Source organism: Chrysemys picta, chromosome 7 (assembly GCF_011386835.1).
Source record: "Chrysemys picta bellii isolate R12L10 chromosome 7, ASM1138683v2, whole genome shotgun sequence".
Taxonomy (NCBI): Eukaryota; Metazoa; Chordata; order Testudines; family Emydidae; genus Chrysemys; species Chrysemys picta.
In genome coordinates, this window is record NC_088797.1 from 102,050,899 (window position 1) to 102,122,987 (window position 72,089).

A 72,089-nucleotide genomic window follows, 5' to 3' on the forward strand; every position below is an offset into this window, starting at 1 on the left:
ATCCTGACTTCAACTGGGTCAGGATCAAGACTATTTAACTTGAAAAGAGTAATGTGGTGTTACAAACTGATTTCAGACACCAAACAATTGATTTTATTAATCTCAAATTTTATTTTCGTGCAAATATTTGAAAACTGGAGTGGAAGAATGCCACCCATCAAAACAAAAGGACAAGAAAAATTGTTTCCAAGTAAGATGCACGTTGAAAGCTTTTCTTGAACCACCAGCTGTTTAACCAAAAAATTTTTTAAATTATTTTTTATATGAAGTAGCCAAATAATACCTCTCTTACAAAATCCTTTAGTTTTCTCCTAATCCCACCTATGGTTTGGGGTTTGCTGGACGCTCTACAATGGCTCTATAATAAGCAGCCCAACTGCATTTACAGTCATCCAGTATGGTGAGATGTCCTTCCGAATTAAGGCTCTGACCTTACAAACACATAGTCCCCAGTCTATACTAGAAAATGAGTTTGGTTTAACTACATTGGTCAAGGGTGGGAGAAATCCATACATCGGCTTGACACGACTCGGGTAAATCCCTGTGTAAACAGCACTAGGTCGATGGAAGACTTTTTCCATCAACCTAGCTACTGCTTCTCGGGGAGGTGGATTACCTACACTCACAGGAGAACCCCTCATGTCGGCCGTACATAATGTCTACACTGAAGCACTACTGTACCACTGTAGCATTTTAAGTGTAGACAAGCCCTTACACGTTTAACTTTGCTCAGTGGAAAATTAATGGGACTACTCAAGTGAACCAAGTGAGGTGCATAAGAAGCATTTGCAGGAGATTCTACAGGCTTTTGCTAAATATACTTGGTCATTTCCCTTTCCTAAGAAGCATACTAATTTAATATGGAAGTCTACACTGAATTATATTGGGGGAACTCTGCTAGAATTTCAATTTCAGAAGCGAAAAAGTTGTCAAAATACACAGAGCACGTTCAGGTAAACATTTAAAATTTATTAAACTTTTTGGTCAAAATAATTGAACAAGTATATACAATCCCATTGTATTAGCTCTATTATGTATTTTAAGAACAAGGTCAAATCTAATGCTTAAATGACCTAGTTCCACATTTCAAGATTTGCAAATAGTGTCACAACCAATATACAGTATAAGATTTTTATTTAAACTTTATTCGTAGAACCCCAAAAAGTTAGCTGTATTTACTAGCTTATTGTGAACAAGAGTGGCACTATGGACATTAATTGAGAGGGAAGGAACAGAGACATTTTTCTCTTGCATATCCATATCTGATTGAGTAATCATAATACACCTTCATTTTATTAAAAATGGAGTGTAAACCACACTTCTGTATTTCATCAGGGAAGCTCAAAGGGTCCAATTTTCAGAAGACGCCTCTGATTTTGCAGGCACATTTTATAGTCCTTACATATCTAGGTAATTTGATGCTATTAAAATGAGCCTGCAGTTATTTCAGGTACAATTTTACACCCACACCTGTTTTCGGTGAAAGACTGATGGATGAGTTTCAGGCTCCTTTGAAAAAGAGTACCAAGAATTATTCTTTAACCTCCTGTTGTCAACAGGAACAGACATTACCACAAATGCATTTCATATCAGTATGTAGCCCCCATATAACCTGATCTCATGGTGTCAATGGGTTACAATACATTAAAATTTGTTATATTGTGCTGCTGCTTGGCATAATAAGTTAATTTTTTTAACTGCAATGTGAAATTCAATATACATATTATGCCAAATTTTTAATATTTAAAATAAAGTATATTTTTCCAAAACAAATGTACTAAACAGGTAAAAAAAAGTAATGCACGTAAGGTATGTGTCTATGTCAAACATCTGAGAGACATCTGTTAAATCGGATTTTGAATTGTTAAAGCAGCAATTTAGTTGAACGTTTTAAGATTTTTTTTTTCCTTCTGTTCAAGGTGGTCTCTTTCTATTATGGCTCTAGATAACTTTATACCAACCTTTTCAATTTCCTACTTTTTGTATAAAGTATGATGTAATTTTACATGAAACCAACACAACTTAAACTAATACAAATTTTGTGGAAACTAATTTCAGAGTTTGAAATATTTCATACTACATGAAACTGTTCATACCTGCCTGTCAAAAATCAATGTTCTGGGACAAACTTTTCAAATCTTCCCATCAGAATTATTTTTCACAACCTCAATACATGCGATAAAAAAATAAAAAGACTGAATACATACTGTCAGATTTAAAAACACTTTTTATAGTTTGTTATTTTTATTAAGTGGTTTACACCAGAAGGTGTGGTTATAGATACAGTTGGTGAGTAAATATACATGGAAGTCTGCCTACAAACCCAACTCAAGACCTACTTAAGTGCTCAGAGATAAAAACACCTAAGCCTAGATAAAAGGCCAGAGGAGGAATGTTTTACAGGCATAAAGCACAATATATGTTTTGAAAGGCCCAAATATTACAGCAGAGAAAGAGCGCAGAGACAGAAATTACATTTTTATGACAAGTTTTCTTCTTGGGTGTTAAATTTTTGGTCTATAAACTGGAAAGGAAGGCTCAGACTTAAATAAATACATTTGAGTATTGGCCTTTATTGAGCACTGTCCATCAATTCTGCTTCTAGTGGGCTTTTTCTTGTTGAAAATTGCAACTCACATCCCCCCTCACTGAAGGCAGAACTACACCATGAACTCAAAACCAGGCAAGCTTCTCTCCTTTATCTATAAAGGGAAGTAAGTGCATCAATGTTCTTTACTGGTAGGACAACAAGGCCTTCTCTTTTACAGAAACAACTGAGCTTAACTATGCAAGAAGACGACTTTGTCCTCAAATAAGCCATCTTTAGTTAATTTTGTCCTGGAATATATACAAGTTATTGGTGGCAGCTACAGCAATGATGTTCTCTGTGGGGTGCCATGCTGTATGAAGGATCTTCTTGTTGAAGTCCAGACTGTCAACACTTATCTCATCTTTCTTTCTCTTACCACCTGTACACACTTTGCGTGGCTTTAAGATGGCACGAGGTTTGCTACTTTCTCTTGATGCTTCTAATGTAATATCCCGTCGTGTGTTACGGTCAAACATCCTAAAGAAATTGTTGTAGGAGCCAGTCATGATAGCACTGTTTAAAACCAGAAGAAAGGGAAATATTTTACTTGGATTACTAGAGACCATAATACATTATTCCACTGCAGTGTGCCTCTAATTTATTTCTTCTGTGCACAGAATGAATGACTGCCAGGACTCAAGTTTAAGACTAGAACCTTGCACTATATCCTTTTCCCTCTTAATTTATGTCCTTCCTCATTGCTACTCCTTTGATCCATCTTCCCACATTATTTATTTCATACACCACATTCACCACTGCCTCCTCTCCAGCTCTCTCCCCACCCACTTGCTATTCTACACATCCTCTCCCCTCACTGTCTCTTCTCTTACAGACACAGACAAATCACTCATGACCTTTCCCTGCTCTAGCCCTCTGGACCAGCACAAGAGAAAGTGGCTGGTGAAGTAGCAGCACCCTCCCCCTCACAGCTGACAGCAGAACTGCCCCTATTCTTACTCTAGTATTATCCCTTCCCTACCCCCTCTTCATCCTACAGCACTGGAAGCAGCCAGGGGGAAAGGTAGTCCTTGAGCAACCACCCAATTCCAGCTAGCAGTACCAGAAATGCAGGGCAGATCTCCTGCACTGCAGACACTTGGATGTGTATTTCAAAACTGCCTCCTGGAGCCCAAAGCCACTTCCCAGATACCAGTTATCTCTACCTTCCCCTGATGAGAACAAATTATAAAAGTTAATACAAATATCTACATCACAGTGAAAATTTAATAATTGAGAACTGTAAAATAAGCTGACTAATATCAAAATACAAGGAACACTATACTGATTGGATTTTACTAGAGAGGGAAAGAACTTCTCTGGGGTGGAAATGGTGCCACATAATTTGTGTAACAAGGACAATATCAGAGCCTTAACTATAGAACAGGTTTGTTTATATATAACATTCTAAACCTATAATAGTTCTTTTGACTTTGAGAAATCAAAAAGGTAATGCAGGTAACCTTTCGCCTGAAAAATTCAAAAAATGATCAACTTTGTTGAAAGACATTTAACTCTTGTATTAGCAGAAATGTAAACAGATTGACACCACTCCTTTCTGGAACTTGATACAAGCAGGGTAGGATTGCTAACATTCCAAGTGAGATTTTTGCTATGACCCTAATAAGCTCTCGGTCATGGTTACAGATGTAGCTGCATCTCTGTCCTCTTTCTTATCTCACTGAGTGCACTCCTTCAGGTGTTAGGCTCATTCCTATATCCCAGGGTGGAATTTTGCAATGCTCCCTCTCCTTGACTGGGACTTAGGCTACAGTACCCTATCAAACATTTCTGCCCTGCAGATCTCCCTGTGTTTGGACATCAGGTTTTCCCCTTCAGGAATCTGTGACAAGAGGTCTATATTGACCAAACAGCCTTCTTAAAACAAAAGTATTGTTTTGCAGCAGAAACAAAGTGTTAGGGGAAAAAAGGATTTTAAAATAAATAAGTCTATAAGCATGTCTATCTTATTTAAGAGTCCTATCATCCCATGATGTTGACATAGGCAGGTCTAGCTTCCTCAGAAACCTGGAGTGAGCTGTTATGCCAGAGTCTTAGTTTACTCTGGTTCCTTATAGGTTCTACCTCCCCCTGAGAGCATGTTCCTATTTATATGGTTCTTTTGTTGTTTGGTATTTGGCGGGTCCTGGCCAAAATCAGTTTTGTAGACTGTTTGGAGACTGAGGCAGAATCAAGCTAGCAGTGCTGCCATTGTCCCTTAACAACTCTCCAGTGTTTGCTGATAGGAAGCTCTCTTGAGCCATTCTTCTCCTTCCTGCCTGTATTTCAGACATACCTCTATTGAGTTAATATATCAATGTATTCATACAGTAAACACCCAATAATCAGGGCAACATACAAAATCAATAGGTTATCACAGCACAGCTCCAAACCACCACTCTCTTGTATAACACTTTTTATCCAGAAATGTTAAACGTTTCCATGGATCATAACACAAAACAAAAGCTAGAAGACGTAAAACTGCATTATACAGCTACCTCTGTTTCTACATGTATCGTTTACCTTCGCCAACAAACTTAAGGACAGAACCCAATAGAAAGGTTGGAAATAAAATTAAACAAAAACTGATCTTTCAAAATATTGAAAATCAGTTCTTTGTCGTATTTCAAAAACTTATGAAAAAAAATGGTTTCAGGATAGTTTTAAAGTCGAAATCCAAAAAAGCTAGTTGTATGCAACCGCAGCAATAATTTATACTGAAATAGGGTTAATTGAGAGAAAGTTTACATTGCCTTTGCCACCTCTTTGAGGATGCCAAAGAAAATAATTTAAGACCCTAATCTTGCAAATTGTGTTCAAAAGGACTGTTCACACACTTAACATAAGCATATGTTTAAGTGTTTTCAGGATTGGGGACTAAATTTCTGAAATTAACCTTATTTCACAAGTTAACCTTACCTATCAGAACCATTCCAGCAGCACTCAAACTTGTCAAAGATGCAGTCATTTTCATACAGAGAACAAAGCTTGCTTCGAAGATATTCATGAACCTTAAAACATTTAAGGAAGTATTAGACAGATCTAAAAAAAGAAAAAGATAATATTTTTTAATTTAAAAAAAAGCAACACTTTACCTGATATGTTTCTACAGGCCTGTTTTCCATATTGAGATCCCACACTTTAACTGAAAGGTAGTCTCTTGTCATCATGTATCGACCACTGTGACTGAATTTTACATCAGATATTGAGGAAATAATTTCTGAAAAGAATGATCTGCTGCTAGGATCTTCAGGCTCTTCAAAAACTGTAAATAAAGATGTAAAGTAAAACTGAATCCAATACACCAAATTTTACAAATGGCAATGCTATTCAGTATTTACATATTTTAAAATCATGGTCCTGAATACTAAATCCTCCATTTAAAAAAATAAAAGAAAAAGAGACCATAGCCCTGCTTAGTTTGGTGGGATTATTATTATTTTTTTTTAACAAGGTGGTCTTTTTCTTTAAAAAGGCACTAAATTCTCATAGCTAGAATCACTAGCTATTAAGTTCCAATGGGTTCTCCCATTAGGACATATCAAGAAGCTGCAATTCCTGGAGTTTGAGAATGAATGTTAAGAGGCAGAAACTAACAACAACAACAAAAACGTATATGAAGTTAAATTCAAAAGTCACTGTGTTCCACTAGGACTACGGATTATTCTATAACTTTATCATAAAGTAAATCTAAAAATTTTTTAAATGCGAAACAGTAAGAGAAGTCAGCATCGCCAGTGTATATTTCTTTTACAGATCCCACATATTTTAGTGGTGCTGTAGGGAACATGGTTTATTTATAAGTGAATATAAATTGCACCACACAAAAATCTACTGAAAGAGCAAGTTTCTATTTACACTGAAATTGCAATGACGATCTTCGTCTGCTTTCTTGAAACATGCTTCTTGGTTAGGTTGAAAGGAATTTACTCTTAATTCTTCAAATCAATGACAATACGAATCATTCAACACCAAGGAAATATACCAAAGTCCTTTCTTACAAACCTTTTATAAAAACATTATAGACTACTGTACGTTTTACAAAGTAAAGGAAACTAACAAAAATATGACAAGTTAGATTGGCCATTGACATTTCCAACTATATAAGCTAAGTTGACTAAAAAGGAAATGCATCATACCATACTTGCCACAATGTTTAAGCATTTCCCTTCCCCAATAAAAAAACCTCATCTTTGCTACAGTATATGAGCTTACCTGAAAATATCAACGCAATTTAGGTCAACCCCAGGAAGTAGATATATATAAAACCATTACTACTGTAATACAACCAAGAAACAAGCTGTGTATAAAGATGGGCCCTATTCCTTATGGTGGAAATATAAAAGCTTTCCTCACCTATATGAGGCTGTGTGGCTCAGTGCTTCAAAAACACTGGCCTTTCACCTCTGGGAACTGGCTTCAAATCCAGCACTGATCATTATGAATAAAATTCTTTCCAATAGCTGTAAATGGTCACAAATGAAATGGGTTCTGGCAGCCTCAGCCCAGTTCCTAATGCACAAAGGTAGATGTCAATAAACTGCCCTGAACTGGCACTTGTTAAGCAGATACCTTTGAGAAGCACCAAGACTGAGTCTGGACAGAAGACAGGTCTCACTGGTGCCAAAAGCACTTGAGTCACATCGTCAATTGTCTCATGCTACACTTCTGCTTGCTGATGGCCTAGAACAAGACAATTAAAATGTTCCATTCTACAAAACTATGACTCCTTACCTTTGTAAGTTCTTTACCAATAAGCAGAATTTGACATTTTAATGTTTATATAAGTAGAATACCTACACCGTCTCTTGTTGTATATGACAAACAAGTCTATAAAGCAAAAAGATATAATCTAAGTTACTTACATTTTGAATGCCTATCACAGAGGGCTGAAGAACGCATATCACAGAGTCGTATAGTTCCTTTGCTACTACTGTAGACAAACACATTACAATGATGTGGGTGAAACTCTGAGGCAGTAATCACTTCTGTTAGTTCCTCCATGTTAGCGGGCTTAATATCTACAATGTCTGAAAGTTTGTTGGTAAAGGTAACAAATAGCATTTCACATTTTTATTGTTTCTAAAATAAAATTTAAAAAATTATAAAGTTAATGATGATTCTGGTATATTTTTAGAAGCATAAGGTGAATTCCTCCCTTCTGCTTTGGGGACATTTACTCATTGTAAAAGGACAGGAGCAGCATAAAAATAATCCTGGGCTGGTCCTAGAATCTGTACCCTAAAAGCTAAAAATATTTGTGTGGAAATTTTTTGCAGGATCTTACAAACTGAACACTGAATGGCCTTCGTTCCCCTTATGCCCTGAAACAACTTAATGGCTATTTTACATTTCTCTCACCTTTGCATTTATTGAAGACACCTACGTTACTTGCCAAAATATCTCGGACCATTTTGGCCTGAGATAGGCAGCCTTAAGCCATAGCAAAAGGGTCACTTTCAGTATTGTTTGCAAGGTATATCCATACTTGGTATGCAACATTAAGTTTTTACTTTATTTCAAGATTAACATCAGACTACACAGCTGACACTTTGAATACAACAGGAGATAGAACTCTCTAGCAAAATGGAATTCTTTATTTTATTTTACATATATTATCAATAAGCTCATTTAATGGAAGACTGACCCCACATTTAAGATATATGGTCCCAGCATTTCACCTCATCTTCACTTTCTACTCTGCAAAATTAAACTACCTAAACTCTACATATCTTCCTACTTGCAGCTTTCCATTTCAAAAACATGTTTCACTGTGAATTAGTGCATTTGAACTATTGTTTAATTATATGACTGGAGTTAAATGAAAGTATTTAGGGCACTTATGTTTAGTAAAACTGCAGATATAACAATAAAAGTGTTTCTATTAATAGTCAAAACAGAGAAATTTATATATAATCATAGAATTCATACAGGAAAAGGATACTAAAACTTCTATCTGTGATTTCTAAATGCCATAGGTTAATTCTTAGGTCATCTGCAGAAAGGTATGTTTCATGATCACTATTTACTGAAATAGAGTTTATGTGATACGTGTGTGCATTTGCAAATATCCTTCGGGGACTTGCTTCTACCATTAGGTCCATGGGTTTCAATATTGGCACCTGCAAAGGGGAAGAGAAGATATAAGAAAAGTCAGTTTTTGTATGTGGGGAAAAAGTTCACTGTAAAGATAAAAGAGCTAGTAATTTGTGATTCAAAAGTTTACATTAAAGATGAATTAATTCAGCTACTGTATACATAGTCATATTTGCTACTATGTAAAATAATAATGTAGACTACAGAAATCTGATTTTCTCTCTGTATAGGAACACAGTTCACTTAGTTCTGGGGCACTTTTCAAATCCACTGGGCAAAAAAAAAATAATAAAACAGTTGCCCACCTTACTCTGACTTTCTGTATTAGCACTCACAAACCAGATCCCCGACTGTCATTTTTTTGCATTTCAAATATGTAAGGCTCTCGCATACTTCCCCATCGAGAGATAAGTACATGTTTATACTGAACGATTTGGAGATACTCAATTTGAAACTCTCACATTACAGAAGATATTTTCAGGTGTTACTTGTAAGATCTATAACAAAAATTATCTAAACAGGAGAGATCCAAGACTGTTTACTTTGAGCATCTGATAGAACTTGGTGCACTGGCTGCTTCTCCTCTAAAAATCAGTGAATCCCTTCTACACATCAACAAGGGAGCTGAAAAACCCTTAAAACAACATTTTAAAATGGAATGAAAAAACTATCTGAATGATGAACAAGTATATGGACTTTTAAAAGAAAGTTAATTTACAAATGAAATCAACTTGACCATGTCCTCATAACAATCTGATGCTCTTTTTACTGAACTATTGACAAATTATTTTTAACACACCGAGTGGAAAGCTAAGAGAATAGAATTAAAAAAAAAAAAAAAAAAAAGCTTAGATACAAGAGGTTTCTGGAGTTGCCACATATCTTGTTTATTATAAAAAAAAAAAAAATTCCTCTTCTTGCCACTAATGATTAGTCACATTTTAGGTTAAAATGTAAGTAAAAATATAATTGATGAAGTGGAGTGCTAGGATGAGGTGGACTAAAAATAATATTTCAGGGTACATGAGTTTTATTATAAAAGAACAATCAAAATCCAGAACACTATAATTAGTGTAATTAAGGAAAGGTTAAGCAAACTCTAAATTACAATTAATGCAGTTAAGTGTGAAATTTTCCTTTAACTCCTGGCTGCAAGGCTGCACAGAAGAACAGTGGGCACATGAGCCACACAGAAGGCTTCCACTCTCCATGCCCAGTGGAAAGACCCTCTGTGCCAGTTTTGTAGACCAGTACTGAAGGAATAGGGATGTCTTTATGTGAATCCAGTAGGCCTAACACCCCAATTGCTACAACTGCAATTCTGGAGTACCTGCTGTTTGGAGCGGAAGTCACTGTGTATCACATTGACAAAGATACATTCCCTGTATCTAGTTATTTAGGTTTTATATGGGTGAAGCAAATTTCTTCTAAAATGCACAAGAAAGGGAGAAGTAAAATTCACTCAACGAAATCTAAAAGTAACTTTTGAGACTAGAATGTGAAAGTGAAATAGCATCAGGTGAACATATTAAGAGACCACCTGAACCATTCCTGGGTGATCGATTATGAAAACATACAAGTGTAAATATCACCAAATCTCAAATAAAAGGAACATATATTATTAATAAGTTACTGGTGAAACTAAACCCTGAACCACAAAGCTTTCTAGTAACCGTGCTATGCAAGTAGTTTTTACTACTTATAGCTACAGGACACTAAGAAAAATATTACCTACACAATCTTGCTTTGGAAAAGTGACTTGACATATTATTGTAATTTGATGGGGTTGTAACTAGCTTTAATAATACTGTGTTTTTATAGCCTCAGTAATAAAAAAAACCAACACCACATGACCAAAAGTAGAAAACATTCTTGTTTCTGCTCTCAAAGAATTTTTAAACTATAGTAGAACCTCAGAGTTAAGAAAACACAGAATTACAAACACTGACTGGTCAACAACACACCTCATGTACGCAATCAGGCAGCAGCAGAGAGGAAAAAAAAAAAAGCAAATACAGCACAGTACTGTGTTAAACAAACTACTAAAAAAAAGGGAAAGCTTAAAAAAATTGCAAGGTAATGAAACTGTTTCTGTGCTTGTTTCATTTAAATTAAAATGGTTAAAAGCAGCATTTTTCTTCTGCATAGTAAAGTTTCAAAGTTGTGTTAAGTCAATGTTCAGTTGCAAACTTTTGAAAGAAAAACCATAATGTTTTGTTCAGAGTTACAAACAACTTCCATTCCTGACATGTTCGTAACTCTGAGGTGCCACTGTATTCGGTCTTGTCTTGACATAGCATTCAATCCATAGTCTTCCTGCAATGGCTTTATATATTAAAAAGGGTAAATCAGGATTAGGAATGGATCCAGTTCTTAGTTTATGATGGTGAAAGAGAAGAAAATATTATCAATAACATTTCTTTGCATATTAAAAACTTTAAATCCACAAAAAGAACAGGAGTACTTGTGGCACCTTAGAGACTAAAATTTATCTGAGCAGAAGCTTTTGTGGGCTACAGCCCACTTCATCAGATGCATAGAATGGAACATACAGTAAGTAATACATATACATACAGAGAACATGAAAAGGTGGACGTAGTCATACCAACTGTAAGAGGCTAATTAATTAAGATGGGGTATTATCAGCAGGAGGGAAAAAAACTTTTGTAGTGATAATCAAGATGGCTCATTTTAGACAGTTGACAAGAAGGTGTGAGGATACTTAACATGGGGAAATAAATTCAATATGTGTAATGACCCAGCCACTCCCAGTCTCTATTTAAACCCAAGTTAATGGTATTTAGTGTGCATATTAATTCAAGCTCAGTAGTTTCTCGTTGGAGTCTGTTTTTGAAGCTTTTCTGTTGCAAAATTGCCACCTTTAAGTCTGTTACTGAGTGACCAGAGAGGTTGAAGTGTTCTCCTACTGGTTTTTGAATGTTATGATTCCTGATGTCAGATTTGTGTCCATTTATTCTTTTGTGTAGAGACTGTCTGGTTTGGCCAATGTACATGGCAGAGGGGCATTGCTGGCACATGATGGCATATATCATATTGGTAGATGTGCAGGTGAATGAGCCCGATGACGTGGCTAAGGCTAATGTCCTGTGATAGTGTCATCTGAATAAATGTGGACAGAGTTTGCATCGGGCTTTGTGGAAAGGATAGGTTCCTGGGTTAGTGTTTTTGTTGTGTGGTTGCTGATGAGTATTTGCTTCAGGTTGGAGGGCTGTCTGTAAGCGAGGACTGGTCTGTCTCCCAAGATCTGTGAGAGTGAGGGATCATCTTTCATGATAGGTTGTAGATCTTTGATGATGTGCCGGAGAGGTTTTAGTTGGGGGCTAAAGTTGATGGCTAGTGTCGTTCTGTTATTTTCTTTGTTGGGCCTGTCCAGTAATAGGTGAATTCTGGGTACTCTTCTGGCTCTGTCAATCTGTTTTTTTCACTTCAGCAGGTGGGTATTGTAGTTTTAAGAATGCTTGATAGAGATCTTGTAGGTGTTTATTCTGTCTGAGGGATTGGAGCAAATGCGGTTGTATCTTAGAGGTTGGCTGTAGACAATGGCTCGTGTGATGTGTCCTGGATGGAAGCTGGAGGCATGTAGGTAAGTATAGCGGTCAGTAGGTTTCCAGTATAGGGTGGTGTTTATGCGACCATCACTTATTAGCACAGTAGTGTCCAGGAAATGGACCGCTTGTGTGGATTGGTCTAGGCTGAGGCTGATGGTGGGATGGAAATTGTTGAAATCATGGTGGAATTCCTCAAGGGCTTCTTTTCCATGGGTCCAGATGATGATGATGTCATCAATGTAGCGCAAATAGAGTAGGGGCGTTAGGGGACGAGAGCTAAGGAAGAACACTTCAACCTCTCTGGTCACTCAACAACAGACTTAATGGTGGCAATTTTGCAACAGAAAAGCTTCAAAAACAGACTCCAACGAGAAATTGCTGAGCTTGAATTAATATGCAAACTAGATACCATTAACTTGGGTTTGAATAGAGACTGAAAGTGGCTGGGTCATTACACATATTGAATCTATTTCCCCATGTTAAGTATCCTCACACCTTCTTGTCAACTGTCTAAAATGAGCCATCTTGATGATCACTACAAAAGTTTTTTTCCTCCTGCTGATAATACCTCATCTTAATTAATTAGCCTCTTACAGTTGGTATGGTTACTTCCACCTTTTCATGTTCTCTGTATGTATATATATATATATATTTATTACTATATGTTCCATTCTATGCATCTGATGAAGTGGGTTGTAGCTCACGAAAGCTTATGCTCAAATAAATGTGTTAGTCTCTAAGGTGCCAAAAGTACTCCTGTTCTTTTTGCAGATACAGACGAACACGGCTGCTACTCTGAAACCTGTCATTAAATCCACAAGCACTAAATCAAAACCATTAGGAAAATATACTTTTTGATCTTTCCAGAGGTCAAATTTCAGAACAAGCTCCACTCAAATACAACATCAAATGTCTCTTGTAATGCATTCTTGAAACCATTAAATTTAGACCTAGATGACCAATATGGCCTAACAGTTCGTTTTAATTAAAAAGTGAGCTGACCATTACAGAAAAATATTCTTTAAATTTAATTTTCCACCAATGTCAAAGATAACCACCCTATTTTAAGTGCAAATTTATGATTCCACACAAATGCTGCGAGATGGGTCACTAACATAACAGGGTATTCAGGGAGATAAGTAGAAGTGATACATTATTTGGGTTCAAAGATAGCTTAAGAGTCTTACGTTAAAAAAACAATCATTCAAAAATATTCTTCTATCTTAATTTTACTGTCTTCTATAAATTATTTAGATGAGTGAAAGGATACACCTAATGAAAAATATTAGCTTAATTTTAAACAGACTTTAAAACCCTTTTTATATTTACAACAGCATTAAGATGTTCCAAGATGTCACTAAGAAGCCCATAACAAAATATTTTTGTCTGAAGCACTCTGGTCTTTAATCTTCCCAAATCATCAAGGCAGTGTTTTATGGGCCCATGAATTAATGAAACTTCAGTAATGTCTTTCATTTAATTCTGTATGTTTTGTATGATCCTGGAATACCCAATACAGTTTTGACGCCACATAATACAAACTGCAATACAAGACACAACTTTATAAGTGTATAACACCTCTTTTTAAATGTACTATGGTAAAGTTGTACATTCAAAAAGTAGATTTAACTAGAGCCAAAGGAAAAAAACAAAAAAACATACTCGTAGTGCTGTGATTCTAAATGGATCCCGAAGTCGTCCATCTTCATCTTTCAAGTTATAACCTTCAGCTCTTTTATCCCTTTCACTTATTTTCCATAATTTAATAGTTTTATCTAAAAACAAAAATGCACATTCTTGAAATTGAAATTACAAAATTAAAGATGATTCAATAATTATAAAGTTATATGCCAGATTATGAACTCTCCCAGGCAGGGATTGTTTCTTCATCTGGGTTTCCTCTGTGCCTATTACAAAGAGGCCTCAATTCTGATTGTGGCCATTGAGCGCTACCATAGTATAAAATGATTAAAAAACACAAACACTACATACTAGAATATTTTACTTTGTTTGAACTGCTTATGAAACCATTCAGAATTGTCCTTAAAGTTCCCTATTTTAACTAGTTATATAAAATTTCCAGACAAAATATAAAATTTAAATGGTGTTAAAGTTGAGAATACATATCAGTAATGTAGAGATTTGCAGGGATGTTCTTATTATGCCCCAAACAAGCAAGATAAACTGAGGAAGTTTGGAATTAAAACTGAAATGAAAAGAAATTCAAATATGTTACTGTATGGAAATGCATAGTTAAGGCCCTAATGCCTTAATTCTGCCCTGTAGCACCAGCATAAAATAATCATATAAAGGCACTGTAGTATTTGATATCCTGGATTAGATGAAATCCTGACGGACATTAGATTTTTCATATATTTTTCCTCATGGTGTCACTATATGATAGAATTAAGGTTTTCTGGGTGTTCTAACAGTGTATTTCCATTCTTTAACATGCTTGGATTTCTTTTAACTTCAACTTTGAATTTCCAGGAAACCGCTTTCTCGGCCATTCCCTGAAATCCTGGATTCCAAACTGAGGACTACAAAAGCCATGTTGGATTTATTATTCAGGGGGGCAAAAAGCCATGACAAAGTTCCTAAATGACTGTAATTTTTCATATGTAGTCAATTTCCAAGACAAGCATCCTTGAAGGTATCAGCCTCTTTCCTCCCTCCCTCCCACTGCCAAAAAAACAAATACACAAACTATGAGCTCTTCTTACAGCCAGCAAAACTAGGCCTCTCTTTCCACCTTCTGGAAAGAGAGAATAGTCCTTTGAACGTAGCTTTTAGCTCACCTGCTTTTTCGGGATGGTTCAAATATATTCTGTTGGAAAATCTACCTGTGAAAGAATCCTATTCTTCTTCAGGGTCACCAATCCCCATGATCCTTGTGCACATAAGGATACTGAACTATTAAGTCAGGAAAGCTCTTTTTCCACTACAGAAAGATGGAAGAATCAGCCTCCAGGGACAAAGTTAGAAAGGAATGTTACCCTGAGCCCATAAGTGAGGTTGTGTAAGAAGATTTAAGGAGGAGCACTACACAGGGCGAACCACCTTGTTAAGGTCAGGAGCATCTTAGTTTGCTGGTTCAGACAAAGAATTAAACCCTAGGCTTCTGGAAACTAGCAGGTCATCTATGTGAAATAAGTTGTCCAAGGACAAGGCTGTGAGTTTTTCAATATATGATAGATTGAAAGCTCTGGCAAAAATATTCTGAGGACCACCAGCAAGGAGTATTAATGCAATGTGTCTTTTGACTGACATGGTTCCACAAATTTCCATGTTAAAAGTTCTTCTCCAAGAAGGCATATGATTATTCAATTCCTGCCATGCTTACATCAGAACCAAGGTACTAATGGCTTCTGGGCTAAGTGGGGGTTCTGACTTTTGAGAGGGAAGAGGAGCAATGTAGGATCAGTGAAATTATGACACCATAAGCACTGGGTATACTTATATCTGTTGACACATCATAAATGGAGGGGCATTTCTCACAAGATCATCTCTACCAACTAAAGGAGAAGGAACACTGCACCTGGAGGAGACTGACTCCACAGAACACTCTGAGTGTAAGGAAAAACATTCAAAGCCCCTGACTCTATCCTAGCTAATCCTGAGGTAAAAACATGGGGGGGGGGGGGGGGGAGGAAGAGGGGAAATCAAGGTAAAATTTTAAGCAGAAGTCTAGCCTCTTTATCTGCTAAGACAAGGAAACAGCAGAGAAGCATGAATCATCCACTTTCCTTTAGAGGAAGAATGAGATCTTTAAGAAGTCTGCTATTTTCATTTGCTGTTAGGAAAATCTAATCCTCTGACTTAAGGAAGGATGTTTGAAAAAAAGTTTCTCCTCAAGAAATAAATATACACATATGAATATACAGTAAAAGGTTTGGGTAGCATGCACAATGTATTTGCATTTAGTAATTTGTTTTTGTTATTCCCCATCAAGCTAACAAAGAAATGTGCAGTTGAACCAGTGATCTCCTGAAGAGTGAGACTTCCTTTATATTTTAAAATTCCACAAAAAGTGTGACATACCCATTTGAATAGACCTTTCTTTCAGAAGGTGTTATATGCACTATTTTCATAAACAAAAAAGAGACTGATATACAATGTTGAAATGTACAGGGATTTGTTCTGCTGTTTCACAGCTGATGTCCCTGGTGTTCTGTTTAACAGGTGATCATGAAATAGTGGACAAGTCCTTGTGAAAGGGTATGGGTTGTCATCCTGGAGATCATGATCACCCTCCCCTCTGCCCTTCCTTTATGGGGTGGGGAGTCATGAAATTATGGGAAAAGAATCCAAAATTTATTTCTGTTGCAACGAGGTTAGATTACAGAAAAGTTGAAAACACACTGGATTAGAAGAATAAAGAATCCATTTATGGTCAAAGGTATAACATAGAAAAGTGATGTAATTGGGAAAGTAGACTGTTTTAACCAAAGTCCATGTCAGGAAAGAAAAACAATTATTTTTAACTTTACAAATAGGAGGGGACTGTCTATTCAGAAATTCAACATTCTTTCACTCAGGGTTGATGGAACTGACACTTTCATAAAAGGTAGATGATTCCAGTCAAATGCTGGGTAAGACAATAGAAACATTCTCTAAGGAGCTGGGTTGTGTTATTGCCAAAGGGACTGTAACTTCAACAGTACAGACAAAGATGAAGCTTTGGCTGTTAGAATGCCAAGAAATGTCTACCATGTACGGAACAAGGTAAACTATCCAGTTATTTCAAGTTTACAGATAGACTGCAAGTCCTTTTAATAGAATCCATATAACACATCATCTGAAACCTTTTTAGGTTTTCTTTCCATTCTATAAATTGTCTAATTCAATTTAGAATAAGCAAAAGCTGTATTTGAAGAATTGATAGATGTCTGGGGGAAATTGTTTGCTAGCATTCTGGAAAAAAGTGAATTCATTATGGGAGACAAGGAAGAATGAGCCTTATTCCCAAACCCCAAATTCTAATCAGAAAAGCTGTTATCACTTTTTTTTTAAACCTACAAACTAGAACCTTCAAGGCTTCTGAATAAGGGGGTTTATTTGGATTACAAACTGATCTGGGGAGGGGCCTTCCTTTAAATCTTATACAGTGGCAAGTACATCATCAGCAAATAATGATAACTTGTGTAACAGTCAGATGTACAATAAAATGTAGGTTCCAGAGGCATATAAGACCCACCCCAACCACCAAAGATACAAAGTTCTTTCACACTCACTTTGCAGGTTATTTTATGATAAAGAACACCAGTGCAATTGTATACTGCAGTATTCCATATGAAACTTAATCACACTTGCTCCATGTTTTAAATCTATTAATTACAAATAATCATAAGGTTACATCAGTTGAAAGATTAGAGGGAAATAATTTTGAGGTCATTTGTTTTCAGCATTTGATATCACTTTTGTATTCAGTTTCACTGCTTCCTTGTCTAGTTTCCCTCTGTATTCACCTTTCACACAGTAATGGGGAAGAAAAACAGTTACAACTAGAAAAAAAGTGATCTAAAACAACAAAAATTGGCAGGCAGATTCCGGGTCTCATGTAATACTTGAAACTACTGTTGATTTTTTTTTTTTAACTGGTTTGATTTTAAGTTCATACTATCTCTTTGGACTTGCCAACCAGCATTTTCAGGACATAGTGTAGGAATAATAACCTGCAAAAAAGCCCTTCCCTATTAATAGAGCATTATGGTGAAACAGCAGTACTACAGTACCCAGCACAATGGTACTGCAATCCAGAATGTAGTATTTTAGTGAAACCATAATAATAAATATTTACTACTAACATATATTAGAAGGTAACCCTTAAGATTTTCCCCAATTTAATACGGCAGAGAGGAGAGGTAGGGCTATATTTCTGATTTATTTAAGTGAGACTCTTAATTTTATGTATGGTATCGACATACCATGGTCATGTATGTAATGGAAATACAAATAAATGTATTCCTGTCAATACAGCTGTTCCTTTCAGTTTGTAAGCTCTTTCAAACAGGCACCATGCTCTGATGTTTGGGAAACATATCACATTGCGGGAACCACCAGAAATAATGTTGCATTACTAACATCAGGTTGCTCTGTCATTGAAGAACGGCCCTGCCACTGGACAGCGCCAGGATCAGAGAAACACAAAGGAGGCTTAAAGCCTCCTTCTCTCAAGCTATGCTAAGGACATGGGGCTAAATTCCTGCCTTTTGCAACACATTTGTGCATGACAGGAGTAGAAAGCACATAGAGCTTCTTTACATAGCCTTCAGTCACACAAACAGAACAACAGGCAGGAAAAGTACTGTTGGTTATTATGTCAGCTTGCATATTACATCCAAGGGCACATTCAGTGGGTTGGTAGGTATATCTTCCCATATTCCCCTAAGACAGTTAATGCATAGTTACTTCACTATTCTAAACATATGGTATCAAACCTAACATGTCTTGCATGGAATTAAAACTATGAAAAAAGGATACTATTCTGTTGTATGAAAGTAATGAATAAATGGATCCAGGATAAGACTATGAAATTCAACCAGAAGTATCAAAAGATCTTGCTGATTTACAAAATAAAAGTACACAATGAAATGTCCTTACCATTTGTAGACAGCAGGAAATGAGCAGCATTCTGTTGTGGTAACCACCTAATTTTATTAATTTTTTCCTCAATTTCTAGACTCTTCAAGTAGTCAAACTCAGGTTCATGACTCTGAAAGGTACTGTAAACGTTATATTCTCCCCGAGAATGAGGACGGCTTTTATTCTGCAAGGAAGCATAACATTTTTATTAATGAAACAGAACTTCTTTATTTCTGTACCTAGAAAATGACAACACTTATATAACATTCTAAGAACAAATAAAATAAACGTAAACTAGGAATTGGGAAATGATACTGGGCAGTCTTGATGAACTGGTCAAGATCCATTAGAATGATATTCTGTATAACTGGTCTTTAACAATACAAATGGTAAGTTTAATTTAAAACTTCCATTTTTGTTTAGTTTTAGAAATTGCAAAATCCAGCCTGTTCCTGCTATGTTTGATGCACCAGTACGCTCTCTGCTGGCAATGTTCTAGCCACAGAATTTCACTGCACATTAGACGTGCCTTATATGGTTACGGAAAGACCCCATTTCTCACAAGATGTGTGGTTTTGTAAAGTTTTTAAAATGTATTTTTTTAATATACCAAAGTTATAACATTACAAACTCTACAAAACTGCGCATATTGGAAGACAGTGGATTCTTACCACTATTGGGCAGCTCCAGTCCACAGTAGGGTTCTGTGGCTGGTATGTCAGCAACAGAGAGAATGTGGTGCACCAAATAGTGAGGGACCAGGAAATCTGTAGCTGGCCTTGACTTGGAGATCTGCAGAGAAACGAAGAAGTTTTACAGTAGATTAATATTATACACATGTTTCTTCTTGTTCTTGTTATTTGGGACAATCAACATGTAATTTCTAAAATTACTGTTTTTTTAAAATATGCAAACTGAAATTAATGCAGATTTGCATTAAAAGTGACCTGAAAATGATCATCTCCCCATATCAATGTGTGGCAAAACCCCAACAATCAAGCAAAGATGGTCCAATCCTGCAATGTGCTGAGCCTCCTCAACTTCCATTCATTTCAATGGAAGGTGAGGACACTGCATGATTCAAGACGACGTCAACTTGGCTTCCATTCTGTTTTAGGCCACTCATCAGCAGGCTCTTGTTCAGGTGCTTCCCTATGTTAACAATAATCACCATGAAATACAGCCAGAATAAGGAGCAGGCTGGTGAGGCCTCAGATACAGTAACTCCTCACTTAACGTCCTCTCGCTTAACCTTGTTTCGAAGTTACATCGCTGCTCCATTAGAGAACATGCTCGTTTAAAGTTGTGCAACGCTCCCTTATAACATCGTTTGGCTGACTTTACAAGGGAGCATTGCACAGATTCTTCTTCTCCGCCTCCTCCCCCTCCCTCCCAGAGCTTCCCCCGCCACCAAACGGCTATTTGGCAGCGCTTAGGACTTTCTGGGAGGGAGCGACAGGGTGGCCCTGCCTGCTGGGAGGAGGGAAGAGGGGGGAAACTCCCAGAATCGCGGCTAAGTGCTCTGCACCTCCTGCCTGCCCCAGCCCTGAGCCTCCTCCCGCATCCTAACTCCCTCCCAGATCCTGCATCCCCAGCCCTGAGCCCCAGGAGGAGAACGGCGAAAAAAAGAATGAAAAACGGGGGGGCGGGAGGGGGAAGAATAAGAGAATGCTGGGGGGGGCGGGGGAGGGCAAAAATGAAGCTGAGCACAGGGCCCCACTAACTCTAAATCCGCCACTGGTGGGAGGGGGAGGAGCGGGGAAGCGCCGCGTCTCCGTTCGTCCCCCTCCCTCCCGCAAAGTCTTAAGTGCTGCCAAACAGTCGTTTGGCGGCAGGGAAGCGCTGGGAGGAAGGGGGAGGAGCGGGGATGCGGCATGCTCCGGGGAGGAGGTGGAGTGGGGGTGGGAAGAGGCAGGCCTGGAGTGGAGCGGAAACGGGAAGAAGCAGGCCTGGAGCATCCCCCGGCAAAGTCAGCACCAGTTCTTCGGGGGGGGGGGGGGGGGGGGGGGGGAGGGGGAAGCTGCTGCTGCTGCTGTGCACGGTACTTCCTAGCGTCCTTGCCTGCCTCATTGTCTGAAGAGGGCTGTGCCTGTGTGGGGTAAGCCATGGGCACCTCCCCATCACAATACAGTACAGTATTGTACAGTATATAATGGCTCTTGTCTGCCCTCAAGGGCTTCAGCCCCAGGCAGGGTGCCTGTAACCTAAGCCCTGCCACCCAGGGCTGAAGCCCTCAGGCTTCGGCCCCAGGTGATAGAGCTCGGGCTTCAGCTTTGGTCCTGGGCCTCAAAGTCTAAGCCAGCCTGGCGACCCCAATAAAACGGAGTCCCGACCCACAGTTTGAGAACTGCTGCTCTAGCCCATGGGAATAAGCAGGACTTCCCTGCAGTTGCTTGTTCCAGCAGCCAGGGACTGCTGTGGTGCCAGGCACCAGAATTAAAAGCAGGAATACTGTCTCCTCAATACTCCCACTGCTGGTGCCCAGGAAATTTTGAGAAAGAAATAGCAGCATAACTACAATGCAAAGGGATAAGGAGCCATGGTGGGGAGACAGGGACTGGGACAAGGAGCCAAGGGGAGGCAGTGGGAAGGCAAGACTAAGACTGGAACAAGTTCACGTTGACAGGACCAAGGGCAAAACAGTTTGTAATCACTTGAGTATGCTACACTCAGAACCTGGAATAAAACCCAGGATTCCTGAATCAAATTCTTCTAGCCAAAACTCTTTCCCATTCATCCCGTCCCAGACACCACCAAACACACTCTTATCAACCTCCTGGCTCCAGTCTGCATCCACAGCATTCCACTCCTCCTGTCACAGTCCAGCACTGCGGACTCCCAGTACCCACTGTACTCAACACCCATCCCTCTGCAGTTTAGCCCTGCTGAAGTACAGTACCCGCTGCACTGTTCTCCAAAGGAGAAGGTTGAATATGATACCTGGACATACACAAATCTAACTGTCCCAGGACCCCACCTCCTCCTGGGACCCTCCCTTCCCCCTCAGTGCAGATGTGGTTTTTTTTGTTTGTTTGTCTCTCTCCTCCAGTTGTTTTTTTTAAATAATTGTGTTGGTTTGAAAGTAATCTTTATTCTATTAACTGAAAGCAAACAGAGCCCTGAAAAGCAGCAGGCAACTTTCTTAAACCTTCATAGTGCATCATCTGCACCAATGACAATCACCTCTTAGCATTATAAGCACTGCACTTCTGAACACAACAACAAATATTAGTGGCTTTCAGCTTCAAATTTCTGCCTCAAGGCATCCCTGATCCTTATGGCCCTGCATTGCACCCCTCTAACAGCCCGGGTCTCTGGCTGTTCAAATTCAGCCTTCAGGGGCTGAGCCTCAGCAGTCCAGCCCTGAGTGAAGCTTTCACCCTTCCCTTCACATATATTATGGAGTGTACAGCATGCAGCTATAAGCATAGGAATATTGTCATCGGCCAGGTCCAGCCTCCCATATAGGCAGTGCCCGCAGGCCATTAAATGGCCAAAAGCACATTCAACAGTCATTCTGCACTTGCTCAGCCTGTTGCGAACTGCTCTTTGCTGCTGTCAAGGTGCCCCATGTATGGCTTCATAAGCCACGGCATTAAGGGGTAGGCAGAGTCTCCCAGGATAACAATGGGCATTTTGACTTCCCCTACAGTGATCTTCTGGTCCGAGAAGAAAGTCCCTGCTTGCAGCTTCCTGAACAGGCCTGTGTTCCGAAAGATGTGTGCGTCATGCACCTCTCCGGACCAGCCTGCATTAATGTCCGTGAAACGCCCACACACACTGATCCACAAGCACCTGGAGAACCATTGAGAAATACCCCTTCCGATTGATGTGCTCGGTGGCTAGGTGGTCTGGTGCCAGAATTTGAATATGCCTGCCATCTATCGCCCTTCCGCAGCTAGGGAAGCCCATTTGTGCAAAGCCATCCACAATGTCATGCACATTACCCAGAGCCACAGTCTTTCAAAGCAGGATGCGATTAACGGCCCTGCACATTTCCATCAACATGAGTCCAACAGTCAACTTTCCCACTCTGAACTAGTTAGCGACCTATCGGTAGCAGTCTGGAGTAGCCAGCTTCCACAGTTCAATCGCCACACTTCTCCAATGGCAGAGCAGCTCTCGTTCTTGTGTTCTTGCACCGCAGGGCTGGGGTGAGCTCATCACACAGTCCCATGAATGTGGCTTTCCTCATCTGAAAGTTCTGCAGACACTACTCGTCATCCCAGATGTGCATGACAATTTGATCCCACCACTCAGTGCTTGTTTCCTGAGCTCAAAAACAGCGTTCTACTGTGATCAGCATCTCTGTGAATGCCACAAGCAATCTTGTGTCGTAGCTACTACGCATGATGAGATCAATGTCGCATTCCTCTTGCCTTTGTAGTTTAAAGAGTAACTCCACTGCCACTCGTGACATGTTAGTCAGAGCGAGCAGCATACTGGACCACAGTGTGGGATCCATTCCTGCAGACCAAAGAGGCAGAGCTCGCAGTACAAAACCGTTGAAAGATGGTGCCAAATGTGGATGAAAGCAAAGGATTGCTGGGATGCAAAGCAATACCTCACAGGGCATTGGGACAGGATCCAGGATGCCCCACAACCCCCTCTGCCTTCCCTCAACTCTTAGCGACAGAAAAGGAAGAGATGCTTTGTGGGATAGCTGCCCAGAGTGCACCACTCCAAATACCACTGCAAGTTCCGCAAGCGTAAACACGCTATTGCGCAGGCAGCTGACAGTGTGAACACACAACAGAGGTTTCTGAGAAGCACTTTTTGAATCACTTTAATAGTCTAGTCACAGGCCCTCAGAGGAAAAGAGCTTACAGGTGCCAGATGCAGTTGGTCTTGTCATGTAATAGTAGTTGGAAAACGGGGCTACCACCCAGCGATCCAGTCCCAGAGTGGTTGGAACATATGTTTCCATCCTTGAGAGAGGTGAAGGAATTCAAGCCTATTACCTGAAGGACACACTTGAGGGACCAAAAGTGGTCTGAAGTATACCTCCCATAACTGATGCGAGAAAAGAAAAAAAAAAAAGTTGGCTTATATTGATAATTTCTTTGTGGGTTGCACAACCTCGGAAGACCTAGTGTGAATACCACCCAGTCAGCTTTAAATGTGACCAATCCCCTACAATTCTATATTCCCACATGATTCATCAGAAAGGTTGGAACATGTGAGAAGTCAATATGGCTCCACTTGATGAAATTTCTTTAGTTTTCATGGGTTCTTAAGAAAAGCAAATTACACACAAATAGTCATGTTAAATAAACATTAAGGTTGCAAAGTCAAGCACTCAAAAGTGAGATTATCCTGGAAATCTCCCTTATGTATAAGACAGGATTATAATGCATAAACTACCTGATCATGTACTAGAGAGACAAGGTGGGCGAGGTAATATATTTAATTGGACCAACTTCTGTTTGTGAAAGACAACCTTTTGAGCCACACAGAGCTCTTCTTCAGGTCTGGGAAAAGTACTCCGATTGTTGCAGCTAAATACAAGGTGGAACAGATTGTTTAGTCTAAGTAGTTAACACATATTGTAAGAGACTGTTCAAGGTGGCCAGTTAACCTCTGAAGTCATAAAACAAAAAAGGGAAGGTAAAAGTGGATTACAGATCATTGTAATAAATCATAAATCCAGTGATTTTATTAAGTCTGATTTTTAGTTTTGTCTAGTAAAGTTATGAATTCAAGCTCCAAGGCTAGCCTTTTGAAGGTGTTGTGCAGGTTTCCCTTGAGAATGAGGACAGAGGTCAGATAATGCAGTGATTGTTTTGTGAACAGTGTTCGCCCACGGGTTATATGGTGCTTTTGTCTTAGTTTTCTATGTGATGAGTGCCAGAGACAAGCTCATGAGGAAATTAATAATTCTGTATGCAGAATAGGATTTGAATTGTATGCAGTAAATAAGTCATGGGTCCATATATTGAACAATGAGGCTAAAATGAAATATTGACTACCCATTAACTGAGCACTGCCCATCCCATACACTTAATGAGGCAGGGTTCTGTAAAAATAGTATGAGATCTTGAATTAAAGACTGTCAAAATGCATACACAGAAGCGGTAAAACTTAAGGTTCCATGGGCCACCTTACTTCTGGTAATTCCTAACTTCTGAGTGCTTGACTTTGCAAAGTGAACATTCTTTTAACGTAGTTTTTATGTACAATTCTATAATGTAGATATAAATGTACGCATACTTGAGGGCTCAGAGACAGGATTTTCCTCAGGCTTTCAAAGCAAGGTATAAAAATGCTCGTCGGAGGCAGAAAAAAGTTGAAAGAAAGTGAACATTCCACTTGGTAGCAAGAACTGTATAAAGATTTCTTTTACAGATATGGCAAAGCAATGGTAATCCAAGTATTTGGTTGTGTAAGGATCAGGTAGTAAATCTGTGTTCTTTACATTCCATGAGCTCATAGTGCAATATCCCAATGTACACCATTTGTATGTTGTAATAAACTGGACTATGCCCCTTTTAAATGTCACCATCTGTATTTATCAAGATTGAGGATACAGAATTTTTCTGTGTTTTTTCCCTTCTATTGTGAAGATTATGGTACAAACAATATGCAAATATGAAGTATATATATACACATGCCAGCCCACACTGAGTAACACAGGAAAATTTTAACTGGTGCCTACCATCTCAATGACATTATCTGCCAAACGATTTTTGGAGAAGGCCTTCTCTATGCTCTGCCCTGTCAGGTTGTCACACATTTTTGGGGTTGATTGGGAAGCTGCTGCCTCTGCTATCTTTGAGTCTGCTGCTCCTAGAACACAGCAAGCTGCTGATGCTTCAATTTTCAAGCACCCTCTGTTTCCCTCCTAGCAGGTGAGCTGTCCATGCCTTCTTTCTGAAGGCAGTTAAAATATTTCTAAAAGAGACTACAATTTATCTTTTGTCACCCTGACCCTGAGCTTTAAGTTAAACAGTAGGTCCCATGGCAATCTGCAGAATAATTGACTTAAGAGTCCTGTGACACCTTATAGAGTACTAACAGATGTATTGGAGCATAAGCTTTCGTGGGTGAATACTCACTTCATCAGATGCAAGGATAACTGTGATGCAGGATAATTGTGATTGTACAGGCTAAACAGAAATACTTGGAATGGCCATTGCTTCAAATACAGCATTGAGTTCAATAAAGACATTGGGACAATTTCCGATTTTCTAAAGAAATATCATGGACTAGAAAACAACATGGGAACATTTAAAGTTGGTGATATCAAATGCTGCACCAATATCATGCATGTTAATAAACGAAAAACCTCAAGAGCCGCTTCGGTAGGCACACTTCATTGTTTTTGAAGTCACTGACCTCTTGTTCCCTTTGAAATATAACCACTCTGCCACCCTTGTCTCCTGTCGCAAGAAGATCTCCAGAGTAATTAAATTCAACTGTTGAAATAATATCAGCTGTAAACATAAAATAGAGACAAAATAGCATTATAATGTGTAAACAGAGCCAAGTAATTTCAAGACCTAGAAACTGAACACAATACAGAGGAAGACAACTATTCCACTTTGGTAATATGACAACAAAACAATCCTATCTAACTTACAGCATTACTATCCAAAACTAAAGCCAATACTTTTGTGCATGTATATCTTATTATATCTTATTGCTGAGTGGCAACAGTATGCTCTATGCTGAATAGAACAAGGTAGCAAGCTAAGCCCACAAAGGTACGTCTATGCTGCAAACACCGACAGCTGGCCTGTGTCAATTGACTTGGGCTTGCGGGGCTTAGGCTGTGGAGCTATAAAATTGCAGTGTAGATGTTTGAGCTCAAACTGGAGCTCAAACCCTGCAACCCCAGGGAAAGCAGATATGAAATAACCTGCCCTCTGGGGAAGTTTCCTTCTAAGCTAATCTCCAACAATTGAGGGTTACAATCTAAAACATGATATTTATATCCTCTCAATTTTTTTTATTTTTGCATTTATTGCAACAATTCTGGATATTTTTGCTACCCAGATAAATATCTAATCTTGTTTTGAATCTTGCTAAGTTTCTGGCCTTAGTGATATTCTGGGGCAATGAGTTTCACGGTCTAATTGAGCCTTGAATAAAAAAAACATTTTCTTATCAGTTTTGAATTTGCCACCTTTAATTCTTTTGAATAACCTCTTGCTCTGATGACACAAACAGACATTCCTCTCAACTGTCTCTATACTATTATTTTGTATTTATGTCCCCTGAAATTAGTCTCCTTTCAACATAAAGAACCCCAATCTTTTTAATCACTTATGAGTTCACCTATACTTTTAAACATTTTTATTATCTACCTCTGAACCCCCTCCAATTCTGTAACATCAGTTTTGAATTGGAGTGACCAGAACAAAACACATTATTCCAGATAAATTGTCATATAATAGCACTACAGTATTTTCAGTATTAAATTTCCATTCATTCCTTATGCACTCTATCAATTTGCCTTAAAAAATAATAATAAAAAAAACCCACTGCTGAACATTCAGAGGCCTTCACTTTTGTCCAAAAGGATGCCTAGATCTTTTCCCTGAGTTTATTGCTAGTTTAGAACCCAATAAAGTGTATTAGTAGTTCCAATTACTCTCTGCTGTGCACATCATGCTACATTTTATCAATCCTGAATTTCATCTGCCACTGTGTTGCCCCTTCAATTAACTTGATTAAGGGCCCTCTAAGGTTCCTTAAGGTCTTCTCCAGTCTTGACTAGATAATTGTGTCATCTGCAAGTTTGCCACCTGAATGATCATCTCCTTTTCTAGATAATTTTAATAAATTAAACATTAGTCTCACCATATAATGTTGTGGCACCCTGTTGAAACCTTTCCATGATAAAAAGTGCCCGTTCCCCCCAACTCTATTTCCTATCTCAGTCAGTTTCTGATCCATGACAATACTTTGCCTCTCACATTAAAGTTCTAAAACACATTTCCTAAAATAAATTTTCTGCAATACATATGGAATATTCTGAATACAGGAGAGTGTGTCAAAGGTTTTTATTGGCATTGAATAGAATGATCTAATTCAAAAATAGTTTTGACAATCCTGAGCTCCTTGAAGCTGACACAAACTGAGATAAAAATATTATCACCCCATCATACATATTCAGATATATGAAAAAATAGGTGTGTGCGTACACAATGAGAAACTGAAAAATTGCAAAAAAGCAGAATGAATGAGCAAGTGATTTAAGAAAGTTGTGGAGGCAATCCAAATTTGAAGCATAAAAATCTATAGATTTAGGATATTTTCAAGAATTTATTTCAAATTTAAATGTCCAGCCTTTAAGTTACAGACTATCATCACTGCATAAATAAGCACACTACTACTGTAAAATTTGAAAGCTATACAAGTGAGACCATTTTTACTAGTGGAAACTGGTAAACTGCCTCTGAACAGAAACTGAAATTAATCCTTCTCTTAAGCTATTACTGATAACCTTTAAATCGAAGGAAAAAAACATTTTTAGAAAAAACGCCTAACATCTATTCAATCCTCCAATTCTAACTACCAGAGTACTCACTGACGCATTCTCTCAAAAAACATTAAAACAAAAAGCAGAAATTGGCATTGCTGAAACCTTGGGAGACAATCATTATAGGTGTTTTTCATAGAGACTTATTTTGTTTAATGCCTATGAGTAACTGATGTCACATGCTTAACATAGGTTTATTATTTACTACTTGCATTACAGCAACACTGAGATTGGGTTCCCATTACGCCAGGCACTTCATAAGTAGGATACAGTCCCTGTCCCAAACACTTTAAAATTTTAGTAGGCAAAACAAAGGGTGGCAGGGAAACAGAGGTACAAAGTGGTGAAGTAAATTAGGCAAGCTCACATAGCAGATTGGTGGCAGAGCCAGCATTAGAACCCAAACTTCTCTGCTGACTCCCTGTCCAGTGCTCTGTCCACTGAACAATGCAGTCTGGATTTTATACAGAACCCCCCAAAACATGCTGGGTGTATTAAAGACATGTTCGATATGGAGAGGTAGATAACTAGAGGTGGCATAATAGTATAAGGTAACAAAAAAAGTGGAGGCAGTGGAGTCAGGCTGGAGACTCTTGCCTATATGCTCGGGGTCTTACTGATCGCCATATTTGGGGTCGGGAAGGAATTTTCCTCCAGGGCAGATTGGCTGAGCCTCTGGAGGTTTTTCGCCTTCCTCCGCAGCATGGGGCAGGGATCTCTAGCAGGAGGGTCTCTGCCGATTGAAGTCACTAAAAACAGGATTGGGGACTTCAACAGCAGAGTCCAGGGAAGGGGTAGGGACGGTTTTATGGCCTGCAGCATGCAGGGGGTCAGACCAGATGATCATAATGGTCCCTTCTGACCTTAAAGTCTATGAGTCTATGAGTCTAGTGACAAAGTTCAATGGTGGCAGAGGTAAACAAGGTCAAACGGACATTTGAATCATCTTGCAACTACAGTAGCCATTTGGATTGACTGCTGGAGACTATGAAAGTATGGGCTTTTCCACTGGAGCACTCCTTTATTGTGTCACTACTGGAAAACTAATGAGGCCATGTGGGAGGTGCAGCCACTAGAATGATTTTTGGGTGTGCACGGGGGGCGGGGTGTGCTGGGACAAATATTGTAAATTGCTGACAGTACATACAAGAAAGTAAGTTTTGGAGAAGGAAGCCAAATGGCGTACAGAAGAGTACACAAGATTACTTTACTGTTCTGCTGTTGCCATGGAGCTGAGGGAGCTGCACAGAGCACGGTGGAGTCACCACTGCAACTTCCAGTTTGGAAAAGGTCACTTAACTTCTGCTTCTCTAGCCTGTCACTCTAACAATGTTTCAGAACACTTCTATTTATTTTTTCCAAAATCTAGAACTTTCTTATTTAAGCCTACATAAGAAGTTTTAACGATGTTACTGCTATACAGAACAAACACAAAAATATTGGAGAATCACAATTAGGAAAGGGACTGTTATAGGTAACTACATCTAAGTGTTCTTTGGCTCTTTCAGCTCAAACTGTCAAGAACAAAATTTGGAACATAACGTACAGCAATTCAGAACTATTAATCCCCTGATGACAAAAGTAATTTTTCATCTCCTTTCATAGAATATCAGGGTTGGATGGAACCTCAGGAGATCATCTAGTACAACCCCCTGCTCAAAGCAGGACCAATCCCCAGACAGATTTTTACCCCAGTTCCCTAAAATGGCCCCCTTAAGGATTGAACTCATAACCCTGGGTTTAGCAGGCCAATGCTCAGGCCACTGAGCTATCCCTCCCCCCAAAGGTAACCTGGCTTGTTGCCTCCAAGAGCAGTTCATATGAACAAAGAGGATAAAGGTTACCTGAAAAGGAAAAACTGATTGGGCTTTTGCTTTAGGATACATAATTTGAATTTTGCTTTTTTTTAAAAAGGGTTTTCCCGTTTTTTCTGTTTACCTTAACAATGAGGAATTTCAAATCTTCCCTTCCTGTGTTAGAGGACTGGAATCTTTCTGAACCCTTGGTCAAAGGGGTGAAGGTACTGAATATATAAAGTCTGTTCTTTGAAGTGTTTAAGTTAAATTGGCAAAAAACAGCTTTAAACATTCTAAATCAGTTAATTTTTCCTTTTAGGCAGGTTTCACTTCCATGATTCTAAAGGAACAGTCCCATAAATTCTCTAACCATCCATACAATTCCAAGGGTAGACAAGACCTAAGTGTTTTAACTTTTTTTTTTTTTTTTGGTGGGGATGGGGGGGGGGGGTAAAAAAAAAAAAAAAAAAAAAAAAAAAAACACACATGGAAAACCCTTCCCACCTTCTTCTTCATCCCTTTCTCATGCTGTTCTACCCCAGCCTCCAGCACTTTCAGCTCTTCTTTATGCATTGTGCACAAATCCATTCTCTCTCCCTTACAAGCCACTTTTTTTTTTAAAAAGTAACCACATTTGCAGGGCTTTGTTTTTTAAAGTCACCACACTAAACTTGATGTATTTTTAATCACATTTGTTACATACAAATATTTTTCTTCCGCTAGTTGCAGGACCACCAATTTTCTCTACTACTAGACTATATCAGGCAATCCTTGACAAGAGGGAAATAACCATTACCAACATTTCCCAGAAAAGTGAGGAAAGAACAAGTAGCATCAACACCATAATATCTTCCCCCAGTCCTTTCTGAAGAGAAAAAATAGATTTCTGGGCCTATTATACCATGAAGCACTACTCTTGGGAGTGGCACACCCACAGAAAGCTATGAGATTAATTATGTATTACTTGGAAACACTTCTGAAGGCTTGTCCAACTTGCTGCCCTGCATGTTTCCCTGAGGGTGACAGACTCACTCTGCCCAGGAAGCGGTCATAGGCCTCAGCAAGTGCACCTGTAAATTAGGCAAGAAGGCAGGTCTTTTGGATTTATATGGTTCTATAATGCACTGTTATTAATCAGGCAAATGATTTGTTGCTATCTTACTGTGACAGAATGGATCTGAAGGAGGAGTACATTCTTACTGGAAGTAGTTCTGTTGATATAACTTAACTGCTCTCTGCAAATCTACTGTGCAGCTTTGCTCCTTGTAACATGATGGTTTAGGGAGGAAGGAAACTAAAATGTTATGGGACATATGACAGCTTCTAAGTTGTCAGTAGCCATTCCTAGGGCCACTTTATTATCTTGGAATTTACGACACTCAATCTCTATAGATGGGACCCATTCTTTTTGATCTGATGTTAGGCCATTTTAAATGGCCACCTTTTAGTATGGCAGTAAATGGAAGTCTTGCTCAGCAGCTCAAAACACTTCTGTTAATGTGTGCAGAAGAGTGTTGAAATTCAGGATAGGTACTCTCAATATTGAGATGCCCCAGTTCTTCACAGCAACAATGAGCATTTTCACAATGTAGGTGGTCTGCTAACTACATGTATAACTTAAGATACCGTAGAGGGAGAATAGCTTTTCCATAGTTAAGGTCACAAACAGCTTCCATTATTAAAGTCATATTTTTGCTTGTTTGCTTTGGTCTGTATAATTGTTTTGACCTGAAGACCGCCATATTTACTGTAAAGGCATAGGATAGGGGTCGGGAACCTTTCAGAAGTGGTGTGCCGAGTCTTCATTTATACACTCTAATTTAAGGTTTCGCGTGCCAGTAATACATTTTAACGTTTTTTAGAAGGTCTCTCTATAAGTCTATATATAACCAAACTATTATTATATGTAAAGTAAACAAGGTTTCAAAATGTTTCAGAAGCTTTATTTAAAATTAAATTAAAATGCAGATCTTATCAGTTTAGTGTGATCCTTACCCTTGCTTTTCCTTGCTGAGTTTTCTGGCACGTATTTGGATACAGTACTTTAAGCTGCGCACAGGTTTCTGAGTGATCACTTGTTAAACAGCTGGCAGGAGGTCAGCAGCTGGAAACCCAGATCAGCAGCTGAGGAGAGTGGAGCTGGCGGCTAGTAGGGCTGAGCAGGGCCGGAGACCTGGACCCTGTCTGGCAAGGGGCCTGTGCTGGAACTCCAACCAGAAGCAAGGTGAGTGGGGCTGCGGCAGAGACCCCGGCTGGCAAGGGGTCAGCAGCTGGAACCCCAGAGCAGCGACTGAGCGGCTCAGCCCGCTGCTGCTCTGGGGCTCCAGCTCCTGCCAGCCGGGGTCTCAACCCACTGCTGGCCTGGGGTTCCTTCACCCAGGCCAGCAGCGGGTACTGAGTGGGACCGGCGGTGGGAGCCCAACTGGCAGGAGACGGCGGCGGAAACCCCAGAGCGGCGGCGGGCTGAGCTGCTCAGCCCGCCGCCGCGTGCCATCAAAAAAATCGGCTGGTGTGCCACCTTTGGCACACGTGCCGCAGGTTGCCGACCCCTGGCATAGGAGAATGTTTCTGTAAAGTATGCAAAAAAAAAATCAAAATCTTTTGGAATGACAAATCATTTAAAATATATTCTGATTTGAATTTGATTGTTGTCTAATGTTTGTCTTCTTGTATCTCAAAACTTGCCTACAACTGTCCCTTTAAATTTGCATATAGTTAGATCTTTTCAAAAAGTTTTAGTTAAGCAAAATTAATGAGTCTTGGATTGTTTTGGGATCCAATCCTGTCCAACTTCATTAGGATTTTAACATGTTAAAATACATCTGCTTTCCTAGATTTGTTAGCTACAAGAAGAAAAAGGAGAGAGGGAAAGGGCTAAGGACATGATCAACACCACAGGAAGGGAAAAACAGCAGTTGCTGGAGGAGGGAAATACCTTCACTTTCACCCCCTCATAGTGTGCCACTCTATCCCACAGATCCCAACAGCGATCCCCAACTTTTCATGGTTATGCCCCCCCCCCCGCCCCCCGGGATCGGGGCCATGGCTCACAAGGGTGGGTGGATGGACAGCGGTAAGGGGGGGATGAGGCTGGGGCCACAGCTAGGGGCGTTTCAGGGGCCAGGAGTGGAGCCACAGCCAGGGGCTGAGGCTGGGCTGGGAGAGGAGTTGCAATCAGACTGTGGGGAAGGCCGCGGCTGGGAGCAGGGCCACAGGTGGGGCCTGATGGCACTCCCTCCCTGTCCCCCTGTGGGGGCTGGCCTGTGCTTGGTGGCGCTCCCTCCCTGTCTTCTTGTGGGGGCTGGGCCGCGCCTCTCCCCAAACGTTCCTCTGTGCCACCCTGGGGGGGTGTGCCTCACAGTTTGGGGACCCCTGCCACAGAAACAGAGACACACAAGGGGGCAAGAAGCAGGAGAAGGTAAATATACAGGATTATGCATCCAGGAGGCAAGCCTATATTTTCAAAAGGAACTCATTATGGTATTCTCTGGACATATTTTCTAACTACTGGAACTATGTCAATAATCTAAATCTACTAAAAGAGTATTTAATTCACTTAAATTATTCTCAAGTTATTTCAACTGTACTACTGGCAAAGTTGTTTAAATGAACACTTAATTATTACAAAATCCAGCTGGTACAGAGCTTAATACAGGGGTCAGCAACCTTTCAGAAGTGATGTGCCGAGTCTTCATTTATTCACTCTAATTTAAGGTTTCAAGTGCCAGTAATACATTTTAACGTTTTTAAAAGGTCTCTTTCTATAAGTCTATAATATATAACTAAACTACGTTGTATGTAAAGTATGTAAGGTTTTTAAAATGTTTAAGCAACTTAATTTAAAATTAAATTAAAATGCAGAGCTCGCCAGAACAGTGGCCAGGACCCAAGCAGTGCGAGTGCCCCTGAGAATCAGCTCGCATGCCGCCTTTGGCATGCATGCCATAGGTTGCCTACCCCTGGCTTAATACGAGCAGTTTGTTGACACGAAAAGGTTTTTTTAATTACACAAATATACTTATACTAATGTAATGTCCCCATGTGGACACAATTATTCCAGCAGAAAAGTGGCTTTTTTTCCCCACTTTAGCTTAAACCCTTCCCAAGCAACATTAACTACACTGAAAGCAATTTTATTCTGGAATGAGAATGAGGCCACTTGGTAATTACACTGTACCCGTATAAATGGGCAAATTTTATTATATAAACAAGTCCATGTGACTCATGGTCTTTACAAGACCTACCTCTCTGCCAGTCTCTTTTTCAAGGTGATAACCAAATATTTTTGCTTTACAGGAGCTGAGTTGGGCGACAGAGGGCAGTAGCTCTCAGTGGTCACACATTATAGAACTGCTGAAATGGACCCAGCTGCTGGGTTGTCATCTGTTTTAAGCTTACAGAGACTGAACAGAGGCCAACCAATGGCCCTATCCTCAAGGTGCAGACGCTCTGTCTAATGCTCCCCCTCCCCCATGAGAGTTGGAACCCACACAGCTGCCTAGCCCCTATTCTCAGACTCCCTGTTGCTTAAACTCCCCCTCCCCCAGAGTTCTACTAAAAGGTGAGAGAGTCTTCTGGCTTTCAGTTTAACTCTCTCCTGAGGCAGTACAGTAATTGTTGCAAATAATGCACAGACACTTTATTTAATCTTTGTTTACACTGGACTTTCGTCAGTAAAACTTTTGTCCTTCAGGTGGGTGAAAAAAACATGCCCCCAAACGACAAAAGTTTTACCAATGAAAAGCGCCGGTGTGAACAGTGCTTTGTTGGCGGGAGAGCTCTCTCCTGCTGACAAACAGCAACAACACTGCGCGCATTTTAGCAGCATGGCTGTGACACAGCCTCAGAAGTCACCACTACTCTTTTACTTAACAGATAAAACACAAGACATTACAGATCATTTAGAAAAACAATGAAAATCCTAAATGCAATGCATCTTGTGAGCTCACACTTTCCCTGGAAGTTACACAAGCAGAGTCTCTAGCCTCATCAAGCCACTACATGCTGGGCTGCAAGCTGCTACATGCTGGGTTGCTTCTTCCTTATCCTAAGCTGAAAAAAAAGTGGCCACATAAAGAGCTCCTACCTTTTTGTAACTTTTAGCCCCCTTTGTCAGGTGACATCCTGCTCAGCCTCCTCAGGTGATCAAATTCCTTCCAGGTGACCTCTCCCCTGATTAACTAGTCTATTGTTTAGAGCTATTCCATTTCAATGGGAGAACATTTCAGATTTATTGACCTTCTATTGTCAGCCCTGTACCTCTACTCTGTTGGAATTTTGGTCCAACATGGAGGCAAAAAGACAACAGAAGACAAAGGACTGCAACTTCAAAATGGAGTTTGTAGCTTGGTAAAGCTGTGACGAGCTGGGGCTTCTGTCTGAACCAGTTCTGAACTGTGGATGATATTACGAAATTGCATCATGAAATTTCAGTGGCATAGAAAGCCTATATGTATGTGGATCCATCGTGAGTTAACAGGTTGTGTCATGTCTCTGCCAGGCCAGAGACAACTGAGTGATGAGCACTCAAAGATGGTCAATTCAAAGTATGACACCTTAAGACAATGGGTTTACTCTAGCTGGGCACTTCCTCTTTTTTTTGTCTATGGGCAGCAAAAGCTTTGGAATGTAATGATAAGTTACCAGGAGCAGACAAAAGAAGCTGGCAGCCCCAGCAGGAGTCTATACATGAATTCACAAGGGAAACAGAGTGAAGGAGAGCCATTTTGATCAGATTAAGATGAGAGAGACTGCTCAAGGGACAGGTTTGGTAAGGCAGCAGAGGACTGCACCTGCCTGTCCTGACAGAACACAGATGATTCCCCCAAGTACTCCCAAGGGAAGGGTGAGCTACTGAGGAACACTACATTTAGGATGTTTATTTTGTACTACCTGTACTCTCCTGTGCTTTACACGATTAAAGATAAGACAGCATAAAAGTATAATGCTATACACACACACACACACACACACACTCTGTATATGCTTCACAACTATTACGTGTCACTGAGAGTTAAACTGTAAACCAAAAACTTCACACTTTTGTGTGGAGTTCTGGGAGAGGAATGTGTTTAAGTAGTGGGGAGTCTGAAGGGTCAGTGCCGTGCCCAGAGGCGCTAGGTGGCTAGAAATTGGGTTCCAAAACTCCGGGGGCGTGAGGGGGCAGGGAGAGTATATGTCAGATAGAAAGTCTGCACCCTGAGTGTTTGCCCAGGGACCCCAAGATTAGGGCAGTGTCTGGACTCCACTCAGCCTGCAGAAGCTTGAAATACCCCAGGGATCCAGCAGACAGGGGGTTGGATTCCCCTCAGAGGTATCCAAATAGGTTGCCAAAATGGGACACTTGCTAGAATGTGCAACACCAACATGCAGACATCTGCGGGACTGGGGCCTAAACTCATCCCTTTATTTCAAAGAAGGATCAAGATACACCAAAGTCCAAATAAAGCTTAAAATATGATAGAAATTCAAGCTACATAAATTCTTAAAAGTAGCACTTGTTTTGTGAAGCAATCACACTGTTAGAAAGCACTTCAAGTATAAATAGCAAAATATATATAGTTAGTATTTGATTACAGAAGACAGCATTTTTAACACAGTCCAAATACCAACACAATGCTTTCAAAAGAAACATTTATGACAGTTAACAACCTTGGGAAGCCTAAAAAAAAAAATCTCAAGATGTCAGTCTGATAAGGATCTTAGGTTCCTTCCAATATTTAAGCAGCGCCCTGACTTGTCACCCCTGAAATTAAAACAGTAAAGAAGTCTGTAGTGACAGCTAGATAAATTTTAAAATTATCCATAGTACTCCACTAACTCGATTTGAAAGTGACTAATGCTCGGTCTATACTACAGAGTTAGGTCAACATTAGGTCAACCTAATTATGTGTGTCTACACTACAATGGTGCTTCTGCTTAAGTAAGTGGTCCATTATAGCAACATAGTAACTCCACCAGGAGGCACAGTGTTTATGTTGATGTAGTTAGAGCAATGCAGTGTCTATGTACACAGTGTGTTACTTACATTGTTTTTTGTCTTCCACTGTGAGCTCTCCCCCCACGCCAGTGCTGACAGCTGGATGTGGGCTCCCAGCCTTCCCCCTGCCCAGTGCTGACATCCCAGAGTCCTGTTGCCGCCTCCTGGTGAGGGACTAAGTGTGAAGGAGAGCCTGGTCAGGGTCAGACTCTCCTTCCCTGTCAAATCCCTCACCAGGAGGACACTAGGCTGTCAACCCTGCAAGCAGGGCCCACAATGGGAGCCCCAGGACTGACCAAGTTGCCAGAGCTCAATTTCACAGCAGAGAGCTCACCAGCAGTGAAATTGACAGTCTTGTCAGTTTCACTGCTATTATTATTTCTCATTTTGTCTCCAGCTCAGGCTGTAAGCAGATAGTTTACATTTTGCTCTGGCTAACAGCAGCCGTGGAACTGAAAAGAATGTTAATTTCATTGCTGGTAGGCTCCTTGCTGTGAAACCCCATCCTGGCTGGCTGTGAGCCCAGCATCTGCCTGACAGCATGGGGCGGGGGAAGCAGCTGTGAGCCCCCTGCATACAGCTGAAGCCATCAGCCCCAGGGCTGCCAGGATCCAGTTGTTAGTGTCCCACAATGCCCCACTTCAGTCAGTGGAAGAGCACCACCCACAGAAGAAGAAAGTATGGACATGAACCACTGCTTTAATTATTGCAGTGGCTGTATGCCGACTTAACTTAAGTTGACTTAATTTTGTAGTGTAGACAAGCTCTAAGGAACATGGTCATACCATTTGATCTCAAGGATCCAAGCATATCAGTATGCTGATATACACAATGGGATAAGACTCTTCCAAGAGTACTGGGCAAATTTATCTGAAAGGGAATTACTGTGATTAGACCACTTTTGTTGCTTTCTTGTTTGTTTTAAAGAATTAATTTAGTATTATGTCTGCTGAAAAACAGCTATCTTCTATTGATCAGATAGGGCAAATTAGAGAAAGTAGTAAGATCCATCAATCACAGTTCTAATTGTGCTTACAAAACATTAAAACTGAAAGTATTTAGAAACATTTAGAAAGTAACTTTAAGCAAAGTTAGGCAATCCCAGAGCTATCTTTTTGCCTGTGAAATCTGGGGTTATCAACATGGAGGCTTTAGGCAAAATATTTCCCTGAAATAAGGAAACTACAATTGAGATTTAAACAATCCACTTTTAAGAAGTCTAACTTTGTTAAGTAACAAACACTTGCTTGGTATTATCAAATTTCTTTCCCCAATACCATTCTTCAGCTGTTCTCAAACTCTCCTACTTTGAAAACTACATCCTTCTATATGCAATAAATCTAACATGCATCATCATTTTACATGACCAGTTTAGAGCCATTACTGATATCCTGAAAGAGTGCACTTCCATTTGTTTAAAGACATACATATAAAAACAATTCTATATCAATCTCGGCAAAAAAGATTCACTATAAATTTATAATAGCTGTTTCAGCACAGGGATAGCATCAGAAAGAAAGCAAACTTCAGTTTTCTATATTAATCAAATAGGTTAAAAAAAGTTTTGAAAATGTACATTTCAGATAGCGCTTACCTGTATCAGCACATAGTAACAATCCTAATAGATTATATCTCACACCACTCAGAATAGTATTTTCATTAAAACAGCATCATACCAGAAACGGATGCTGAACATGATCTTTTACGTTAAAGAAATACCTTTAACTTTAAAACTAAAAGCACACTTTTAACTTCCTCAATAGTTGCAAACTGAACATGAGTACTTAATAAAAAGTTTATAGAAAAAAACTCTCCATTTGTGTATTTTATGGATCTGACACCACTTTGTGTACTGTCATTTTCAGATTTCTTTGTAGAGTTAGTTCCCCCCACTTACATCTCTTTTTCCACAGAGCAAAAGATAAAGACAGTTAAAAAAATGTATTTGTAAGACCACAAAAAGTGACAGGAGATTTGCAGTTAGTAGTGTATACCATCATGACTATATTGCGAGCTGATAGCGCCCCATCAAATCAGTTTATATAGACAGCTTGGTAAAAAAGACTGAGGGTACATCTACACTACAGGGGGGAGTCGATTTAAGATACGCAAATTCAGCTACGTGAATAGCGTAGCTGAATTCGACGTATCGCAGCCGACTTATCCCGCTGTGAGGACGGCGGCAAAATCGACTTCTGCGGCTTTCTGTCGACGGCGCTTACTCCCACCTCCGCTGGTGGAGTAATAGCGTGCATTCGGGGATCGATTGTCGCGTCCCGATGGGACGCGATAAATCGATCCCCGAGAGGTCGATTTCTACCCGCCGATTCAGGCGGGTAGTGTAGACCTAGCCTGAGATTAGACACCACAATTCAGTAATCAAGGCCCAACTCCAACACCTAGGATCAATTACTGCAACGCTCACTATAGGTGCAGACTCTCAGACTTCAGTGAATGCTACAAGGACAAAGAGATGCACAATAGCAGAGCCCAAAGAAGGACTGGGGGACCAGTTATTTTTTTTAAATGTGATTATACATATTCCTGTTTAAAGACAAAAGGTGAGAGAAAGAACTCTCACAAATAGCAAAGGCTAACAGTATTTCAAGTGTAGCAAATTATAAATATAACTAAGGTTTCAATCCTGTAAAACACATGCGCTTTCATATCAATGGGACTACTTACAGGTGTCAAGTTAAGCAAAAGGTAAAGCATTAAGCAGTATCACGAGCAAATGAGTCTACAAGATTTTGATTTATGCTGGGGGGGGTTAAGGCTAAAAAACAAAAAATGATTTTTAAAATGTACTTTGATATAGAGCTAATGAAATGCCCCTCATCTGAAGTCCATGCTTTTCATATAAAAATTATTTAAGACACTCTTCAAAAACACTTAGAAATAAAAAATCCAGCTAATGTCTTCAGTTTACTCAAATTTTACTATGAACAAATGGATAAAATTTTAAAGCTGAGACAAAAGACTAAAGAGAAATGCTAAGAGCCCCAACACCACATGGGTAAACTTTTACAAATATTGGGCTCAACGCACACTTGAAGTAATGGGGTTAAGTAGGGCACAGACCTCACTTCCCATGCCAACAAAGAGGCCCGCTGCACACAAGGTGGATTCACTCATATTATAGGGTAACAAACACCACCATCATCCTCCTAGGGATCCACAACGGAAGCGCAATTTTACTATGGTGATGTGTTAAATAGGAGATCAGTTGGTGGAGGTTGCTTAGAAATAAGCTGAATCAGCACATTATCTAGTAACCCTGGCTGTACCCCTTCTAATGGAAGTACTGTCTACTTTCAGATTGCACTGGCCAGCAGTTATGTGAGCCTTGCAATACTAGAGGCCATTTTTGGGTAGACTTTCTGCCACCTTGAGCCACGATCGCTGCCAGATTTAATGTCGTTTATGATGCTAAAGTGAATGAGGCCACAACAGGTCCTTCTGTTTCACTTAGGCAGAACTCCTGTTGATTTAATAGATACTTAAAATCAGGCCCATAGTTGGAAAGTACGTTGTTACGAGTTTTATAAGTTATAGCTATACAGTTTTTCCTATCAGACTATGCCAAGGGATGGAGCTTAAGTCTTTCTAACTTGCCAATACATCCTGTAATAATGTGCATTGGATCTTTGATAATATACATTTCTTCCACATTGAATTCTGTTGTTACAAAATCACTGAATGAGGTAGTAAAACTTATTCGCTATTTAGAAAGGAGAGAGCTTCTGATTATATACAAATGTCCTGGTAATCAGTGACTGAAAGGTAATTTTATCATAGTAAATATTTTGCCAAAACTGGATTGTTTCTTAAAATATAAGGAGGGGCGGCTCTTTAAGCTTTTTCACGGACAAGAGGTTTAAACAAACAAAAAGACAGTGTTCTAGGAATGCCTGAAAACCTATTAATATAATTAATTTACATAAATTCACAACTTTAGAGTGTGTTACAAGTGTAGAAATAATCAGCTGACGCATACACCCATCTCTAGTCTGAATATTATCTGCTCCAATAAATTGAGTCTCTTCACATGCCAGATATTTTGGAGGCAATGCTGTTTCTCCAAAACAAAAGTAACATGAAAACTAAAACGGCCTCAAAATATTTTTGCAGTGAAAAATAATATGGATGAAACAAACTACGCATGGGAAAAATACATTCAAAAGTAATTCCAGAATCAAGAACAATGCACATAAGTAGGTAAAGTATGTGTGTGTTTTTTTTATTTTATTTTTTTTAATGTAGTAGAAACTCAAATACGTGAGGCAGCATATGACATCCTCTTTACAAGCATGTATCTCAAACTGGGACAATAGAAGATCTTTTAAAAACAGAGACTGTAACTTATTGAAACTCATATAGCAACACTATACACATCAATATTGATTATTTAGAAGGGATGTCAAGTATCAGGGGGTAGCCGTGTTAGTCTGTATCTACAAAAACAACAAGGAGTCTGGTGGCACCTTAAAGACTAACAGATTTATTTGGGCATAAGCTTTCGTGGGTAAAAACCTCACTTCTTCGGATGCATCCGAAGAAGTGAGGTTTTTACCCACGAAAGCTTATGCCCAAATAAATCTGTTAGTCTTTAAAGTGCCACCAGACTCCTTGTTGTTTTAGAAGGGATGGACTTTTTAAAGCAAAATGTTTATCGTTTTACCATTCTTATTCCAAAATGCTCTACAAGTCTAATGGATTTCAATTGCGCTTAAAAAGGTACTTATTTCCTACCCAAATGTCCTTATTTATAACTTTCAAATGTCAGCAGGTATGAATAAAATCCTTGATTGCCACAGGGAAATTCTAAACACTGCTTTTGAAATTCATCCCTAATGAAGGAACCTCCCTCTCTGCAGAAGGCAGAAACTTGACATGTCTGACTACCTTTCTTTAAAAAAAAAAAAATATCACTGTCAATACCTCATCTCCCTGGTGATTATAAATGAAGAAGAGGAGGAAGCCACCTTCTCTGTTATGCTATCTTGTGAGAGCAAGCCGTTCTGAAAAGCACAGGCACTAGCTTAGTCATCGCATCCTTCTTCCCCCCCCCACACACACCCCATCCTCCGGGATTCACACCGGGGCAGGAGAATTGCAGCACCAGCACCGGCTCCCTGCACGAGTCGGTAGGCGCGACACGTTAGACAAAAATAGGTGTTGGTGTCTGGGTCTAAGGCGGGGGCCGGGATGGATTAAAGTGAATGCGGGACTGGGAGCCACGGACACCCCCGACTGGGGACCCCTATGACACGGCTATTCCTGCTCAACCGCGGGCCGCAGCGCCCGGACCCCCCTTCTTACCTTCCGCCACGTCCTCGTCGATAGCCCCCTTCACCTGGGAGAAGCACCACTGGAAGTCGTTACCACCTCCTCCTCCGCCACCTCCTGCCACCCCTGCGGAGACAGAGCGCGGTGAGGGCGAGCGGCGCGGGCAACCCCAACCCGGCCGAGGGCACCTGACCCCTAACCCGGCCCCAGCTCCCCCCACCAACCCTGGCCAGGCTCCTCAGTACCCGGCCCGGCTCCGTACTGGCCGGCCCGGCTCAACCCCCACCCAGCACCGGCTCGGCCCTGCCCCTCTACCCAAGGCCCACACGCGGTCCGGCTCGGCCCCGAACAACCCAGCCAGCCCCACCGAGCCCGCTCGGCCTCCCATGCCCCGGATCCGCGCTGCCTGCCCAGGCCTGACTGGCTGCCCGCCCCTGTTCGGAAGGCAGAGCGCCCTCCACCCGGCCCCGACCCTAGGCCAGGCCCAGGCCTCCCCAGCTGACGGCCGCGGCGCTGCGTGCGTCTCGCTCACCTGCCATGTCGCGCAGTGTGTGTGGGGCGGGGGGCTGCGGGGCCCACGAGGGGGAGGCGCCGGCCGGGACCGGGTCAGAGCCGCCGCCGCCGCACACAGCTGCAGCCGCTGGAGGTTTTGGGGTTTCAAAATGGCGCCCATTGCCGGTCGGCCTGATCCGGTGACGTCATCCGTCTGCCTCCCTCCGGGAGGGGGAGCTGGGAGCGCCGGGCGGTGCAGGAAGCAGGCGGAGCCGGGCCGGAGCTGTGACGGCGGGGGATACACGGGGGAGGAGGATCTGGCGAGGGCGTGGTGGGACCTAGAGGATATAGGCTGGCCGAAGGGGGCGGCCTGCTAGGCTGGGGCTGGCTGAGGTGGGTGGCCTGCTGGCACCCAGGGACACAGCTTGAGGAGGGGCAGTTTATCCAACTTGAGCTGTAATCGCTCGCCAAATAGAAACCTGCTTAGCTGGGACTGGGGGATTCTGCAGCAGGAGGGGGACAGGCTGGAGTGGGGTGGCAGCTAGGGTATCACCCAGTGCTTAATTTGTGCCTGTTCTGAGCACCGACATCTCGGGGCTTGGCAGTTCTGAGCCCGGGCACCTCTGCACTTGCTGTGTCAGTTATGAAACTACAGCTGTTGCTTGAGCCCTGTACCTCTTTCATTACCAATTAAGCACTGCTAATGCCAGGGCTGGGGGGAACACTCCCTTCAGGCTGGGACCAAACGGGCAGAGAGGTGGTATAAGGCAGAGGTGTCATGTAGGGGAGCATGAAGGGTCCAGTGTCCCCCTAGATTGGCCTGCTGGGGGGAGGGAGGGGTTCTGTCCTTTTGCTGTGCCTGCCCCCCAAGCACGCTTGGCCCCTGTCCCTGGCAGCCAGGTCCGAGCAGGGAGTGGAAGGTTGGGACCAGCAGCTTCTCATGCCAGCCATGCTGGGTCACTGCTCTGTGCAGCGTAGCAGCTGCCTGAGAGAGTCTGGCTGGGGAAGCGGTGGTGGGCTACCCCCTGCCTGGGCCTGGCTGCTGGGGACAGAGGCCAAGCAAGCTGGAGCCCCCTCTTTTCCAGGCATGTTTCTGGCTTGCTCGGCCCCTGTCCACGGCAGCTGGGCCTGGGTGGGGGGTGGCCCACTGCTGCCCCAGCCAGGCTCCCTCAGGCAGCTGCTGCACAGAGCAGCAACCTGGAGTGGCCAGCTTGAGCCGCATGAGAAGTGCAGGGAAATTGGCCAAACATGGCGGGGGGGACAGCGGGAGATGGACAGAGCCCACTCCGGCAGTAACTCTGGTTGGGTGGGGTGAGCCCTGGGCTGGGTGCAGGGCAGGGGTGAGTCAGTGGGCAGAGGAGACACGTGTCCTCCCCTTTAGATTGTGGGCCCCCCCCTCTAATATGGGGAGACACGGATCATCTCTGGTACAAGGCAGCGAGAGAGGAGCAGGTGGGGTGAAAGGGCTGAAGTGTCACTATTGCCGTGTTTAAACACAATGCTAGCTAACCTTGTTTCTATCTCAGTTTGGCTGGTCGGTGCAGCTAATTTTGGATAAACTGTAATGAAGGCCAAAATCAGAGGTGATAGAGACACCAACTTGGTATGCAGGTCCTGTTGGGATCCTGGAAGTGGGCGGGCAAAAGCCTGGTATGCAGGTGAGAGGTAAAAGGATTGGACCTGGGAAGATTAGGCAAACATCATCTCCACACATCTGGGCACTCAGAGACAGCATTGACAAGATTGAGCCCTAGTGGTTGCACAGCTGAGAGCAGTTGCTTAGCATTATCCTGTCAGATCAATCAGGACAGAGAGAGTAGATCTATACTGGTATTTCCATTCTCCATGCCAGTTTATGCAGTCATTTCAGCAACACCATAATCAACAGGCCACAAAAAGGGGTAACACGGTCAGGAAGATATCTGGCTTCTGAGTGTATTTTTAAACAGAGTTCCACTTAGTCCACTGTCATCTGTAACCTATCAGTTAAATTAGCTTCTGTACCAAATGACTTGAGGATAGCTAATGTGATGCCAATTTTTAAAAACGGGCTCCAGAGATTGCCCTGGCAACTACAGGCCAGTAAGCCTCATTTCAGTGCTGGGCAAATTGGTTGAAACTATCGTAAAGAACAAAATTGTCAGGCACACAGACGAACATAATTTGTTGGGAAATAGTCAACATTGTTTTTGTAAAGGGAAATCATGCCTCACCAATCTACTAGAATTCTTTGAGGGGGTCAACAAGCATGTGGACAAAGGAGATCCAGTGCATATAGTGTATTTAGATTTTCAGAAAGCCTTTGACAAGGTGCCTCACCAAACGCTCTTAAGCAAAATAAACAGTCATGGGATAAGAGGGAAGGTTCTCTCATGGATTGATAACTGGTTAAAAGATAGGAAACAAAGGGTAGAAATAAATGGTCAGTTTTCAGAATGGAGAGAGGTAAATAGTGGTGTCCCCCAGGGATCTGTACTGAGCCCAGTCCTATTTAACATATTCATAAACGATCTGGAAAATGGGGTAAATAATGAGGTGGCAAAATTTGCAGATGATACAAAACTACTCAAGATAGTTAAGTCCCAGGCAGACTGTGAAGAGCTACAAAAGGATCTCACAAAACTGGGTGACTGGGCAACAAAATGGTAGATGAAATTTAATGTTGATAAATGCAAAGTAATGCACATTGGAAAACATAATCCTAACTATACATATACAATGATGGGGTCTAAATTAGCTGTTACCACTCAAGGAAGAGATCTTGGAGTCATTGTGGATAGTTCTCTGAAATCATCCACTCAATGTGCAGCAGCAGTCAAAAAGGTGAACAGAACGTTGGGAATCACCAAGAAAGGGATAGCTAATAAGACAGAAAATATCTTATTGCCTCTATATAAATCCATGGTACGCCCACACCTTGAATATGCGTGCAGATGTGGTTGCCCCATCTCAAAAAAGATATATTGGAATTGGAAAAGGTTCAGAAAAGGGCAACAAAAATGATTAGGGGTTTAGAATGGCTTCCGTATGAGGAGAGAGTAATAAGACTGGGACTTTTCAGCTTGGAAAAGAGGCGACTGAGGGGGGATATGATAGAGGTCTATAAAATCATGAGTGGCACAGAGAAAGTAAATAAGGAAGTGTTATTTACTCCTTCTCATAATACAAGAACAAGGGCCCACCAAATGAAATTAATAGGTAGCAGGTTTAAAACAAACACAAGAAAGTAATTTTTCACGCAACACACTGTCAACCTCTGGAACTCCTTGCCAGAGGGTGTTGTGAAGGCCAATACTATAACGGGGCTCAAAAGGGAGCTAGATAGATTCATGGAAGATAGGTCCATCAATGGCTATTAGGTAGGATGGGCAGGAATGGTGTCCCTAGCCTCTGTTTGCCAAAATCTGGGATTGGGTGACAGGGCATGGATCACTTGATGATAACCTGTCTGTTCATTCCCTTTGGGGCACCTGCCATTGGCCACTGTCAGAGGACAGGATACTGGGCTTGATGGACCTTTGGTCTGACCCAGTATGGCTGTTCTTAGTATGCGGGACATATTTTTGCTTTTAAATCCCCCATTAATGGTAGACTCCTCTTTATTTTTTTTTATTTTTTTTTTGGTGTTTTATTTATTAATGCCAATTTGCTCCTCTTTCTTTAGTCCTCTGTTCGGAATCCTGCACTCTCTGAGCTAATACCATTGACGTATTACCGAGTTTTAGCATTATCTTTATTCCTTACCCTTACACTGTTTGTTTTCTTTAAACAGCCATATGTCTTTATAGGTTTAAGGATCTGATTTAAATCCAAAATAGCAAGGAGAATTCAGAGTTGATTTACCATTCCTTGTTAAACCATGCCATTCTGGTATGGAACTAAATAGTATTATAGAAATGTAGGAGTTGAAGGGACCTGGAGAAGTCATCAAGTCCAGCCCCCTGCTCTGTGGCAGGACCAAATAAACCTAGACTATCCCTGACAATTGTTTGTCCAATCTGTTCTTAAAAATCTCCAGTGCTAGGAGTACTGCTCACATTTCCTACTTGGAACAAGGTTCCCTTTCACATACAACAGTATTCTGTCTATCTTTCTTCTCAAGTGATTTTTTTCCTCTTAATAAATGCTCACAAAATGTATTTTTTTAATGCTCACAAAATGTATTTTTGAAGTCCTTTATTTATGTGCAGGGACATTATAGACAATGGCATCTGCAAACTTCTGTCTGCTGCCCTGCCAGTGTACATCAACCATGATCTATTTTAGAGAGACCAGTCTTAGAACAGTTTAGTCTCTGTGTCCATTCAAAACCTCGGCCTATGAAAAGTGCACTAATAACATGTAATTTTTTCCTAGCTAATGCCTTGCACAGCTAATCTATAGTATGAGTCACCCAAGAAGTTTAATTTATACAACTTTATACACAAATGGTACTTTCATGGAAAAATGCCCTGAATCTTTCATTTTAAAAAGGAAAATGGTGTCAGTGTATATTAGAATCCCTTAAAAATCCTTTAGGCCTTAATTAATTAAATGCAGCATACCACTGAAGTTGCATGTTATTTATTAATGCCAATTGGATTTCCTATTTTAAAATGTTCTTTTTTTAAAAAAACTTCACTCTGGAATGATACAACATGAAATAATAATATGGACCCCAATCTTGAAAGCTAATCCACGCAGGTGCTACTGTGGGCTCCACATGAGCTCAGGAGTCCACCCAGGTATATCATCCTGCAGGATGTGGGCCACAGATGTATCTTCTAGAGGCCCAAATCTCCATTTAATTCTGACAAAGTCATATTGACATTATAAATGTAGGACAAATGTACTTATGTAATTTCAGTTCATATTAATAGGAATAACATGTTTTTAAACTAGTATAAAACCAATGAATACTTCTTAGGAGTAATAGACTGGGTTACAGACCACATTTTATTTATTGATTCTCCCCTAGTCTCATTTATCTAGTTTTCCTGTAGACTGGTTTGTTTGATTAAATATACAATGAAAAAGAAGACACCTGTGTTATGAAAGAGCCATTGCAGCGCCATAGTTAAAGTTGCTTTCTGTTTTGCACTTAAAGTGAGAGTTTAACCTATGTTTTATATGAGAAACACAGTGAGTGAAATCCTGACCCTATTAAAGTCAATAGAGGTATGTCTACACTGCATCTGGGAAATGTGATTCCCAGCATGGGTAGACAAAACAGCATTGTGGATGTTGTGGCACAAGCGGCGGCTTGGGCTAGCCAATCAATCTCGGACGCAGGGGGTTGGGTTGGCCTGGACTTGGGCAGCGAGTCCAAGCCACCGCTATTGCCATAATGTCCACCCTGCTCTTTTTAGCACACTGACTTGAACGGAGCTAGCACAAGTCTGTCTACCTTTGTTGGGAATCATACGTCCCAGCTGCAGGGTAGACGTTCCCTAAGAATCTTGTCATTAAGTTCAGTGAAGACAGGATTTCACCTAGTGTATCTTCCCCCAATTTTCAGTCAGAATCTCTCTCTCAAGAAGATTGGTTAATTCATAAATATCTAAGGCTCATAATTTTTTGAACTGCTCTAGCTTAAAATGTATGTAATGAGAGTTTGGGCTCCCTGGCGTTATGCAATCATTTTGTCACATAAAGAAAAAATAGCATTCTTTGTCATAATCTTTATGTGCTATAGGTACCCAATGGAGGATATATGTGAATGTGACTTTTCCAGAAATGTGCAGAACAGATAGTAGGCCAGAAAGTTTAGGAGAACTCTGGTTGGTTGATGGTGGTGGGAAGATTGGAATAGAGGATGTGGGAAGCCTGATATACTTACTGGTATAGGTTGTGATGTTTTGTCTGTGTTGTTGTGTGGTGGTTCTAATGGTGAGCTGTCACTCTCTGGGTGAGACAGGAAAAGGTATGTACTCTTAGATGCCTTAACTTTTGTGGTTATATGTTAACATGTTACGTATGTAACAATAGCTCGCAGCATAGCATTTTTGTGTGTCAGTATATCTATGGAGTGAACTAGCTGCTTTACACATGTTGTATAATAGCATATGAGTCTCTAGGTTTCAGTTGAGAGGATATGAATATTTACACAAGTAAGCATGTTCTGGCAGCATCATGAGAACCACAAATCCAAAACGTAGGGCCCTGAGGATATGTGTAGACACATTCAGTATTCCAATTCATGGGTTTTATATATTTGAAGAATTTCACACAATTTTAGTAGAAAAATGTTTTTATTAAATACATACATAGGTGCTGGAACTAAGGGTGTCAGGATTGCTGTTGCATCCCCTGGCTAGAAGTGGTTACCATCATATACAGGGTTTACAGTTTGGTTCTGTCATAACTATAAAGGGAAGGGTAACAGCCCTCCTGAGTACAATACTATAAAATCCCTCCTGGCCAGAGACTCCAAAATCCTTTTACCTGTAAAGGGTTAAGAAGCTCAGATAACCTGGCTGACACCTGACCCAAAGGACCAATAAGGGGACAAGATACTTTCAAATCTTGGTGGGGTGAAGGCTTTTGTTTGTGCTCTTTGTTTTGGGGGGAGTTCGCTCTTGGGACTAAGAGGGACCAGACATCAATCCATGCTCTCCAAATCTTTCTGAACAAGTCTCTCATGTTTCAAACTTGTAAGTACAGCCAGGCAAGGCGTGTTAGTTTTATCTTTGTTTTCTCAACTTGTAAATGTACCTTTTGCTAGGATGTTTACCTCTGTTTGCTGTAACTTTGAACCTAAGGCTAGAGGGGGTTCCTCTGGGCTCTTTAAGTTTGATTACACTGTAAAGTTATTTTCCATCCTGATTTTACAGAAATGATTTTTACCTTTTTCTTCTTACTTGCTCCATTCTCATGGCACCTTCCTGGAGATATGAGGAAATCTGGGGATCACAGATCTCACCCCAGTAATGTGTGTGAATCAGGGTTAATGGTGGGCAAGCTTGAATTTGTCAGTTTGGAAAATCCTCTCCTTTTACTGGCAGTCCTTTGACAGTATCCATCACCATACTGCAAACCAGATGTACTTCCAAAAAGTGTAAAAAGCATGGGATTTAATGGTAGATGACTTCACAGACATGATTTCAGGCTCTCTTTTGCTCCCCCCCCCCCCCCACATCTTCTCTGAGTTCAATAGGTGGGTGCAGATGGTGACAAGTTCCTCAAGTGTCCTACATATTCTGGATGTGATCAATGACATAATGAGAACTATTTGAGTACAATACCTCACACTTGTCAATATTTCATTCTCTCTGCATTTCTCAAAGTATTCTGGGCTTTTTACTGACGGGGCAACAGTTTGTAGCTTCACCAGATAAAGGTTCACCTCTTTGCAAAGTTGACAGAGCTGTCTGCGATCCTATTACTAGAAGTTCCACTTAAACTAAAAAGAACTAGTTTATACATTATAAAGAAAATTGAAGTTTATATATTAGTCCTCGCTCACAAAAGGCTATTTCCCTCATAATGATGTCCATGAAACTTCTGGATATGACTTGTTGAAAGAGTTGTCCTGACATCTTCTCAACTCTTTCCTAGGTAAGTGAAGTTTGAGCCTGGAAGACAGGTGGGAAGGATATTGGTATCCAAAGTTGTTTTCTTTAGCAGAGGGTTGACCGCACCTTGTTTGAGGTTTGCCAGCTATTTGCTCTGACATGTCTTCTAATAAATGACCCAATTTCATCAGCCAGGACAGGCACAGATCCAGTTCATATGAGGCATACTGCTTGCATCATCACTAGAATTTCAGACATGTATCTCATGTCAACTCTAGAATCAAATTAAATTCTCCTCAGTTCACTTGAAAGTTATTTCATTTTCCACAATGGTTCTTTGCTTTTCCCTGCCCATAGTTTACCTCTGCCAGTGTGCTGGAGGGGCAGTACTCAGCACCGTTCTAATCAGTTGCTATAGTAAATGTGCTACCCATTTTTTTTATTCAGTGCGAATAGCAAGCAAGACTACCCAGGTGAATCATGGGGGTATGTCTACACTACAAAACAAAACAAAAAGCACCTGCTGCAGAGAGTCTCAGAACTGCCTTGGGCTGGCAAGGTTCACGCTATGGAGATAAAAATAACAATGTAGATATTCCTGCTCAGACTGGAGCCTGAGCTCTGATACCAGGCAAGGTTGATGGGTGTCAGAGACCGGATTCCAGCCCAAGCAGGAATGTCTACACTGTTATTTTTAGCCCTGTAGTGTGAGCCCAAGTCAGTTGACCCAGGATCTGAGATTTGCTGCGGCAGATGGATTTTTTTTTATTTTTTTCAGTGTAGACATACTCAATATTACCTTTCCACTTAAAGGTATTAACTTTATTAACTTAATTAAATTAACTAAATTAACTTAATAGAAACTCATTATTTTTCTATTTTGTCACCTACTATGTCTTATAATTCACTTTTCTTTGTATTTGTAATTCACCATAATGGAAGGGATTGTCCATTATGCCATTTTAAGACCTACAACAGTGAGAACTTCTGTGAGGTAATTTTAACATGCAGTTGACGTACGAGGAGCATCTGTCTATGACATTTCATAATCAAGATGCCATAGAAGGGCACAGTCTTTAGTTTGAAGGGAATTGCTCATCCTCTTGATGCTTCCATGACTGAAGTAAAAATGAGCTTGATTTCACAATTCTCTTAGAAGACAAAAGAGAGACGTATTAGTGAATTAGTCATAATTGTAATAATTATTGTAATAAGATTTCTATTCTGTGATACTTTGCTAAATGTCACAGTTACATCCCCACCCAGCTATAGCTCCTTCATTCTATGGAGCCTAATTAAAACTTCAGAAAAATTCCAAACATTTTTGGGTTTGCCCAGCCCTACCTAGATTCTAAATGCAACGTGTGTCTTTTCCAGGGCAGAAGAAATGTTATAAACCTGTCACAGCTAAGTTGTGAGTCATTTCTTTAGTTAGGTGTGGTTCCTGTTACTCCACTTGTACTCTAAAACCAAGAAGACAGTCACTATCTGGGACTGATAACCAAGGCAGATTTAGCATGACAGCACTCATACGTTCAGACCTTTTCTACCTGTATAAGGCAGTAAAATGGATATTTAAAAAAAGACGTATTTGTGTTTTGCAGAGGGAGCAACTAGAGCCTTTAAGGGTGTGGGTCTCCAAAACATCCTTCAAAATCTGAAGAATATTTGTTTCAGAAACTTTACCACAGCATTCTGCTCTAAACATAGACCAAATATTTGTTTGCCTGAATATAAACAGTTTATAAATATGGTGCAGAAGTCTGCAAAAGGCCTTTACTGAGGGGAAAAAGAAAAATGACATAATCATGGATGGCAGCCTGATCATGTCTCTTTTTTGCTGGAACTTTTCTACTTTGGGTGTAGTAAACAAGGGCCAATTTATTGAATAGTAACTTTTAATTTGGCCTTTAAACAGATACATTTATTTTCTTAATTTTCCTTTGGTTTGTCTGAGCAACCGCTGGAAGAGGTTAAGGCCCCTGCAAAGGAAACAGCCTCCCAGAGTAAATTTTTAATTGAACATGAAGTGAAATTAACGTCCTTTATCTTAATCTTGTGACTGCATTTCACAGCGATGTCAGTTCTTATATTCAGTGTGCACATCTGCATGCTGATTTCAGTTGTAGGAAATAAGTTTTTGGATGACACCCACATATTCCCATTGGAGTAAAGAAGTGCTGTACATACTGCTACAGTTGGTTCAAATGCAGAAGCAGACTATTTCTTCACTTTCCAGAACATACTATGCCAAGGCTGGCAAAATTTCTTCCCCTGCTACTTTTCCCTTAGCCATTACTCCCTAAATAAATATTTAAGAGCAGTAGAAAGTTGATGTAGATATATTGGTGTAGATCTACTCTGGAATTCTGATCAGAAAAAAAAAAAGTTAAATAATTTAGTGAAGCTGAGAAGCAATTGTATTTAAAAAAAATATATGAATCTGGCAAACTGGAGATGTGGAACTAAATGGATAAAACTCTGGGATCCTCTTAGAGCCAGAAGCAGGCATACTGGCTAATGGACCTTGTCCAATGTGTTACCCCAAAGGGCGTAAGGTAACGCAAAATGGCAGGGGGAAAGATAGAAAAGGAAAGCCCCATATCTCAGAAGAGCAGAATCGGCTCCTTTCCGTGTCTATCATGGGTGGATTTAGCTTAAGGGTGTCCCTCCCTCCCTGTGTGATGTAATAAAAATGAAGAAAAGACAAGGTAATATGGTGCAAACAAAGGTAAGTGTATTAAGGGTAAAGGTACAGAAAACTGGGGAAAATGGGGGAAGAAACACAAACTTAACCATACAGTGATTCAGTGACTGGCTTTAGGAGCTTGAAGCTCAGACCTACAAAACCTCCCTTGGCATTCAGAAAAACAATAAATGAAACCCCAATACAGAAACTTTTCCTATGATTTAAGCGCAGTGGACACAGGATACAGGTGCAAAGCCCTGGACCTTCTACTCTCCTGCTGATTTAGAGCCTTCGAGGAGGACTACTGGGGCGTCCCAACAACTGTTGGATTTCATCGCAGGCGGGAAGACCCTCTGGCATGATGGACACCAGGAAAGCAGGACCCTCTACAGATAAAATGGATTCGGTTTGCTGTGGTGGGGATAGTGATGACAGGCCTCTCCTTTCTCAACCTCACTGCGGGATAGATGGTACTCTTCTCTCTAGCTCTGGAGCATTAGGAAAACCCGACCATGCACACGTTGCCACTGGACTGGACAGCCCTGTGCAGGCTCTGAGCCAGATCTTATATAATCTCTAATGCAGGAAAAGCTGGTTCAGTCCAGTTTGAGCCAGAGGATGCCAGTGTCTAAGTTGTAAACAAGTTTGCTTACTAAGATGGAGTCCAAGGGTCATAGTTCATATACTCCATACTAAATTCTGTTGAAGCCAGTGATTTACTTAACATTACTTCAAAAATACATTATTAAAATACCTAATTGAACATATTAAACAACACCAACATTGTTTTTATACCTAACAAATGGTATGATGTCAGCTTGCTTATTGTACAGAAAGTCATCCATCAGCCATTTTGAAAATGTTTGCCCTTTCAATATAAATTAAGCTCTCAAACTACATAGAAAAGGTACTATGCAGATATGAAGTCTTGGATTCTAGTGCAGAAATAATGGATCCAATTCGGCTATGAAGTGAGCAGGAACCAGTTTATGACAGGGCTAAATTTGGCTCTATTGAAAGAAAAGAGCATTTAAATTACTATTGGATATTGCTAACAGAGTTTGAGGTCAGCTACTGGTTTGACATGATATGTGGGCTACTTTGAAATTTTAAATAATTGAAACATACTTAATAATTGAAACAATCTTGCTATTGTCTGTTGTATAGTCCATGCATCTATTCGCAGTAGCGATGGCTAACAGTAGTATAAATATAAAAATAGAGAATAACATAAAACAGAGTATGCAGTCCATATTTTAGAAATTAGTGGTATCTCAATCTAGATGTATATATCATGATCAACAGTTAAATTGAAGACATGCAGCAGCAGTCTTAGCAACAACAGTTTAGGACCCAGGGCTTTTGGTTTTTTAAAATGCAGACCTTATGAGCTAAGAGAATCTTCATTAATTGTCACTAGGGGCATAGGCAATGTGGAAAATTGCAATAAGCAGGTTAAATGTGAAAATCCCATTTGTTTCAATAGGAATTAGGCAACTAACCTGCTTACACACTTAAGAAAATCCAATTAGTTGGCTGTCTGTGTCTTAAGGCACCTAAATACCTTTTGAAAACCAGGTTCTGTGGGCCAGATTTTCTAAATGGCTTGCACAGAGTTTCCTACGCAAAAATATGTGCATGATTGTACACCTAATTTGTGTTCAATTACCAAACTGAGTATTTGTGGATTCAGTTTTCTGGTTAAACATATAACTGGCCATTTGCATATATAGATATAATTGTGGCAATTTATTTATTACATAATTCTATGTGCATCTGCACCCCCAGTTTTGACTATCAAGTTAATGGGCATAAATAAGACCCATAGCACATAAGGGGCACCGTGTGCCAAATTCTTCTTGTACTGTATTGAAAAATGACTCCATGGAATCAGGATTCTCTCTGCAGGAAAGTAACAACTGTATGTTGTTGTGAAATGAAAGGAGGAACGCTTCCTCACACAGGTAATAATAAATGGTAAAAAGTTGATGGCACTCTGTGATGCTTCCCAGGCGTGCATAGAGTTATGAGACCCCTCACTACTACCCGCCCTTTATGTGAGGCAGCCTTGTCTCTGCCTGCTATGGGTCTGCTCTCTGACTTCATCAGCCATGAGCAACACAAGCACTGTCCTGTAGGCCTACGCAGACCCATCTCTCTCTCTCTCAACAGGTTAGAGATAGGCACACTCCAACCCCTGAGACTTCCAAGTGTCCTCCTGGAATGTCCAAATCCTCACACACACCATATTCATAAAGTCACTGCTTCCAAAGAAGCAGTAGATTCATAGATTCTAGGACTGGAAGGGACCTCGAGAGGTCATCAAGTCCAGTCCCCTGCCCGCATGGCAGGACCAAATACTGTCTAGACCATCCCTGATAGACATTTATCTAACCTACTCTTAAATATCTTCAGAGATGGAGATTCCACAACCTCCCTAGGCAATTTATTCCAGTGTTTAACCACCCTGACTGTTAGGAACTTTTTCCTAATGTCCAACCTAGAACTCCCTTGCTGCAGTTTAAGCCCATTGCTTCTTGTTCTATCCTTAGAGGCTAAGGTGAACAAGTTTTCTTCCTCCTCCTTATGACACCCTTTTAGATACCTGAAAACTGCTATCATGTCCCCTCACAGTCTTCTCTTTTCCAAACTAAACGAACCCAATTCTTTCAGCCTTCCTTCATAGGTCATGTTCTCAAGACCTTGACACACTTTACCAGTTACAACTCACATCACTGGTCCACTGGATACACAGCACTTAGATGTGTTTATAGTAAAAACAAGTGAACATTTATTTAACAAATTATAGAGATTCAAGTAATGAGAAGTAGAAATATTGGAAACAAATGGTTACATATAAAATAAAACCATAACACATATACTAGAACCTAGACTTACTTAACGAGATATTTTCAAGTCTTGTAGAACAATGCTCACCCAAAATCCTTCCTGAACTGGGCCCTAGGTGTAGGCCTAGGTTGCCTGTACTTTAATCTGGCCCTACCTATTTCATACACCATGCAGAATGTGCATAGGGCTGCAGGTGCCACTGGCTCTTAAAGTCATCTTCATGGCCCATTGTTCTGACTATATCACGGCCTATTTAAGTCCTTTCACTAGCTCTCCCACTTCCAACACAAGTGCCTTACTTTCAAAGTCCTCTACAAACTTTCAAAGTCCTGTACAATTTAGCTCCACACTCAGGAGTGGCAAAAGTGCCCTAAAAGTGTGTGTGGGGGCACAGGTGCTTGAACTGTGGCCCCACCCCTCTCCATGCCGTGCTGCCCCCATACCACCCCTTCTCCCTGACCCCCTGCCCTCCCGCCACCCATTCCCACTGAGGCCCCGCCCTCTCATCGCTCCTTCTCCATGAGCCCCCACCCTCATGCCATTCCTTCCCCTCAAGGCCTGCCCTCACGCTACCTCTTCTCCCCGAGCCCAGAGCCGGCTCCAGGCACCAGCCAACCAAGCATGTGCTTGGGGTGGCTCCTTATAAGGGGCGGCCAATGTTGGGATGGTGGGGGGTGCTCACGGTTTTTTTGTTCGCGGGGCGGCGGTCGAGGGTGTTTTTTTTGTTTCGGTGGCGTGGCACTGGGTGGGGGCGGGGGCTTCAGCGGCACGGCGCTGGGAGGGGGCGGGGATTTGGGCGGCGCGGCGTGGGCTGGCGCTTCGCTCTGGGGGTTTGGGCGGCCCAGCATAGTGCTCCGGGGGGGGGTGGGGGTTTGGGTGGCCCTGCGCGGCGCTCGGAGGTTTGGGCGGCCCAGCCCGGCGCTTGAGGGGTGGTTTGGCCCGTGCAGCGCAGCGCTCCGGGGGTTTGGGCGGTCCGGCCTGACCCGGCGCTCGTGAGGGGGGCGGGGGTTTGGCTGGTGCGGCATGGCGCTCTGGGGGTTTGGCCGGCCCGGTGCGGCCCTCCGAGGGTTTGGCCGGCCCTGCGAGGTGCTCAGGGGGGAGGGCGGGGGTTTGGGCAGCCCGGTGCGGCCTCGGGGGTTTTTGGCAGCCCGGTGTGGCGCTCGGGGGGGGGGGGGGTTGGGCGACCCGGCGCGGCAGTCGGGGATGGGGGTTTCGGTGGCCTGGCACGGTGCTGGGGGGGGGGTCGTCGGCGTGGCACTTGGGGGGGGGGCGTTATGGCAGGGTGGCACTCTTCTTTTTTGCCTGGGCCGGCAAAAAAGTTAGAGCCGGCCCTGCCCAAGCCCCTGCCCTCACACTGCCCTTTCCCCCTGAGGCCCTGCTCCTGTGCTGCCTCTTCCCTCCAAGACCCCACCCCTCTTGCCTTGCTCCTCTCTGCCCCCGCCCTGTTGCTCGCCCTTATGGCTGGTAAAAAGTAAGGGAGCCATAGCCCCCTGACACTCCCTGTTGCGGCACTCCTGCCCACACTGCCTAGCCAATCTATTTTATAGCAAGGCTGACTCTCACCTTCACACCGCCTTAGGTACTAATACTGATCTCTTGCCTTGTGGAAGCACTCCATCCAAAATTCAGGCAGTCTGAAATTTAGGCATTAGACACATGACAGCTAGTTAAATGAGATTCTGTACACCACAGTAATTCTAGAGAGAAGTGAAAGAGAGGAAGGTTGGTCTTGAGATTAAAACACTAGAGTGGGCCTTTAAGAGCTGTGGGTTCTGTTCCTGGCTCTGCTACAAACTTCTTGTGCTACCTTGGCAGAGTCACTGAGGCCAAAGTTTTGAGAATCATCATGTGGGAGAAATTCCCAGTTTACCAGCAGAACCTTTTCAAAATGTCTTGTGTGACCAGTGGAGATAAAGTCCAACAGCTCTCATGAGGTGCCCCAAGGGGAAAGGTTCAGGAGGCAAGTCTTCAAAGTCTTCTCTTCCTCCTGTCTGTGATTGGCCTTTGTAGGAAAGGGCTGAGAAAAACAGCAAGGGGTAATGAAGGGGGAGCTGTGGATTATCGGCGTAAGAAAAGCTGTGACTCCCTGTCATCATCATAAGAATCTCCTGCTGGTGCTGAGAAGCAAGGAAAAAGTGTCTGTATTATATGCTCCTTTTGAAGTCATTTGGCAGCAAGCCGAATAACACTTTTCAAAAAGAGGTAGGAGATAGGAGCAGCCTAACTTCATCAATGGCCTCTGACCTGTTTGCTAACCACAAATGTAAAGTGCAGAAATATGAGGGTGAATGAATGAGGAAGGGGATAGACTAAACTGTCAGTGACTTGGAGTGGCTTGGTGGGGTGACAGGAGACAGAGCCTTGAATAGGGAGTGAAGAGAAAATATCCAGATATAGGATCATAACCTGGGTGTGTGCCAAAAGGGCCAGGACATAGAAAAGCAGCAGCCTCAGTGCCTCCTTCAGAGCTGGGAGGCATGGGAGAGGACTTTGAATGTAGGATGAGTGAATACTATTATGCCATTAGTGTGTGTATGGCTATGAGACTCAGCATTTTTTGTTGCCTATTCCCTTTATCACATCACAAAACCGTGCATCTGTCTGTCTCACACAATTAGATTATGTGAAGTACTTACTGTTTTCACTGTCATATGGACTGCCAATAACATATCTAGATAAAGTTGTGCAGTCAAACAGAATACAAAATCGGCCATTAGTCACTATGCTGTAACACCAGTAGCCTTCTATTTATGCCAAGCTGTGTCTAAGTAGTTGGTATAGATTGAATAGTGCTTAACAAAAAAACAGTTTCTTACGTAGCTTTATCATTTCTATTTGACAGCTTGAACGTTTGTCAGTTGAAATGTCTGTCATTGGTATTTATTAGTAAATGAATAGACAACTTTTGCTAGTCAGCGTGTTTAAGATGTAGCGAGTAAAAAGTTCATGACCAGATCTGATATTCTGGAGCACAAGAACACTTCTTTTCTAATACCGATTTTATTTTGTTATCATAGAAATTGAAATATGGAAAAGATCTGTCAGGTCATCACCCTGTGGATACAGTATTATGCACTACAGTATATTATCTAGTTCTGTGACCTATATGGTTTTAAATAAAATTGGTGAATCAGGCATTACACTATATGAGCAAACTCTTGTTCATATAGCTATGAGTAGACTCACCACAGGCACACTGCTTGCGACTGAGTTTGGCATAGCAGCCTATTAGTCATCTGGTGCTTCCTTTCCCCCCAATAGCAGCTCTGGCACTGTGGTGGCCTCTCTATTTGTGACTTTGCCCTCCAGCCAGGTCACTTAAAAGTTTCTCCCCTTCCAACATATCAAAGTCCCACAAATAAACAGTCCAGTGCCTTTATAACAAGGTCTTCAGCCCCAACTCCAGGCCTTAAATGGCCATAAGATATTGTGGGGAAATGAAAAAAAGTTATAAAAGAACATCAAGCGTCTAGAACAATTAACTGGTGAAAACAATTTTGTAATAATGACTGTACATCCACTAGGTTTAATGCAGCTGATGGAAATCTTTCCTGTCCAGACCTGGGAATTGTGCCAAGTAGTATAGCAAGCAAATGCAGCTAGGAAGTCCATAAAGAGGAGGGAATGGGAGGTGATCACTTCCTTGTACTTATGGTATATCAAGGTAAAGGCAATGTTAAGGAAGGAAGAAGGCCCCCTACTCGGAAAATAACAAAAGCAAACTGGGAACTATTTAGAAGCAAAGGTAATAAAAATATGAATGGATAATGTGATGACATTGAGGAATTTGGTAGCAATATGACTAAGGGAGTCATGATGGCAGCAGAATTAACTAGACCTAATATCTCAAGTTACCCTAAAGGTAGAAATCATGTACTATGGTGAAATGAGGAGTGTAAAAAAGCATTTATGGAAGGAACAACACATATAAGAAACCAAAAAATATAATGAATAGTGAGGACTTAATGAAATATAAAATAAACAAGGCAATTATGCAAAGGGCTATTAAAAAGGAAAAAAGAAAGCTGGAGAAAGTCCTATGAAAAAATCAAGATACTAAAACAAGGGCAGTATATAGGTAGTTGAGGACAATTAATCGAATACAGTGGAAGAGCAATTCTATACCAGGCCTCATCATAGAAGGCCATTAGAGCTTTTAATCCATTGAAGAAAAAGCAGAAGCCCTAGCAGAAATATTCCATGACATTAGTAATAGTGAAAATCAGAGTATAGAAATCCGCATGAGGAAGAAAAAATCATTAAAGGGAATCATGAGACCTGGAAGAGGTGGGAGGAAGATGAGGATACAATATTTAACGAAAAATTCTGTATGAGAAAACTTCAAAAAGCTATATCTAAAAACAAAAATTCTGCACCAAGCAAGGATGATATATGTAACAAAATGCTAAAACACCTGGATGAAGAGAGTCTGAAAATACTGCTAAAACTGTACAACAGTATATGGGGAAAAGGTGAGCTACCAACGGAGTGAAAACATGCAGTTGTAGTCCCAGTGTGGAAACCTGGTAAGCTGCAAACCAGCCCTAATGTGTACAGGCCAAATGGGGGACAAATGTTGTAAGTGAGATTAATACATGCAGCAGTTTACAAGCATTCCATAAGTCTAAACACTGAATACATTTTTATACCTATTTTAACAATACTAAGATGCAGGTGAGCCAGACTGGCCCCAGCTATGTATTTGTTAGTGTTCCACTGAAGCCTTGCATGAGCTGGCACCTGGTCTGCCAGCATCACGCATGTCAGTCTTTGACCATTCACCTTTAATCCTTTGGGAATTTAGTACCTTGTATTAGGACTGTTTGTTTATCAAAGCTTCCTGAGCCACCACAAATCCTTAAATCTTATTTTGAGATCAAATGTCAGCTTGAATGATGGGATGATTCTGAGAACTAAATAAGGCATGTGATTATCCGAGACAATAACAATTTTTCCCTTAAATCATTATATATTAAAACATACATTTGTTTTCTTCCTGTTGCTTTGATAGTCTGAGAGTTCAAAAATATCTTATTGCTTTTTAAAATTATATTTGCCATAACTCATAACCTGTACTGCCAGAGCACTCCTGTGTTCCATTATCTTTTATACCTGTTACCCTCTCTTTTAATAGTTATGGAAGAAAATAGCTTGTATTAGCTACAATTCTGTTGATCTTTAACAAGGTGTTGCTATCTATATTGTAGTTAGAGATCTACATAATATTCTGGTTCCTAAAATTCATTTCTGGATGAATGGTGCCCTCTGCTGCCTGAAAATCATAGCTTCAACCTGTATATGAATTTCACACCTTGAAACCAATTACAGTGTAGTTCCCCTTTGCTTTGTAATACTTCAGATTGTCATTGAGACAGATTAGGGTTCTCCAGGGCCGGCCCACAACATTTTGGCACCTGAGGCGGGGAGCTCAAATGACGCCCCCATGCCTCCTCGCTTGGGCCAATACTTTGAAAGGTCTCAATTCTGCCTTCTTCCTGTTCTATTCCTTTCATGGTACTGTTCTGCTACCTACCCCAATAAAGGAGAACTAACAACTTAAAATGCCTTGTTCAAAAATTTTAAGTGACACAACTGCCAAACGCCTGAACAGCAAATGTAACTTTTCTTCTCTTCATAGTAAACACTGGCATTTTTATCTGTTTGAATAATCAAAATGGTGCTTTCCGTGTCTTCTTGGTTGCAAAGATTTGAACTGCTTCCTGCTGAAGGTCCACAGTATGGGCCAGTTCATGCTTTATTGAGATGGTTTCAAGGCCGTCCAGCCTTTCCTGTGTCATTCTGGAGTGTAAATGTGTTTTTATTAACTTCAGCTTGGAGAAGCTGCTTTCTCCACTGGCAACTATTACAGGAAGTGTTAGAAGTATGCGCAGACAACAAAAGCATTTAGAAAGAGGGTGGTCATCTTATTTGTGCACATATATTACAAAACAGCCTTTGGAGTTGATCCTGCTGAAATGTATCCTGAAAGGGCTTTCAGTTCATCACCTAAATCACTCGCCTCAACATCGTGCATGTCATCATGTGTCAACTCTGTCTCTAGTGCCCTGCATTGCTGGTGTAGGTCTTCTTCAGATATAGCGAGGAGTTTTGGAATATCATACAACATCCCAAATATACTGCTTTGTTCCTTAAGCTGCATGAAACATTCTTCAACTGACTGTACTGCACAATCTAGCACCTGGTTAAAGAATTCAACTTTGAATTGTTGTTTGGGGTCTCTTATGGGATTATCCCGTGCCTGGTAATCAAAATGTCTTCTTCTTCAGTGATTCTTGTATTCTTGAATGGGTGGGAAAATAGCTTCAGTGTGAAGTTCCTCTGCCAACTTCTGTGCACTCTTCAGAACATTTTGAAATCCCTCATCTGACCGGTAAGAGTGTAGGTATGACTTTGCTTTGTCCAGTTGTTCCATTGCTCCAGATATATCAATGTCAACACCTTGGAGTCTCTTGCTTGCAACATTTATTTCAAACAATATGTCATGCCACAACACTAAGCCACACAGAAATTATGTATGTTTCTGGTGATTCCATTTCCCTCTGCCACTGTTCTCCCACAAACAGTTCCTGTCATAGCATTATCCTACATAATGGCAATGATGGCATCATCTATCTTCCAAATTTGGTGTTTGATAGGCTTTATTGCCTCCGCTCGACTTTCTCATCGTGTGGCACTCAGTGGTTTCAGTGTCAGAGAGGATGTTCCCAGATGTTGCTTCAAACTTTGCCATCGATGAGTTGATGCAGAGAAAAATACATAGATGCTTTGAATTACATTAAAATATTCAGCAGCCTCACTAGAAGCTGATGCTGCATCACTGACCAATGTATGAGAACTCATGGGACAAATAAAGCTCAAGGGTTTAACTCTGTGTCAGCACTCCTCTGTTCTTTCCTCTCATGTTGGCACCATTATTGTACCTCTGACCTCTCATGTCAGTTATCGCAATTCCTGTATCTTCCAGCTTTTTAAGAAGCACATTTGTCATACCAGCTCCAGTAGTATCATCAGTGCCAATAAATTCTAGAAAATGCTCTCTGACAGTCACCATTGCAGGGACAGTTTCACTAGGTTCTGTTGTTGTTACAAAACACATCATTAAAGTCATTTGTTCCATATGGCTGATGTCAGGTGTGCAGTCCAGAATAACAGAGTAATATCTTGCTGACTTCAGATCTGCCACAATCTTCTGTTTGACTTTTGTTGCCAGTAACTGTATGATCTCATTTTGAATTGTTTTTCCAAGGTAGTGGTGTGTGTACATTTCTTGAGTGGTGACTCTTCTTAGCTGCTCCTGGAGTACAGCATCAAACTCAACCATCAGCTCCACAATTTGAAGGAAGTTTCCATTGTTTGGCACATATAGCTTATCTGAAGTGCCACACAGTGCTAGGTTTTGTGTAGCAAGCATTCTCACAATGGCAATGAGCTTTTTCAGAATATTTTGCCAGTAAAGAGACTCTGATGCAATCTTCTCTTGATGCTGATCATCTATGGTGGACTTTAACCTTAGTCTCATCTCAAGCTCTTTCCACCTATGGAATGCTCTCTGGTGAGTTGCTGCCTTCTCATGGCATGCCAGATTTCTAGCCAGATTTTTCCAGTCCTTTGTTCCTGTAAAACCCAATGTGGCTGGAACATTAGACTGGAAGAGTTTGCAACAAAAACAGTATGCAGAATTCTGAGTTTTTGAGTACATAAGCCATGACCTCTCCACTTTGTCACATTGGGGATTTCAGGCCAGTAATGTGTTGTATGGAAACTTCTATTTTCATTGTCTTTGGGGAACATGAAGTTTTTCAGTTGCTGTGGCCCATGCAGTACAAGGAAGTCCTTTGGGCTACTGCTCAAGTGGGTCCACAGTCCTGGATCATCTAGACTTAAGGAACTAAACTCAGCAGTAGCTGTTTCTTGCGCCTCCACCACACTCTTCTCTGATCTACACTTTTCTTCAGGAATGTGCATGGTTACATCCATTTGAGATGGAGATATGGATGCTGCAGTAGCTGCCAGGTCACCTGCACTCTGACCAACTGGAACATCAGGCATCTCCTCATCACTCACATCCTCACTGGGGCCGGAAGGCTCACCATGAACATTTGTGTCTCTGTGTCTCAGGAGAGCTCCTTCCTGCTTAGATAGAAAAGCTTCCTTTGCTTTCTTTCTTTTTCTGAATGCTGCCCCAGAGGGGTGTTTTCTTCTTTCACTCATGACTGCTATTCTGTGCCAGCTATAGTGGCTCTCAATTGAAGGGGACAAATAAGCAGGCTGGTAGCAGGGCCTGAATGAGGGAAGATATCAGCATTTTAAGGGCCTAACTGGCTCCTACTACTTCAGTTGACTGCCTGTTCTCCTCAAATGGGTTCAGGGAAACAGGAAGCTCCCTGAGAAGCTGGTGTTAATCAGTCCAGGCTTCTGGGGGTGCTAGAGAGGTACATAAGAGGGTCCTCCTCTCTCTCCCTGCAGCTCCTGCTGCTTTCTGTTATTCCCTCTCACCTTTTCTCCTGCCTGCCCTGTTATGTCTCTTGTGCCCTTCTTCCTCCAGCACAGCACTCCACCATCTCTGTGCATCTAGAGCAGAGAGAATACATATGCACCAGCAGCAGACACAATTTGCTAAACTCTGGGTTCTAGTGGCACCCCCCACCTAGGGTGACCAGATCACCCAAGTCAAATATTGGGACGTGGGGCAGAAGGGGGCGGGGCAAAAAAAAAACCAAAAAAACCCACAACCCTTCCTCCACAAGCACTGGAGGGAGGTCCCGGGAGACGCAGGGGAAGCGCGGGGCCAGGGTGAGTGAGAGTCCAGCCTGGCCCTGAGCAGGCAGGACTCAGTCGGGCGGTAGGGAGAGTAGGGGGGCGGCCCGCGGGGCTAGGCGGCGGCTGTTCTCCCCCCGGGCAGCGGGACTCGGGAGCAGCCGCTGCTGCAGCTCCCACTGCCACGTGGGGAGGAAGCGGCCGATGGCCAAGCTCGGCGGCTGCAGCTCTGGCACCCAGGCCCGAACCCCCCCGAGCCCAGGCCTGCTGCGGGGACCTAGCAGAACGCACGCTGCACTCAGCCCGTGGCCAGTCGCGTCTGGGCTGCTGCCCAGCTGGTGTTATCCCGCAGCGGCCCCGGAGTGGGGGCAGCAGGCCCCAGCCCCCCTGTCCCGCTCGGGTCCCGCAGGGGAACGAACGGGCCTGGGCTGCTGATTCCTCCGCCCCGGGGCCGCCACGGGATAGCACCAGCTGGGCAGCAGCCCAGACGCGACTGGCCAGGGGCTGGGCGCAGCGTGCGCGCTGCTGGGTCCCCACAATAGGCCCGGGCTCGGGGGGTTCGGGCTGGGCGCCAGAGCCGCAGCCACCGAGTGCCATGGCTGCTTCCTCCCCCCGCGGCAGTGGGAGCTGCAGCAGCGGCTGCTCCCGAGTCCCGCTGCCCGGGGGGGAGAACAGCCGCCCCCCTACTTTCCCTACCGCCCGACTGAGTTCTGCCTGCACTGGGGCCAGGCCGGACTCTCACTCACCCTGGCTCCGCACTTTCCCTGCATCTCCGGGGCCTCCCTCCACAATCGCTGGAGGAAGGAGGAATGGTGAGCCTGGGGAAGAGGCGGGGATTCGGGGAGGGAGTCAATGGGGGAAGGAGGGGGCAGAGTCGGGGTGGAGGAGGGCGCGAGCACTTCTGGGCTCTGGAGCATTTCCTTGTTTGTCCAGTGTCCTGACCGCACATCAGTCGGGACGCGGGACAAACAAGGAAATATCGGGACAGTCCCGATAAAATCGGGACATCTGGTCACCCTACCCCCACCTCCTCCATAGTCTGGCACCTGAGGCGGCCGCCTCAGTTCACCTGATGTCTTTCATGCTATTCATCTCATGACTATTCACTGTAATCCTGCCCATTAGTATTTTAAAACTTCCTTTGCTTGTAAAAACTGACAAATTCTTAGCAGCTCATAGTGCTTTATGAACATTTCAGAGTTAATCCTCACAGCTCTCCTCTCAGGTTGGTAAATACCATTTTCCCCATTGTAGAGATGGGGAAACACAGCCTGACTAATTGCTCAGTTATGGCTCTTCTGAGCCCCATGTCCGGTGCTTTGCGAAGTACTGTGTGTATAACAGAGTCCGGTGGTCCCCTTAGTGCAGCCTTTCTTTAAAGTGATAGGCTTCCAGTATACCACATGCAAGGGCATGCATGACCATGGTCTTATACACTTATGCCACCCAAAAATCCCCTTCTAAAGTCACGAGTGCCACTTAGATCACTACAGAGCTGACTCTCTGTACTCCCCAGCACTGAAAACTAGATTATACTGGGATCCAAAGTGTGGTGCTTCTTATACCCTCTCTTCTCTCTTACACAATTGTACAGCAGGAGGTGTAATTTCTTCCTAAATTACTTGTCCAAGGCCACAGCAGAACAACTCAGGAGTTTAAGGTCCCTAATCCAGTGTTCAGATCACTAGACCATGCTCACTTATGAAATTTTGCTGTTCCTATCAACCAGTGTAGCACAAGTTTTACTGCAGCACTGTGCACTGAACAATCCTGAAAACATGGACTATGTAAACTGTACATGTCTAATATTTCAAATAAAGTGTATTTCTTTCTGTTCTCTCATTGTCTCAGGAAGTTTCCATTTTCATGTGCATTTATTAACATAGCTTTTCATGTTTCCAAACTAGCCTCCCTCGGCTGGGTGGAGCAGGTTGAGTAGGCTGTTCAGACATTGAGCTGTATGTTCCAACTAGGCCTCGTTCAGGGGTCAGACTTGGAGGAATCTGGAAAATGCAATTCTCATTGTTACTATAAGGGTCTGAGACACACAAGTTTGATCTAAATCTAGATTCAAATCCTAACTTATCTAGGTATTTTTAGTTAGAGCATGATGATTATGATGATGAGGGAAAAATCAGGTCACTTGAGAACCTGAGCACATTGAAGACACTTTCAAAGGTATGGGTAGTGTGACAGATATAGCAATCTCCTACACATTCTTGGGAGAGCCTACTGAATTAAGTGTAAGTATCTTTGGGGTGCATTGTATTAAATACAAAGTTTATATATTTTTGTGGGCTGGGATTGCATGTCACCTCTCTGGGGTTGGGGAGATGTGATGTGAGGCCTGGAAGTTCAAAGGACTACATTGAAAATGTGCCAGACAAGAATGGATTTTTGGGACAATAAATGTGAAGTGGATTTCCTGGAGATTACCTCCGGGAGAGGCTAATGCAAATTCCCTATCTCCAGTTATGCAAAATTCCAGCTTTTTGAAGCTAGGCCCTGAGGAGAAGGTAATTGTCTGCTGATTACCTGTTCCCAGAGGCTGAGATCAAAGGCCTGAGTTACAGAAAGAAACAGCTGAACTGCCCAGTGTGGGGTCTGGTTTTGAATCTCAGATAGCCATGAGCTTATAACCATGGAGAAAACCCAGCTGTGGGTTTTGAAGGACTGACACTCACCAGAGTCCAGAGTTGGAGTTGGGGTGATCTCTGGTAAGCTTATTAGCATGTGTGTAGGTTCTTTTATTGTTTTTAGTATGTTTTCAGGTTAAGTATGCTTGCTTAGAAAGATCTGTGTGGTAACTTATAACTGTATCAATTACACTGTTCATAGCCTTTGGAGAGAGAGGCTGATGCTGGCCTATTTAGGCTGTCTGGCTTGCTGGGAATCTCACAGCATAAGGCAGGAAACTGTTCAACCTTAAAAACTCCTGGTCACGAGGGAGACAAGGGTCTCCACTCAAAGAGAGGCGATGGACCCTGAAACTGTGATAGGTGGTAATGTCTTTAAACCCTCCAATACTCAGCACTTAGATACTGTAACATTAAAGTGCTCTATAAACATAAACTAGTCAAGGATTATGATATTATCCCTATGGGAAGCAGAAAGTCTAGATGATGAGTCAAAGGTGAATCAAAATGAGTTTAAGTGCATTTAACTGAATGTGATTTATACCTTTCTTTGGCCCCTTAGCATGCAAATTGCACTACGGTAGGGCTCAGTCCATCAGAACATTAGGCTTGGTTCTCATTGATCTGGCAGCACACAGCAGCTTTACCTGGCCATTATAGGATTCCCTGCTGATACAGGGGCCATAGCCAGGGGAAAGTGGGTTGGCTGGGGTATCCCTATGCCTCTTCTGGTCCCTGTCATTAATTAAAGAATCCCTAGGGGGTGCTTGCCACAGTCACGTAGGAGCCCCTGCAGCAGCTACGAATAGAAGGTGCTATTATCTACCTTGGCTGTCCTTGGCCCCCAAGGGTTGTTATGGGAAGCCAGGGATCAACATAGCCAACTCCAGAAACTGAGGGGCCACAAACATGGTATAATATATTGCCTCCTCCCAACCTGTCTGCCCCCTGTATCCCAAACAGGAAGATGGCACTACAGGGCTCCCTTGTGAAGTTCCTTCCATCTGAGGATCAGGGTTTGACCCCTGCTGAAGAAACAGAGTGTTCATGTGCAAACCTCATGGATATACAGCTCTCTGTGCCTCACCCTACTAATCAGTTTGATTTGCAGAGGCCCCTCAGTGTGTGGTTCCACTGCATGGGGAAGGCTGTAGTTACTCCTGAGCTGATTTCTTGTGGATTTGAGGAGGATGGGGAATGATGTGGCTCTCACTGGTGTAGCCCCAGCTCACCCTCTGTGCCTATCATTCATGTGCAGATCCTGACCCCATAGAAAGCTTTTGAGTGGGGTCCTGAGAAAGGGTTGGGAACTGTGCCATGAAGTAGGGGCAGACTCATGCATAGATGACCCCTCTCTTCTGATGGAATCTGGGGAATGAGTGGACCCTAAAATTCCAGTATTCTAGATTTTTATAACAAATCTCTGAGTGAGATAGATACGTCTCTTTGATAGTATCTGCTCCATGAGTGAGCAGGAATGGAGACTGTGAATCAAAATCATATAATATGGGATTCAACCCTCAAACCAGCCTATTTGGAATCCCAGAGGAGTAGGCCCACCACAACAAAAGGCCAGCCCTTAAATGAGGGAGGGTCTACAGAACTAGGAATCAACTAAACATGAGGGACAAAATATGATAAACAGGAGGGAGAGTCAAAGGTGTAAAACAAAGGAAACAGATGGGGAGCAGAGAACTCCAGACAGTGCCCACTGCACCATGAAAGAATTAAGCCCTCAGATATACACCTTTGTAGGAGTGAGAGGGTGTGTTACCCAGCCAGTTCTCAAGAGACCTTATGCAGCTGGAATGGGCAAAGTCTCCAAACTAGGGTCAAAGGCCCATATCCTCAAAGTTGCTTGGGTGCCTAACTCCCATTGATTCCATTGAGAGTTAGGCACCTAAATACCTTTGAGGATCTGGGCCCAAGTCCACAACTAGTTTTCATTTCAGATCTGCTGGGTAAGAAACCAGACTTTCAGGGTTAAATGACTGGAGAACCAGTGCAGCTGGGGCTCATTTAAGATACATAGCTCAGGTGTCAGGTGCAAAAAGGAGCAAAAGGAAAGACATGAGTTAAGGTGTAGAAAATGTTAGATGGGGAACACTGATTGAGGAGACTGCTGACTTCATTAGCTTTGCATGGTAGGTGAGAGGTAATGTGGTTTTTCTGTTTGTGCTCTGCTGAAGAGGACAGCTTTTTAAATGATTAAGCACCAGATAAGGATAAGAAGTTTGTTTGAGTTTCCCTGGTTGTGGGTGAGGGGAAGCCCTATATTTTGACTGCTGGGGGGGAAAGGACAGATTACTTGAGGTAGCAGGATCCAGTTTAGATTTAGGGGCCAATAATTCTTTTTCCCCTTTCTCCCTCCCCTCTCACATATATGTTAGTAAGAACAATGTCCTTGGAGTGAAGTATCATGCTCCACCCAAACTAAAGGTAACACTTAAGGCTTAATTCAGCCATGGTGCGAAAGGTTCAATTAAGTTTCTCCTGCTTAGGCTGGAGTTGAATTGGACCTAATGTTTTTATAATTTAAATATCCAAAAGGATACAATCGTAGTTCAAGGAAGTCATGATTGAGCAGAAGCTTGAACTGCATTCTTTTTCCCCACTTATGATAGGGAAACTTAGGTTTTAGCTGAATATGTTTAAAATACAATATCAAACAAAACTCTGCTAGTTCCTGTAAAATAAATATACTTATCACTGGTGTTTTCTAAAGTGTCACTTCTGGATGAAGCAGTACATTATGCTTGAGACTAGCCAGTGACAGGGCCAGCCTTAGGGAAAATGGTGCCCTGGGTGAACTTGTATTTTGGCACCCCTAACGCCCACCACCTCTCTATCCATCCCCCACACACACACTCCTGCCCCCGCTGCCTCCCCAGGCTCTCCACCCCTCCCCTTCACTCCCAGGCCCTGCTGCCTCTCCCCCTTTGTCCTGAGTCCCTTCCAGGACTTCGCACCCCAGGCCTGCCCCATTCCTTGCCTCCTGACCATGGCACCATGGGTGATTGCCCACATCGTCCACCCATAAGGCTGGCCCTGACCAATGATTTAGCTTGATCTAATTCCCCATGCATGGCCCTGATTTTGAGAGTGTTTGGTTTTAAATTCTTGTTCTAAAGCACTAATTCCCAATCTTTGAAAAGTGAGCCCCCCTTTCTGCCAATCGTGCCCCTCTACACTTCAACCCCAGTTTATGTAGCTAAGAGTCTACACATCTTAATTTACACAAATCCATTTCCACCCTCTGGAGGGGTAGTGTCCCACGCTTTGGGAAACTGTTCTAAAGGGTCCATTTTCTCTTTCCAGTGAACTACATTTTTGGCAAACATATCAGCCTTAGCCTGAATTGCTGTTAAATCATATCAGAACATACCAGTAACCTGTCTGGATAAGGATAACCAGCTGGTGAAATGATACTCACATTTTTCCATATTGAATAATCTTGTGGGGAGGACTAAGGTGCTGAAATAGGCATCAGTGAAACTATTCTTTTACCAAATGCATTAGAAATGGGGAGTGAGACATTAAGAGGCTAGTTCCGGGTGTCCACAAATGACACTTTGGTGCCACTTTCTGTCAGAGAATGAAAAAGAGAATAAAGAAAAGCAAAATCAAATATTTGCAAAACAGAACCTCTAAAGAAGGCCTGTGAAATGCCATTTTAGAGCACCTGCTCTTAAAGCACCCTATGATAGTGCACCTAAATAATAAAAAAAAAGGATCTGCACTTCAAACTATGATCACATCCCCTCCTTCATATATCCATCTCTCCTCTATTGTAAAGATGACATCCATGGTGGGGCAAAGTGTTGTAATGGTAGTAACAGCTACAACTGAAGAAAGGGGAGCTACGTTAGAGTTCTCTCTCCAAAGCAGATGATGATGCATGTTTGGTGGTGCAGTGGGACAGTAGCATCTGGAACCATAGGGAGTTGGCTACATAGGTGCCCATTTACCTGCTTTTAAGATGTAGGTGCTGGTTTGGGTGCCCAAATGTAGAACTGGGTATGCCAATGAAGGTATCCAACTGTGCAATCTGAGCTTCCCAAAATGGCAGTAATCCTCTGTTGGGGTTTAGGATTTTTTTTTTGCAGCCTTTTCAAAAGAAGTGCAGTATTGTTCCCCTGTATTAATATTTTCTTCAAAATTAAACAAAGTATACAAAATTATTCTGCAGTTTAGCAAACCCTCAGGCACCACCCCATCCCACCCCCAACAAATGTACCAAATATAGATAGTCCTAGAGAACCAGTCACCACAGAGTCTAAGCGGCACTAGATTCAAAAGAGATCATTTGTTCATTTAAGGAACTTAGCCCATCTCAAGAAATATTGAATTTTTATTTTCAATAGGTCTAGATGTTCAATTATTGTGCTGAGCAAAACAAAGACCTTTTCACTAAGACATTCCTAGTATTAAAATCAGCCGCTACATGAAATGGACTAGGTCATCTATGATACAAATTCTTGAATATCCCTTCCAAATGTAGGGGAAGGCTGCACTGTTCCTTCTTTTGCTTTGTGCTTAGATTAAACAGTGGAGTTGAAATAGCTGTGTATATCATTTGCAAATGGATGACAAATATTTCATCTGATTTGAAGAGACACCAAGTGAAATAAAAAGAAAATCTTTCCCTTGTGATACACACTCTTCATAGAATGGTTACATTCTATGGTCCTTTTTCAGCAGCATGATGCTTTAAAGACCAAAGTAATCAAAAGATCCAGGATGCTAAGAAGTTAGGGGAAAGGATT

At 41.8% G+C, this 72,089-nt stretch overlaps 1 protein-coding gene across 6 annotated transcripts; it reads right to left on the reverse strand.

Annotated features, from left to right (window-relative positions):
- Nucleotides 1-948: 948 nt before the first annotated feature.
- Nucleotides 949-43,103, reverse strand: PPP2R2D (protein phosphatase 2 regulatory subunit Bdelta). Of its 6 annotated transcripts, XM_065552182.1 has the most exons (11): nt 42,918-43,056; nt 42,419-42,511; nt 42,038-42,117; nt 26,173-26,270; nt 18,856-19,021; nt 13,915-14,027; nt 8,532-8,709; nt 7,453-7,617; nt 5,683-5,852; nt 5,507-5,598; nt 949-3,103 (listed from the first exon to the last, which is right to left on the reverse strand). In XM_065552182.1, the coding sequence occupies exons 7-11, from the start codon at nt 8,689-8,691 to the stop codon at nt 2,824-2,826; spliced, it is 867 nt and encodes a 288-aa protein (XP_065408254.1). In that variant the 5' UTR covers nt 8,692-8,709; nt 13,915-14,027; nt 18,856-19,021; nt 26,173-26,270; nt 42,038-42,117; nt 42,419-42,511; nt 42,918-43,056; the 3' UTR covers nt 949-2,823. The 6 variants fall into 6 exon arrangements, with proteins under 6 accessions (XP_065408254.1, XP_005305357.1, XP_065408252.1 ...); XM_005305300.5 differs by lacking the exon at nt 42,038-42,117 and having other exon boundaries at nt 42,918-43,103; XM_065552180.1 differs by lacking the exons at nt 13,915-14,027; nt 42,038-42,117 and having other exon boundaries at nt 42,918-43,071.
- Nucleotides 43,104-72,089: the final 28,986 nt, after the last annotated feature.

Bases quoted from the DNA above. Each gene is read 5' to 3' on its own strand.
- PPP2R2D (XM_005305300.5), bottom strand. The intron at 19,022-26,172 runs GTCAGTGACTTC...GCTTCCTTGCAG, and splicing joins TATTTCAAAGGGAACAAGAG to AATAAAAGCCGTCCTCATTC. The intron at 7,618-8,531 runs GTATCCTTTTCC...ACAAACTTTCAG, and splicing joins AATCACAGATAGAAGTTTTA to ACATTGTAGATATTAAGCCC.